Below are 71,474 nucleotides of genomic sequence, written 5' to 3' on the forward strand. Positions count from 1 at the left end.
GCAATCAGGTCTGCACATGCGTATGCGCCACAATGCGTAAGTGCGACGGTCCGGAGATCACAAGAAGATTGACAAGAAGAGGGTGTTTGTGTGGGTGGCAACTGAATGTTTCTAGGGAGTGTCCGGAAAAACCCTGGAGGGACCGGGCGTTTTGTGGGAGGATTTGTGACGTCACCTCAATGGCTGAGTAAGTGCTGAGCTGTGCAGCTCTTGTGCACATGTGATCACACACCTGCACAGCAAATTTTCCCTTCCGCTGTAGGCGGCAACTACCTGATTACAGGGATGCAAAAAACACACCCTAGCGATCAGGTCTGAATTACCCACAATGTGCATATTTGCAGAGCAACAAGCTACAGGGAGCCATCCCCCCCCCCCCCGTTCCCCATGACTATGGGACACTGCGGCCCCCACAGGGGGGGGGGGGTTGTTTGGGTTAGCTGGACATTCCCAAAAAAAGTGACTGTCCTGCAAAAATTGGTATAGTTGGGAGGTATGTTCAAATACATTTATTGTTTTGCATGCAGGGTAAATACTGGCTTCTTTGACATTTAGCCACAAATGCTGCACAGCTGAATTACAGTATTACACTGCAATTAACAGTTATGCTAGGACATTCCCCCTCCCAAATCTACCTCTCTCTGCATGTTACATCTGTCCCACAGTGGCGTGCGGTGAGGTCAGTGGCTAGTGAGGCACTACAGCCATAATTTCCGCCGAATCCTGCCGATGACCCTTAGCCAATGCCCGCTACTGCCTCTGAGCCGATACCCGCTGCCACCGCCAATGGCTTACAAACTCTCCCACAATCAACTGACCCAGCCCTCCACCACTAATTTCTATCTCAGTCCGATGCCGCCAATGCCCGCTGCCTGCCTGCTCATTGTTCTTGTTATATATTATACATTTTTAAAGAGAAAAAAAATGAGTGTTTGGGACTGGGAAGGGTGAGGGAGGAGGACATGAATGCAATTTTGTTGTCCAGGGCTTCCATTAACTTAAAGGAGAAGGGTCTGAATGGGTTAAAAAAAATGCGTGAGGTCCCCCCTCCTTAGTATAACCAGCCTCGGGCTCTTTGAGCCGGTCCTGGTTATTTAAATACTGGGGGGAAAATTGGACAGGGGTTCCCCGTATTTAGACAACCAGCACCGGGCTCTTAGAACGGTCCAGGTTCCAAAAATACGTGGGACAAAAGATGTAGGGGTCCCCCATATTTTTAAAACCAGCACCGGGCTCCACTAGCCAGAGAGATAATGCCACAGCCGGGGGACACTTTTATGTAGGTCCCTGCGGCCCTGGCATTACCCCTCCAACTAGTCACCCCTGGCCGGGGTTCCCTGGAGGAGTGGGGACCCCTTAAATCAAGAGGTTCCTCCCCTCGAGGCACCCAAGGGCCAGAGGTAAAGCCCGAGGCTGTCCCCAGCACCCCTGGGTGGTGGGTGCCGGGCTGATAGCCATGTGTGTAAAAAAATAATATTGTTTTTTGTTGTTGTGGAACTACAAGGCCCAGCAAGCCTCCCCCGCTTGCTGGTACTTGGAGAACCTCAAGTACCAGCAGGCGGGGAAATAACGGGCTTGCTGGTACCTGTAGTTCTACAACAACAAAAAATACCCAAATAAAAACACAAACACACACAGCGTGACAGTAAAATTATTGAGACAGGCTGTAGCATGTGGGTGCATGTAACCCTATAAAAGTGATGGATTGGGTGACTATTACAATACCCACTGTTGCTGTCTGAAAAATTATGGATTTATAGATTGCTCTGCCGAGACATGTTTTTTTTCTAAAATGCACCACAGGTATGGATGGATAGTATACTTGACGACACAGAGGTAGGTAGAGCAGTGGCCTACTGTACCGTACTGCTATATATTATATTATTTATTATTATTATTATCCTTTATTTATATGGCGCCACAAGGGTTCCGCAGTGCCCAATTACAGAGTACATAAACAAATAATCAAACAGGAAAACAGCAACTTACAGTTGACGACAATATAGGACAAGTACAGGGTAAATAAACATAGCTACATCAGCAGATGACACTGGAATAAGTATCAGGTGGCAGAAGACTGCTGGATTTGGTGCAGCTGAAGATTATTAAAGTAAGAAAAGAGTAAGCACATGAGGGAAGAGGGCCCTGCTCGTGAGAGCTTACATTCTAAAAGGGAGGGGTAGACAGACAGGGGTGAGACAGATGGGGTACATAGAGAGCGTGGAACAGAGGTTTAGGATGAGATTTGTCTGGGTTTGGTGAAGAAGTGGGTTTTGAGAGCCCGTTTGAAGTTTTGTAGAGAGGTGGAGAGTCTGAGGGGGAGAGGTAGGGAATTCCAGAGAAGTGGTGCAGCACGTGAAAAATCTTGGAGGTAGGAGTGGGAGGAAGTAATCCGTAGGCAGGAGTCGGTGTGCATTAGCAGAGCGAAGAGGACGGGTGGGAGTGTAAAGCGAGATAAGATCAGAGATGTAGATGGGAGAGGAGTGGGTGAAGGCTTTGTAAGCAAGTGTGAGAAGCTTGAAATGGATTCTGAAAGGGAAGGGGAGCCAGTGAAGGACTAGTAAGAGAGGAGAGGTGGACGTAGTGCGTTTGGTGAGGAAAATGAGCCGGGAAGCAGCATTGAGGATAGATTGGAGTGGAGAGAGGTATTTGTCAGGAATGCCAGTCAGGAAGAGATTACAGCAGTCCAGTCTGGAGATGACCAGTGAGTGGATAAGAGTCTTAGTAGCATCCTGGGTCAGAAAGGGTCTGATCCTGGAAATATTTTTTAGATGAAAACGGCAGGTTTGTGAGAGGTGCTGAATGTGTGGTTTGAAGGAGAGGGAGGAGTCAAGGATTACTCCAAGACAGCGCACTTGGGGGGTAGAGGAGATAGTAGTGCCATCAATAGATAATGAGATTGTAGGAGGTGAGGTTATGCGGGAGGGAGGGAAGATGATCAGCTCGGTCTTAGACATGTTAAGTTTAAGAAAGAGCTGGGACATCCAGGAAGAGATAGCAGAGAGACAGTTGGAGATACGAGTGAGGAGAGTAGGGGAGAGGTCTGGAGAGGAAAGATAGATTTGAGTGTCATCAGCATAGAGATGATATTGGAAACCAAAAGAACTAATGAGCTTACTTAGTGAGGACGTATAGAGAGAGAAGAGAAGAGGACCAAGGACAGAACCTTGGGGTACCCCTACAGTTAGTGGTAGTGAGGGGGAGGTGGAGTCATGAGAGGAGACAGAGAATGAACGGTATGAAAGGTAGGACGACAACCAAGAGAGGGCTGTGTTACGCAGACCAATGGAGTGAAGGATTTGCAGTAGGAGAGGATGGTCCACAGTGTCAAAAGCAGCAGAGAGATCAAGTAGAATAAGTAGAGAGTAGTGTCCCTTAGATTTAGCAGCATGGAGGTCATTGCATACTTTTGTAAGGGCAGTTTCAGTGGAGTGGAGAGGACGGAAGCAAGACTGGAATGGGTCAAGCAGTGAGTGTGAGGAAAGAAAGGAAGTAAGGCGGTTGTAGACAATACGCTCAAGGAGTTTGGAGGCAAAAGGGAGGAGAGAGATGGGTCGGTAGTTGGAGAGAGTGTTTGGATCAAGGGTAGGTTTTTTAAGAATAGGAGAGATGAGAGCGTGCTTGAAGGCAGAGGGGACAGTGCCTGATGAGAGGGAGAGATTGAGAAGGTGGGAAAGATGGGAAAAAGCAGAAGAAGAGAGGTGGCAAAGGAGGCAGGAGGGGATTGGGTCAAGTGGGGAGGTGGTGAGGGGACAGGAACGAATGAGGGCCATGACTTCCTCTCCAGATGCATGGGAGAAAGATGACAGAGTTGGTGCGAGGGATGGGGAGGGTTCGTAAGGGTTGCGAGAAGGCTGGTTACTGATAGTCTGGTGTGATGTGATGTCCTGACGTATGGAGTCAATTTTGGATGTGAAGTAAGTGGCAAAGTCAAGAGCAGAGAGTGAGGAAGGGAGATGAGGTGGAGGTGGGCAGAGGAGTGAGTTGAGAGTGGCAAAGAGGCGCCGGGGGTTGGAAGACTGGGAGGAGATGAGGTTCTTGAAGTATGACTGTTTAGCAAGAGAAAGGGCAGCACTGAAGGATGAGAGCATAAGTTTGAAATGGAGGAAGTCTGCCTTAGAGCGTGATTTCCTCCAGTGTCGCTCAGCCGTACGTGAGCATTTTTGCAGATATCTGGTGCATTTGGTGTGCCAGGGTTGAGGTGTTAATTAGAGATGAGCGGGTTCGGTTTCTCTGAATCCGAACCCGCACGAACTTCATGTTTTTTTCACGGGTCCGAGCAGACTCGGATCCTCCCGCCTTGCTCGGTTAACCCGAGCGCGCCCGAACGTCATCATGACGCTGTCGGATTCTCGCGAGACTCGGATTCTATATAAGGAGCCGCGCGTCGCCGCCATTTTCACACGTGCATTGAGATTGATAGGGAGAGGACGTGGCTGGCGTCCTCTCCATTTAGATTAGGGTTGAGAGAGAGAGAGATTGACCTGAGGCTGTGATACTGTAGAAGAGAGTGCAGAGTTTAGTGACTGACGACCACAGTGACCACCAGACAGTGCAGTTGTTTGTTTTATTTAATATATCCGTTCTCTGCCTGAAAAAAACGATACACACAGTGACTCAGTCACATACCATATCTGTGTGCACTGCTCAGCCCAGTGTGCTGCATCAATGTATATATATATCTGACTGTGCTCAGCTCACACAGCTTATAATTGTGGGGGAGACTGGGGAGCACTGCAGTGCCAGTTATAGGTTATAGCAGGAGCCAGGAGTACATAATATTATATTAAAATTAAACAGTGCACACTTTTGCTGCAGGAGTGCCACTGCCAGTGTGACTAGTGACCAGTGACCTGACCACCAGTATATATAATATTAGTAGTATACTATCTCTTTATCAACCAGTCTATATTAGCAGCAGACACAGTACAGTGCGGTAGTTCACGGCTGTGGCTACCTCTGTGTCGGCACTCGGCAGCCCGTCCATAATTGTATATACCACCTAACCGTGGTTTTTTTTTCTTTCTTTATAGTCATGCTAGTTACGAGTATACTATCTCTTTATCAACCAGTCTATATTAGCAGCAGACACAGTACAGTGCGGTAGTTCACGGCTGTGGCTACCTCTGTGTCGGCACTCGGCAGCCCGTCCATAATTGTATATACCACCTAACCGTGGTTTTTTTTTCTTTCTTTATACATACATACTAGTTACGAGTATACTATCTCTTTATCAACCAGTCTATATTAGCAGCAGACACAGTACAGTGCGGTAGTTCACGGCTGTGGCTACCTCTGTGTCGGCACTCGGCAGCCCGTCCATAATTGTATATACCACCTAACCGTGGTTTTTTTTTTCTTTCTTTATACATACATACTAGTTACGAGTATACTATCTCTTTATCAACCAGTCTATATATTAGCAGCAGACACAGTACAGTGCGGTAGTTCACGGCTGTGGCTACCTTTGTGTCGGCACTCGGCAGCCCGTCCATAATTGTATATACCACCTAACCGTGGTTTTTTTTTCTTTCTTTATACATACATACTAGTTACGAGTATACTATCTCTTTATCAACCAGTCTATATTAGCAGCAGACACAGTACAGTGCGGTAGTTCACGGCTGTGGCTACCTCTGTGTCGGCACTCGGCAGCCCGTCCATAATTGTATATACCACCTAACCGTGGTTTTTTTTTCTTTCTTTATACATACATACTAGTTACGAGTATACTATCTCTTTATCAACCAGTCTATATATTAGCAGCAGACACAGTACAGTGCGGTAGTTCACGGCTGTGGCTACCTCTGTGTCGTCACTCGGCAGCCCGTCCATAATTGTATATACCACCTAACCGTGTTTTTTTTTTCTTTCTTTATACATACATACTAGTTACGAGTATACTATCTCTTTATCAACCAGTCTATATATTAGCAGCAGACACAGTACAGTGCGGTAGTTCACGGCTGCGGCTACCTCTGTGTCGGCACTCGGCAGCCCGTCCATAATTGTATATACCACCTAACCGTGGTTTTTTTTTCTTTCTTTATACATACATACTAGTTACGAGTATACTATCTCTTTATCAACCAGTCTATATTAGCAGCAGACACAGTACAGTGCGGTAGTTCACGGCTGTGGCTACCTCTGTGTCGGCACTCGGCAGCCCGTCCATAATTGTATATACCACCTAACCGTGGTTTTTTTTTCTTTCTTTATACATACATACTAGTTACGAGTATACTATCTCTTTATCAACCAGTCTATATATTAGCAGCAGACACAGTACAGTGCGGTAGTTCACGGCTGTGGCTACCTCTGTGTCGGCACTCGGCAGCCCGTCCATAATTGTATATACCACCTAACCGTGGTTTTTTTTTCTTTCTTTATACATACATACTAGTTACGAGTATACTATCTCTTTATCAACCAGTCTATATTAGCAGCAGACACAGTACAGTGCGGTAGTTCACGGCTGTGGCTACCTCTGTGTCTGCACTCGGCAGGCAGTCCGTCCATAATTGTATACCACCTAACCGTGGTTTTTTTTTCTTTCTTCTTTATACATACATAGTTACATAGACATCTCTTTATCAACCAGTCTATATTAGCAGCAGACACAGTACAGTACGGTAGTTCACGGCTGTGGCTACCTCTGTGTCTGCACTCGGCAGGCAGTCCATAATTGTATACTAGTATCCATCTCCATTGTTTACCTGAGGTGCCTTTTAGTTGTGCCTATTAAAATATGGAGAACAAAAATGTTGAGGTTCCAAAATTAGGGAAAGATCAAGATCCACTTCCACCTCGTGCTGAAGCTGCTGCCACTAGTCATGGCCGAGACGATGAAATGCCAGCAACGTCGTCTGCCAAGGCCGATGCCCAATGTCATAGTACAGAGCATGTCAAATCCAAAACACCAAATATCAGAAAAAAAAGGACTCCAAAACCTAAAATAAAATTGTCGGAGGAGAAGCGTAAACTTGCCAATATGCCATTTACGACACGGAGTGGCAAGGAACGGCTGAGGCCCTGGCCTATGTTCATGGCTAGTGGTTCAGCTTCACATGAGGATGGAAGCACTCAGCCTCTCGCTAGAAAAATGAAAAGACTCAAGCTGGCAAAAGCAGCACAGCAAAGAACTGTGCATTCTTCGAAATCCCAAATCCACAAGGAGAGTCCAATTGTGTCGGTTGCGATGCCTGACCTTCCCAACACTGGACGTGAAGAGCATGCGCCTTCCACCATTTGCACGCCCCCTGCAAGTGCTGGAAGGAGCACCCGCAGTCCAGTTCCTGATAGTCAGATTGAAGATGTCAGTGTTGAAGTACACCAGGATGAGGAGGATATGGGTGTTGCTGGCACTGGGGAGGAAATTGACCAGGAGGATTCTGATGGTGAGGTGGTTTTTTTAAGTCAGGCACCCGGGGAGACACCTGTTGTCCGTGGGAGGAATATGGCCGTTGACATGCCAGGTGAAAATACCAAAAAAATCAGCTCTTCGGTGTGGAGGTATTTCACCAGAAATGCGGACAACAGGTGTCAAGCCGTGTGTTCCCTTTGTCAAGCTGTAATAAGTAGGGGTAAGGACGTTAACCACCTCGGAACATCCTCCCTTATACGTCACCTGCAGCGCATTCATAATAAGTCAGTGACAAGTTCAAAAACTTTGGGTGACAGCGGAAGCAGTCCACTGACCAGTAAATCCCTTCCTCTTGTAACCAAGCTCATGCAAACCACCCCACCAACTCCCTCAGTGTCAATTTCCTCCTTCCCCAGGAATGCCAATAGTCCTGCAGGCCATGTCACTGGCAATTCTGACGATTCCTCTCCTGCCTGGGATTCCTCCGATGCATCCTTGCGTGTAACGCCTACTGCTGCTGGCGCTGCTGTTGTTGCTGCTGGGAGTCGATGGTCATCCCAGAGGGGAAGTCGTAAGCCCACTTGTACTACTTCCAGTAAGCAATTGACTGTTCAACAGTCCTTTGCGAGGAAGATGAAATATCACAGCAGTCATCCTGCTGCAAAGCGGATAACTGAGGCCTTGACAACTATGTTGGTGTTAGACGTGCGTCCGGTATCCGCCGTTAGTTCACAGGGAACTAGACAATTTATTGAGGCAGTGTGCCCCCGTTACCAAATACCATCTAGGTTCCACTTCTCTAGGCAGGCGATACCGAGAATGTACACGGACGTCAGAAAAAGACTCACCAGTGTCCTAAAAAATGCAGTTGTACCCAATGTCCACTTAACCACGGACATGTGGACAAGTGGAGCAGGGCAGGGTCAGGACTATATGACTGTGACAGCCCACTGGGTAGATGTATGGACTCCCGCCGCAAGAACAGCAGCGGCGGCACCAGTAGCAGCATCTCGCAAACGCCAACTCTTTCCTAGGCAGGCTACGCTTTGTATCACCGCTTTCCAGAATACGCACACAGCTGAAAACCTCTTACGGCAACTGAGGAAGATCATCGCGGAATGGCTTACCCCAATTGGACTCTCCTGTGGATTTGTGGCATCGGACAACGCCAGCAATATTGTGTGTGCATTAAATATGGGCAAATTCCAGCACGTCCCATGTTTTGCACATACCTTGAATTTGGTGGTGCAGAATTTTTTAAAAAACGACAGGGGCGTGCAAGAGATGCTGTCGGTGGCCAGAAGAATTGCGGGACACTTTCGGCGTACAGGCACTACGTACAGAAGACTGGAGCACCACCACAAACTACTGAACCTGCCCTGCCATCATCTGAAGCAAGAAGTGGTAACGAGGTGGAATTCAACCCTCTATATGCTTCAGAGGTTGGAGGAGCAGCAAAAGGCCATTCAAGCCTATACAATTGAGCACGATATAGTAGGTGGAATGCACCTGTCTCAGGCGCAGTGGAGAATGATTTCAACGTTGTGCAAGGTTCTGATGCCCTTTGAACTTGCCACACGTGAAGTCAGTTCAGACACTGCCAGCCTGAGTCAGGTCATTCCCCTCATCAGGCTTTTGCAGAAGAAGCTGGAGACATTGAAGGAGGAGCTAACACGGAGCGATTCCGCTAGGCATGTGGGACTTGTGGATGGAGCCCTTAATTCGCTTAACAAGGATTCACGGGTGGTCAATCTGTTGAAATCAGAGCACTACATTTTGGCCACCGTGCTCGATCCTAGATTTAAAGCCTACCTTGGATCTCTCTTTCCGGCAGACACAAGTCTGCTGGGGTTGAAAGACCTGCTGGTGACAAAATTGTCAAGTCAAGCGGAACGCGACCTGTCAACATCTCCTCCTTCACATTCTCCCGCAACTGGGGGTGCGAGGAAAAGGCTCAGAATTCCGAGCCCACCCGCTGGCGGTGATGCAGGGCAGTCTGGAGCGACTGCTGATGCTGACATCTGGTCCGGACTGAAGGACCTGACAACGATTACGGACATGTCGTCTACTGTCACTGCATATGATTCTCTCAACATTGATAGAATGGTGGAGGATTATATGAGTGACCGCATCCAAGTAGGCACGTCACACAGTCCGTACTTATACTGGCAGGAAAAAGAGGCAATTTGGAGGCCCTTGCACAAACTGGCTTTATTCTACCTAAGTTGCCCTCCCACAAGTGTGTACTCCGCCGCTCACCTTGTCAGCAATCGGCGTACGAGGTTACATCCAGAAAATGTGGAGAAGATGATGTTCATTAAAATGAATTATAATCAATTCCTCCGCGGAGACATTGACCAGCAGCAATTGCCTCCACAAAGTACACAGGGAGCTGAGATGGTGGATTCCAGTGGGGACGAATTGATAATCTGTGAGGAGGGGGATGTACACGGTGATATATCGGAGGGTGATGATGAGGTGGACATCTTGCCTCTGTAGAGCCAGTTTGTGCAAGGAGAGATTAATTGCTTCTTTTTTGGGGGGGGTCCAAACCAACCCGTTATATCAGTCACAGTCGTGTGGCAGACCCTGTCACTGAAATGATGGGTTGGTTAAAGTGTGCATGTCCTGTTTTGTTTATACAACATAAGGGTGGGTGGGAGGGCCCAAGGACAATTCCATCTTGCACCTCTTTTTTCTTTTCTTTTTCTTTGCATCATGTGCTGATTAGGGAGGGTTTTTTGGAAGGGACATCCTGCGTGACACTGCAGTGCCACTCCTAAATGGGCCCGGTGTTTGTGTCGGCCACTAGGGTCGCTAATCTTACTCACACAGTCAGCTACCTCATTGCGCCTCTTTTTTTCTTTGCGTCATGTGCTGTTTGGGGAGGGTTTTTTGGAAGGGACATCCTGCGTGACACTGCAGTGCCACTCCTAGATGGGCCCGGTGTTTGTGTCGGCCACTAGGGTCGCTAATCTTACTCACACAGCTACCTCATTGCGCCTCTTTTTTTCTTTGCGTCATGTGCTGTTTGGGGAGGGTTTTTTGGAAGGGACATCCTGCGTGACACTGCAGTGCCACTCCTAGATGGGCCCGGTGTTTGTGTCGGCCACTAGGGTCGCTAATCTTACTCACACAGCTACCTCATTGCGCCTCTTTTTTTCTTTGCGTCATGTGCTGTTTGGGGAGGGTTTTTTGGAAGGGCCATCCTGCGTGACACTGCAGTGCCACTCCTAGATGGGCCCGGTGTTTGTGTCGGCCACTAGGGTCGCTAATCTTACTCACACAGCTACCTCATTGCGCCTCTTTTTTTCTTTGCGTCATGTGCTGTTTGGGGAGGGTTTTTTGGAAGGGACATCCTGCGTGACACTGCAGTGCCACTCCTAGATGGGCCCGGTGTTTGTGTCGGCCACTAGGGTCGCTTATCTTACTCACACAGCGACCTCGGTGCAAATTTTAGGACTAAAAATAATATTGTGAGGTGTGAGGTATTCAGAATAGACTGAAAATGAGTGTAAATTATGGTTTTTGAGGTTAATAATACTTTGGGATCAAAATGACCCCCAAATTCTATGATTTAAGCTGTTTTTTAGTGTTTTTTGAAAAAAACACCCGAATCCAAAACACACCCGAATCCGACAAAAAAAATTCGGTGTGGTTTTACCAAAACGCGTTCGAACCCAAAACACGGCCGCGGAACCGAACCCAAAACCAAAACACAAAACCCGAAAAATTTCAGGCGCTCATCTCTAGGTTAATTTGTGAGGGTGAATAGTGGTTGGTGGAGCAACAGAGTCAAGAGCAGAAGTAAGGGAAGCATTGTATGTGGAAGTGGCTTGTTCAGGGCATGAGAGAGAGAGAATAGGAGAGAGAAGTGAGTCAAACAGGGAGGAAAGGAATGTGGTGTCAATAGCTTCAATGTTACGCTTAGTGATGGTAGCCTTAGGAGGTAGAGATGGGGAAGTCGAGAGAGATAGGTTGAAGGAGAGCAGGTGGTGGTCAGAGAGGGGAAATGGGGAGTTGGAAAAATCAGAAATATCACAACGGTGAGTGAAGACCAGATCCAGTGAGCTCCCATTCACATGGGAGGGTGAGGAGGTCCACTGGGAGAGACCAAGTGAAGAGGTGAGGTTAAGGAGTTTAGAGGCAGGGGATTGTGTGGGGATGTCAATAGGGATGTTGAAATCGCCTAGGATAATGGTGGGAATGTCAGAAGAGAGGAAGTGAGGAAGCCAGGAAGCAAAGTTGTCGATTAATTTGGAAGCAGTGCCAAGGGGGCGGTAAATGACAGCTACTCTAAGATGGACTGGTTGGAAGAGGCATATGGCGTGGACCTCAAATGTAGAGAATATAAGGGATGGTTCTGGTGGTATGAGTTGGTAGGAGTAACTAGAAGGTAAAAGGACCCCAACACCACCCCCATGGCGACCCCCAGGTCGGGGTGTGTGTGTGAATGTAAGGCCCCCAGCAGAGAGAGCAGCAGCAGAAGTAGTGTCAGAGGGCGTAATCCAAGTTTCAGTAATGGCTAGTAGGTGTAGGGAGTTGGAAATGAAAAGGTCATGAGTGGGGACCAGTTTGTTATAAACAGATCTGGCATTCCAGAGGGCACAGGATAGGGGGTATGAGTTTGTGGGAGAGATGTGAATTAGATTTTCAGGGTTGCTGTAGCGATGAGGTGGGATTAACTTTGAGGGCAGGGATGATGAGAGAGTAGTGATGGTACGGGTGCCTGAGCTAGGAGGGGAAACTGCAGGAGGTGGGCAGGGAGGGAGGTCAGTGTGATGTGGATGGGGGTGTGGGGAGGTGACAGGGAATGGAGAGAGGGAGCAGGGCTGAGTTGTGGGGTAGCAGGACCATGGGGCAGAGGTGAATGAAAGTGGGGTAACAGGAAAGGTGGGGGAAGAAAACAGAGGGATGGAGGGGAGACAGAGGAGGGGAGAGAGGAGGAGGTGGAGGAGACTAGGGGGGAAGGCTAAAGATACATTATTAGGTAGACACTGAGTGATGTGGGGAGTATAAGAAAACCTTGACATAGTGTTAAGTAGGTAAATAGGTTGAGGGAAAGTGGAAGTAGGAGAGGAGACTGTAAGGCAATCCGAGCAGAAGAATTGCAGAAATGCAGGTGAGAAAAGCAGTGTAGGCTCAAGGGGTGTAGATTTAGTATGAAATGAGTCAAAAGCGTAGATAAAGTGGGTGCAGAAAAGTATTTGGAGTGTAAGAAATGAAAGGATTGTGAGAGGTTTAAGAAGCAATGGTAATTATGTTAGATGTTTTAAGTGTTTGCAGGTAAAATTGCATTGGTGCAGCTGTGCTTAAAAAACAAAATTACAATAATACAGATACAGGCATTTGTAGGTGAAATGGATGGTTTATGAAATGTCCAACTAAGGTAGTTCTGTGCTATGTAATCAGATGCAACAATCAGGAGGTGAGTGATCTGAGGAGTAAGTGACTCACATTTGTTATTAGTTCTTCAGTTTTCTTTGTTTTGTTAGATTGGTGTGCTTCTGTTTTCCTTCTTTTTCACTTCGATTGAACGCTGATTGAACACTGCTGTTATGTGTCAATTTTATCACGCTTTGATAAAAATGCACGCTTAGATCAATAAATGCACAGCCAAATGGCTTTGCACAGCCTACACCATTGGACTTAAGTAGAAGACTATCACAAGTGAAACCAATAATTGAAATCTGTAACCACACCCCACCCCCTCAAATGCCAGGCAATAAATTACCGTAAAAACAACAACCAGGCATTCCACAAAGATTAAACTGGGTCTATATCATTCAAAACTTTAAAAAAGTACTTCAAAATCACATACTATGCAATAATGTTTCAATTTGCATAACCCAGCAGAATTAGCTTTGCATATATAGATATAGTGCAGCAGAATATATTGGTGGTTGTAGTCAATTGTAATTACCTGTAGGTGACAAGAAGAGAAGAAACGTCAATTCACAATCAATATCAGCTGAAGATAAATTAACGCTGATTGAACGCTGCTGTTATGTGTCAATTTTATCACGCTTTGATAAAAATGCACGCTTAGATCAATAAATGCACAGCCAAACGGCTTTGCACAGCCTACACCATTGGACTTAAGTAGAAGACTATTACAAGTGAAACCAATAATTTAAATCTGTAACCACACCCCACCCCCTCAAATGCCAGGCAATAAATTACCTTAAAAACAACAACCAGGCATTCCACAAAGATTAAACTGGGTCTATATCATTCAAAACTTTAAAAAAGTACTTCAAAATCACATACTATGCAATAATGTTTCAATTTGCATTACCCAGCAGAATTAGCTTTGCATATATAGATATAGTGCAGCAGAATATATTGGTGGTTGTAGTCAATTGTAATTACTCAGCAGAATTAGCTTTGCATATATAGATATAGTGCAGCAGAATATATTGGTGGTTGTAGTCAATTGTAATTACCCAGCAGAATTAGCTTTGCAAATATAGATATAGTGCAGCAGAATATATTGGTGGTTGTAGTCAGTTGTAATTACCCAGCAGAATTAGCTTTGCATATATATAGTGCAGCAGAATATATTGGTGGTTGTAGTCAATTGTAATTACCCAGCAGCAGCTCTACTGCACTCAACATCACCAGTGCTCACAATATATATAATGCTATATACTATGCCATAGTGGTGCTTACTATATAACACCTCCTACTGCGTTCCCCCTGGCAATGAGCATGACACCCAGAGAGTGAAACCCCTGGCAATGAGCATGACACCCAGCACGTGAAACTCTTGGCATTGAGCAGTTTTTGTAAAAGTAATTAGAAGCTTTACTGTAGGGCATAGTGTATCACAGATATTGTGGTGAGTGACATAATATGTTCCAAAGGGCATTAATGTGTGGGGCTTAACATGGTGGAAATTACTGTACTTTTTTCCCTGTGGTGGCCGAGGTCTGTTGGTGCAGGGTCAAGAACTGGGGTGTAAGGTAGTCTTTGCCTGCAAGGCTACGCCCATTTTATGGAGACCATACCCATTTTTGCGAGGTCACGCCCCCCCATCCCGTCCGGAGCGCTCACGCAAATATAGTTTTTTATATATATATATATATGGGGGAGGGGCACAATTTTTAATGCCAATGGTGGCGGGGGGCACGCATTTGAAGCCAAATTGTTTAGAAACACCCCTGCAAGAAAATATCTGCAAATCCAATGTTACCATAAGTGTGGCATATACCTGCGCTTGCTCGCGGGGTGAGAACATCTCCCTAATTGAATTCAGCGATATGAATAGAGGTTGTGCAGCAGCCACAGAAAGGGTTAATCTCTGCAACTTGTCACGAAATTACATTGTTGCAATTTTAGCTGGGAGCTGCAATAATTACTCTAATACATAACACAGCCAACACTTCTATATTCACACAATATACTGCATGGTGAATATAGAAGTGGTGCTTACTAAACAGCACCTCCTACTGCATTCCACATCACCGCTGGTCACACTCATATCAGGCCCATAATGCTGTATACTATGCCATAGTGGTGCTTACTATATAACACCAGGTGCTGTGCAGTGGTCAAAACACACTAACTGGTCCCATGCTGTTGTTGAACTAAAGGCCTATACACACGATGAGATTCGGTCTTTGCTAATAGGTTTAAAAAGGTTACATAAAAGCTACTTTATGTATTTATTCATTAAAGTTTTTAAGTTGTATTTTACAACCATACAATGATATGATATACAATGTATCGTATAATCATTACATAATGTTGATGGCATTGAATTGTCTCTGCCTTGACTAGTGGCAGCAGCTTCAGCACTAGGTGGAAGTGGATCTTGATCTTTCCCTATTTTCTCTGACGTCCTAAGTGGATGCTGGGGACTCCGTCAGGACCATGGGGAATAGCGGCTCCGCAGGAGACAGGGCACAAAAGTAAAAGCTTTAGGATCAGGTGGTGTGCACTGGCTCCTCCCCCTATGACCCTCCTCCAAGCCTCAGTTAGATTTTTGTGCCCGGCCGAGAAGGGTGCAATCTAGGTGGCTCTCCTAAAGAGCTGCTTAGAGTAAAAGTTTTGTTAGTTTTTTTTATTTTCAGTGAGTCCTGCTGGCAACAGGCTCACTGCATCGAGGGACTTAGGGGAGAGAAGTGAACTCACCTGCATGCAGGATGGATTGGCTTCTTAGGCTACTGGACACCATTAGCTCCAGAGGGAGTCGGAACACAGGTCTCACCCTGGGGTTCGTCCCGGAGCCGCGCCGCCGACCCCCTTGCAGATGCCGAAAAGTGAAGAGGTCCAGAAACCGGCGGCAGAAGACTTTTCAGTCTTCATAAGGTAGCGCACAGCACTGCAGCTGTGCGCCATTGTTGTCAGCACTGAGGGTGCAGGGCGCTGGGGGGGGGCGCCCTGGGCAGCAATGATAGTACCTTATTCTGGCTAAAAATACATCACATATAGCCCCTGGGGGCTATATGGATGTATTTAACCCCTGCCAGGTCTCAGAAAAACGGGAGAAGAAGCCCGCCGAAAAGGGGGCGGGGCCTATTCTCCTCAGCACACAGCGCCATTTTCCCTCACAGAAATGCTGGTGGGAAGGCTCCCAGGCTCTCCCCTGCACTGCACTACAGAAACAGGGTTAAAACAGAGAGGGGGGGCACTTATTTGGCGATATGACTATATATATTAAAATGCTATAAGGGAAAAACACTTATATAAAGGTTGTCCCTGTATAATTATAGCGTTTTTGGTGTGTGCTGGCAAACTCTCCCTCTGTCTCCCCAAAGGGCTAGTGGGGTCCTGTCCTCTATCAGAGCATTCCCTGTGTGTGTGCTGTGTGTCGGTACGTGTGTGTCGACATGTATGAGGACGATGTTGGTGAGGAGGCGGAGCAATTGCCTGTAATGGTGATGTCACTCTCTAGGGAGTCGACACCGGAATGGATGGCTTATTTAAGGAATTACGTGATAATGTCAACACGCTGCAAGGTCGGTTGACGACATGAGACGGCCGGCAAACCAATTAGTACCTGTCCAGGCGTCTCAAACACCGTCAGGGGCGTTAAAACGTCCTTTACCTCAGTCGGTCGACACAGACACAGACACGGACACTGACTCCAGTGTCGACGGTGAAGAAACAAACGTATTTTTCCTTTAGGGCCACACGTTACTTGTTAAGGGCAATGAAGGAGATGTTACATATTTCTGATACTACAAGTACCACAAAAAAGGGTATTATGTGGAGTGTGAAAAAACTACATGTGGTTTTTCCTGAATCAGATAAATTAAATGAAGTGTGTGATGATGCGTGGGTTTCCCCCGATAGAAAATTATTGGCGGTATACCCTTTCCCGCCAGAAGTTATGGCGCGTTGGGAAACACCCCTTAGGGTGGATAAGGCGCTCACACGCTTATCAAAACAAGTGGCGTTACCGTCTCCAGATACGGCCGCCCTCAAGGAGCCAACTGATAGGAGGCTGGAAAATATCCTAAAAAGTATATACACACATACTGGTGTTATACTGCGACCAGCGATCGCCTCAGCCTGGATGGGCAGCGCTGGGGTGGCTTGGTCGGATTCCCTGACTGGAAATATTGATACCCTTGACAGGGACAGTATTTTATTGACTATAGAGCATTTAAAGGATGCATTTCTATATATGCGAGATGCACAGAGGGATAATTGCACTCTGGCATCAAGAGTAAGTGCGATGTCCATATCTGCCAGAAGATGTTTATGGACACGACAGTGGTCAGGTGATGCAGATTCCAAACGGCACATGGAAGTATTGCCGTATAAAGGGGAGGAGTTATTTGGGGTCGGTCCATCGGACCTGGTGGCCACGGCAACAGCTGGAAAATCCACCTTTTTTACCCCAAGTCACATCTCAGCAGAAAAAGACATCGTCTTTTCAGCCTCAGTCCTTTCGTCCCCATAAGGGCAAGCGGGCAAAAGGCCAGTCATATCTGCCCAGGGATAGAGGTAAGGGAAGAAGACTGCAGCAGGCAGCCCATTCCCAGGAACAGAAGCCTTCCACCGCTTCTGCCAAGTCCTCAGCATGACGCTGAGGCCGTACAAACAGGTGCGGTGGGGGGTCGTCTCAAGAGTTTCAACACGCAGTGGGCTCACTCGCAAGTGGACCCCTGGATCCTACAAGTAGTATCCCAGGGGTACAGATTGGAAATTCGAGACGTCTCCCCCTCGCAGGTTCCTGAAGTTTGCTTTACCAACGTCTCCCTCCGACAGGGAGGCAGTATTGGAAACAATTCACAAGCTGTATTCCCAGCAGGTGATAATCAAAGTACCCCTCCTACAACAAGGAAAGGGGTATTATTCCACACTATATTGTGGTACTGAAGCCAGACGGCTCGGTGAGACCTATTCTAAATCTTAAATATTTGAACGCTTACATACAAAGGTTCAAATCAAGATGGAGTCACTCAGAGCAGTGATAGCGAACCAGGAAGAAGGGGACTATATGGTGTCCCTGGACATCAAGGATGCTTACCTCCATGTCCCAATTTGCCCTTCTCACCAAGGGTACCTCAGGTTCGTGGTACAAAACTGTCACTATCAGTTTCAGACGCTGCCGTTTGGATTGTCCACGGCACCCCGGGTCTTTACCAAGGTAATGGCCGAAATGATGATTCTTCTTCAAAGAAAAGGCGTCTTAATTATCCCTTACTTGGACGATCTCCTGATAAGGGCAAGGTCCAGAGAACAGTTGGAGGTCGGAGTAGCACTATCTCAAGTAGTTCTACGACAGCACGGGTGGATTCTAAATATTCCAAAATCGCAGCTGTCTCCGACGACACGTCTGCTGTTCCTAGGGATGATTCTGGACACAGTCCAGAAAAAGGTGTTTCTCCCGGAGGAGAAAGCCAGGGAGTTATCCGAGCTAGTCAGGAACCTCCTAAAACCAGGAAAAGTGTCAGTGCATCATTGCACAAGGGTCCTGGGAAAAATGGTGGCTTCTTACGAAGCGATTCCATTCGGCAGATTTCACGCAAGAACTTTTCAGTGGGATCTGCTGGAAAAATGGTCCGGATCGCATCTTCAGATGCATCAATGGATAACCCTGTCTCCAAGGACAAGGGTGTCTCTTCTGTGGTGGCTGCAGAGTGCTCATCTACTAAAGGGCCACAGATTCGGCATTCAGGACTGGGTCCTGGTGACCACGGATGCCAGCCTGAAAGGCTGGGGAGCAGTCACACAAGGAAAAAATTTCCAGGGAGTGTAATCAAGTCTGGAGACTTCTCTCCACATAAATATACTGGAGCTAAGAGCAATTTACAATGCTCTAAGCTTAGCAAGACCTCTGCTTCAAGGTCAGCCGGTATTGATCCAGTGGGACAACATCACGGCAGTCGCCCACGTAAACAGACAGGGCGGCACAAGAAGCAGGAGGACAATGGCAGAAACTGCAAGGATTCTTCGCTGGGCGGAAAATCATGTGATAGCACTGTCAGCAGTGTTCATTCCGGGAGTGGACAACTGGGAAGCAGATTTCCTCAGCACGACCTCCACCCGGGAGAGTGGGGACTTCATCGGGAAGTCTTCCACATGATTGTGAACCGTTGGGAAAGACCAAAGGTGGACATGATGGCGTCCCGCCTGAACAAAAAACTGGACAGGTATTGCGCCAGGTCAAGAGACCCTCAGGCAATAGCTGTGGACGTTCTGGTAACACCGTGGGTGTACCAGTCGGTGTATGTGTTCCCTCCTCTGCTTCTCATACCTAAGGTACTGAGAATTATAAGACGTAGAGGAGTAAGAACTATACTCGTGGCTCCGGATTGGCCAAGAAGGACTTGGTACCCGGAACTTCAAGAGATGCTCACAGAGGACTCATGGCCTCTGCCGTTAAGAAGGGACTTGCTTCAGCAAGTACCATGTCTGTTCCAAGACTTAACGCGGCTGCGTTTGACGGCATGGCGGTTGAACGCCGGATCCTAAGGGAAAAAGGCATTCCGGAAGAGGTCATTCCTACCCTGGTCAAAGCCAGGAAGGAGGTGACCGCACAACATTATCACCACATGTGGCGAAAATATGTTGCGTGGTGTGAGGCCAGGAAGGCCCCACGAAGAAATTTCAACTCGGTCGATTCCTGCATTTCCTGCAAACAGGAGTGTCTATGGGCCTCAAATTGGGGTCCATTAAGGTTCAAATTTCGGCCCTGTCGATTTTCTTCCAGAAAGAATTGGCTTCAGTTCCTGAAGTCCAGAAGTTTGTCAAGGGAGTACTGCATATACAACCCCCTTTTGTGCCTCCAGTGGCACTGTGGGATCTCAACGTAGTTCTGGGATTCCTCAAATCACATTGGTTTAAACCGCTCAAATCTGTGGATTTGAAATATCTCACATGGAAAGTGACCATGATGTTGGCCCTGGCCTCGGCCAGGCGAGTGTCAGAATTGGCGGCTTTGTCTCACAAAAGCCCATATCTGATTGTCCATTCGGACAGGGCAGAGCTGCGGACTCGTCCCCAGTTTCTCCCTAAGGTGGTGTCAGCGTTTCACCTGAACCAGCTTATTGTGGTACCTGCGGCTACTAGGGACTTGGAGGACTCCAAGTTGCTAGATGTTGTCAGGGCCCTGAAAATATAGGTTTCCAGGACGGCTGGAGTCAGGAAAACTGACTTGCTGTTATTCTGTATGCACCCAACAAACTGGGTGCTCTTGCTTCTAAGCAGACGATTGCTAGTTGGATGTGTAGTACAATTCAGCTTGCACATTCTGTGGCAGGCCTGCCACAGCCAAAATATGTAAATGCCCATTCCACAAGGAAGGTGGGCTCATCTTGGGCGGCTGCCCGAGGGGTCTCGGCTTTACAACTTTGCCGAGCTGCTACTTGGTCAGGGGCACACCCTGGCTGAGGAGGACCTGGAGTTCTCTCACTCGGTGCTGCAGAGTCATCCGCACTCTCCCGCCCGTTTGGGAGCTTTGGTATAATCCCCATGGTCCTGACGGAGTCCCCAGCATCCACTTAGGACGTCAGAGAAAATAAGAATTTACTTACCGATAATTCTATTTCTCGTAGTCCGTAGTGGATGCTGGGCGCCCATCCCAAGTGCGGATTGTCTGCAATACTTGTACATAGTTATTGTTACAAAAATCGAAATTTGAACCTTAATGGACCCTAATTTTAGGCCCATAGACAGTCCTGTTTGCAGGAAATGGAGGAAACGACCCAGTTGAAATTCCTCTGTAGGGGCCTTCTTGGCCTCACACCACGCAACATATTTTCGCCAAATGCGGTGATAATGTTTTGCGGTTACATCCTTCCTGGCTTTGACCAGGGTAGGGATGACTTCATCTGGAATGCCTTTTTCCTTCAGGATCCGGCGTTCAACCGCCATGCCGTCAAACGCAGCCGCGGTAAGTCTTGGAACAGACAAGGCCCCTGTTGGAGCAGGTCCTTTCTTAGAGGTAGAGGCCACGGGTCTTCCGTGAGCATCTCTTGAAGTTCCGGGTACCAAGTCCTTCTTGGCCAATCCGGAACCACGAGTATCGTTCTTACTCCTCTCCTTCTTATGATTCTCAGTACTTTTGGTATGAGAGGCAGAGGAGGGAACACATACACTGACTGGTACACCCACGGTGTCACCAGAGCGTCCACCGCTATTGCCTGAGGGTCCCTTGACCTGGCGCAATATCTGTCTAGTTTTTTGTTTAGACGTGACGCCATCATGTCCACCTTTGGTTTTTCCCAACGGTTTACAATCAGGTGGAAGACTTCTGGGTGAAGTCCCCACTCTCCCGGGTGAAGGTCGTGTCTGCTGAGGAAGTCTGCTTCCCAGTTGTCCACTCCCGGAATGAACACTGCTGACAGAGCTACCACATGATTTTCCGCCCAGCGAAGAATCCTTGCAGCTTCTGCCATTGCCCTCCTGCTTCTCGTGCCGCCCTGTCTGTTTACGTGGGCGACTGACGTGATGTTGTCCGATTGGATCAATACCGCCTGACCCTGAAGAAGGGGTTTCGCTTGACTTAGGGCATTGTAAATGGCCCTTAGTTCCAGAATGTTTATATGAAGAGATGTTTCCATGCTTGACCACAAGCCCTGGAAATTTTTTCCCTGTGTGACTGCCCCCCAGCCTCTCAGGCTGGCGTCCGTGGTCACCAGGACCCAATCCTGAATGCCAAATCTGCGGCCCTCTAGTAGATGAGCACTCTACAGCCACCACAGAAGAGACACCCTTGTCCTTGTCGACAGGGTTATCCGCTGATGCATCTGAAGATGCGATCCGGACCATTTGTCCAGTAGATCCCACTGAAACGTTCTTGCATGGAATCTTCCGAATGGAATCGCTTCGTAAGAAGCCACCATTTTTCCCAGGACCCTCGTGCACTGATGCACTGACACCTGGTCTGGTTTTAGGAGGTTCCTGACTAGCTCGGATAACTCCCTGGCCTTCTCCTCCGGGAGAAACACCTTTTTCTGGACTGTGTCCAGAATCATTCCTAGGAACAGTAGACGTGTCGTTGGAATCAGCTGCGATTTTGGAATATTTAGGATCCACCCGTGCAGACGTAACACTACCTGAGATAGTGCTACTCCGACTTCTAACTGTTCCCTGGACCTTGCCCTTATCAGGAGATCGTCCAAGTAAGGGATAATTAAGATGCCTTTTCTTCGAAGAAGAATCATCATTTCGGCCATTACCTTGGTAAAGACCCGAGGTGCCGTGGACAACCCAAACGGCAGCGTCTGAAACTGATAATGACAGTTTTGTACTACAAACCTGAGGTACCCTTGGTGAGACGGGTAGATTGGGACGTGGAGATAAGCATCCTTGATGTCCAGAGACACCATATAGTCCCCTTCTTCCAGGTTTGCTATCACCGCTCTGAGTGATTCCATCTTGAATTTGAACCTCTTTATGTAAGTGTTCAGGGATTTTAGATTTAAAATTGGTCTCACCGAGCCGTCCGGCTTCGGTACCACAAACAGCGTGGAATAAAACCCCTTTCCCTGTTGTAGGAGGGGTACCTTGATTATCACCTGCTGGGAATACAGCTTGTGAATGGCTTCCAAAACTGCCTCCCTGTCGGAGGGAGACTTTGGTAGAGCAGACTTCAGGAACCGGCGAGGGGTAAACGCCTCGAATTCCAGTTTGTACCCCTGCGATACCACCTGTAGAATCCAGGGGTCCACTTGCGAGTGAGCCCACTGCGCGTTGAAATTCTTGAGACGGGCCCCCACCATGTCTGAGTCTGCTTGTAAAGCCCCAGCGTCATGCTGAAGACTTGGCAGAAGCAGGGGATGGCTTCTGCTCCTGGGAAGCGGCTGCATGGTGCAGTCTTTTTCCCCTTCCTCTGCCCCGGGGCAGGAAGGAATGGCCTTTAGCTCGCTTGTACTTATGGGAACGAAAGGACTGAGTTTGAAAAGACGGTGTCTTTTTCTGCTGATGTGAAGTGACCTGGGGTAAAAAGGTGGATTTTCCAGCCGTTGCCGTGGCCACCAGGTCCGATAGACCAGCCCCAAATAACTCCTCCCCTTTATACGGCAATACTTCCATATGTCGTTTGGAATCCGCATCGCCTGACCACTGTCGCGTCCATAACGCTCTTCTGGCAGAAATGGACATAGCACTTACTCTTGATGCCAGGGTGCAAATATCCCTCTGTGCATCACGCATATATAGTAATGCATCCTTCAAATGCTCTATAGTTAACAGTATATTGTCCCTATCCAGGGTATCAATATTTTCAGTCAGGGAATCCGACCACGCGACGCCAGCACTGCACATCCAGGCTGAAGCGATTGCTGGTCGCAGTATAACACCAGTATGTGTGTATATACTTTTAAGAATATTTTCCAGCCTTCTATCTGCTGGTTCTTTGAGGGTGGCCGTATCAGGAGATGGTAACGCTACTTGTTTAGATAAACGTGTGAGCGCCTTATCTACCCTAGGGGGTGTTTCCCAACGTGTCCTAACCTCTAACGGGAAAGGATATAGTGCCAATAATTTTTTAGAAATTAGCAGTTTTTTGTCGGGGGAAACCCACGCTTTATCACACACCTCATTTAACTCATCTGACTCAGGGAAAACTATTGGTAGTTTTTTCACACCCCACATAATACCCTTCTTTGTGGTACTTGTAGTGTCAGAAATGTTCAATGCTTCCTTCATTGCCGTGATCATGTAACGTGTGGCCCTACTGGACATTACGTTTGTCTCCTCACCGACGACACTAGACTCAGTATCTGTGTCTGGATCTGTGTCGACCCACTGAGGTAACGGGCGTTTTAGGGCCCCTGACGGTGTCTGAGACGCCTGGACAGGCACTAATTGATTTGCCGGCTGTCTCATGTCATCAACCGTTCTTTGCAAAGTGCTGACATTATCACTTAATTCTTTAAATACGATCATCCAGTCAGGTGTCGACTCCCTAGGGGGTGACATCACTAACCCAGGCAATTGCTCCGCCTCCACATCATTTTCCTCCTCATACATGTCGACACACACGTACCGACACAAAGCACACACACCGGGAATGCTCTGATAGAGGACAGGACCCCACAAGCCCTTTGGAGAGACAGAGGGAGAGTCTGCCAGCACACACCAAGCGCTATATATATATACAGGGATAACCTTATATAAGTGTTAATCCCTTATAGCTGCTGTTTATATAGTTTTTAGCTGCCAATAGTGCCCCCCCTTCTCTTTTTTACCCTGATTCAGTAGCAAGTCTGCAGGGGAGAGTCAGGGAGCCGTCCTTCCAGCGGAGCTGTGAGGGAAAATGGCGCTTGTGTGCTGAGGAGATAGGCTCCGCCCCTTCACGACGTCCTTATCTCCCGCTTTTTCTGTAAAAAATGGCAGGGGTTAAAATACATCCATATAGCCCCAGAGCTATATGTGATGTATTCTTTAGCCAATCTAAGGTATATCATGTTATATTGCGTCTCAGGGCGCTCCCCCCCAGCGCCCTGCACCCTCAGTGACCGGAGTGTGAAGTGTGCTGAGAGCAATGGCGCACAGCTGCGGTGCTGTGCGCTACCTTAGTCTGAAGACAGGATCGTCTTCTGCCGCCGATTTCACCGGACCTCTTCGCTCTTCTGGCTCTGTAAGGGGGCCGGCGGCGCGGCTCCGGGACCCATCCAGGCTGAACCTGTGATCGTCCCTCTGGAGCTAATGTCCAGTAGCCTAAGAAACCCGATCCACTCTGCACGCAGGTGAGTCCGTTTCTTCTCCCCTTAGTCCCACGATGCAGTGAGCCTGTTGCCAGCAGGACTCACTGAAAATAAAAAACCTAAAATATACTTTTATTCTAAGCAGCTCAGGAGAGCCACCTAGCCTGCACCCTTCTCGTTCGGGCACAAAAATCTAACTGGGGCTTGGAGGAGGGTCATAGGGGGAGGAGCCAGTGCACACCACCTGATCCTAAAGCTTTTATTCTTGTGCCCTGTCTCCTGCGGAGCCGCTATTCCCCATGGTCCTTACGGAGTCCCAGCATCCACTAGGACGTCAGAGAAAATACCTATTAAAAAGGTACAGTTGGAGGGTATGTCACTGTGACTGGAATGATGACATATGCACAGTGACAGGACACTACCACAGCACCCTACAGCAGCCATATGCGGCACAAGACACTGGAGTATTAGTAATGTACTGTAGTATACTGAGCACCACAAGACAATGAGCAGTGATACGGAGCACTGATGAGATTACTAGAACTGACACAGAGCAGCCAGATGCAGCACTGGACTATTAGTAATGTTCTGTAGTATACTGAGCACCACAATGCAGCACAAAACAATGAGCAGTGATACTGAGCACTGATGAGGATACTAGAACTGACACTGAGCAGCAAGATGCAGTACTGGACTATTAGTAATGTACTCTAGTATACTGAGCACCACAATGCAGCACAAGACAATGAGCAGTGATACTGAGCACTGATGAGGATACTACTGAGAACTGACACTGAGCAGGAGAGACACACTACAATTTCATCTTGCGCCTCTTTTTTTATTTATCTTTGCATCATGTGCTGTTTGGGGCTATTTTTTTAAGTGCCATCCTGTCTGACACTGCAGTGCCACTCCTAGATGGGCCAGGTGTTTGTGCTGCCCACTTGGGTCGCTTAGCTTAGTCATCCAGGGACCTTGGTGCAAATTTTAGGACTAAAAATAATATTGGGAGGTGTGAGGTGTTCAGAATAGACTGGAAAGGAGTAGAAATTGGTTATTGAGCTTAATACTATAGGATCAAAATTACCCCCAAATTCTATGATTTTAGCTGTTTGAGGTTTTAAAAAAAAATCACCCGAATCCAAAACCCGAAAGTGTGGTTTTGCCAAAACGCGTCCGTATCCAAAACACAACTGCGGATCCGAAACCAAAACCAAAACATGAAACACGAAAAATGCCCGCTGCACATCTCTAGTTAGGGGAGAAGCATGTAGCCTTGTAGACTATGCACAGCTATATCTAGAAAAATATACGATCTAATCTTTAACCAACCAATGCAAGAAAGTATTTAATGTGAAAATACGAAACACTAGACTAATTGGAGGTGCGCCCTAAAGCAAATTACAATGTTAGGATTAGGGGGTTCGGAAAGACCTCTAGTGTATACACTACTATATACATTTTAAGATAGGAAGGTACAAATTACATATTCACATTGCATCTATGGGCTGGATTCAAATGTCCCTTTCCTCCCTCAATCGTGCCCGTCAGCAGCTATTCTAATGTTGCTGCCAACGGGTGCGACATGTTTATTTCAGCTCGCTACCCCCAGGGGAAACAAGCTGAAATGTGTGCAAAGAGACCCATTTGGGCAACCAAACGGTGTCTTTTCACGATCGCGCCCATTACTTTATTCAGGTTTAGGTGCTTTGTGCACCTAAACCAGAGTGTAATGGGCGCAATAATTGAATGCATTTGAATTTCCCTTATATGTGTGTGTGTGATATACACACAGACACACATACTGTATTTCTTTATATAATGGACACCTCAGTTTCTATTCATTCATGTCCTGCCCCCTACTCTGTCAGACCCCTTCCCCTCTACTTTTCTGACCCCAAACGCCACTCATTCTTGTTGAGTGCTGGTGGGCCCATTCAGAATTTTGCTATGGGGCCCACAAAGGTCTAGTTACGCCACTGGGCAGGGTTATAGAGGAGGCGGTGCAAGGCATCCTGGGAACAGTCAAAGCTTTAGCCTGTTGGTGCCTTGGATCAACATCCAACTCTACACCCCGATGTTAGTGTAGTGCCTTTTGGGGTTAAGGTTTTACAGAAAGTTACAGGTTTTTTTAATTTAGTAAAATATGCCCCATTTTAAAGATAGGGCATTTAAATTTGTTGCACCTGTGCAGTACATAGCAGCCTGCAGGGCATGTACAGTGGCTTCATTTGGGTGCACATACATTGCCGGCTCCTGGTCGCAAACTGAAATTATTGTGTGTAAGTGGAATTAGCGGTGTTTATGTCATACAGGGGGGTGGGGGAGGTTTGTGGTTGGCGGGGGGCACGCTGTGCGATTATTGTTTTGCATCTATACATACATGCGCTAACACCTGGACATACACTGATGTACCCACACCTAATATCCATACATACACGCCCTGACACCTGGACATACACCAACATTCCCACACCTGCATCTATACATACACATGCTGACACCTGGACATACACCAACATACAAGCACCTGCATCTATATATACACGCGCTGACAAATGGACATACACCGACGTACCCACACTTGCATCTATACATACATGCACTGACATCTGGACATACAAGCACCTGCATCTATACATACACGCGCTGACACCTGAACCTACACTGACGTTCCCACACCTGCATCTATACATACACATTCTGACACCTGGACATACACAGACGTACCCACACCTGCATCTATACATACACGCGTTGACACCTGGACGTACACTGACGTACACACACCTACATCTATATATGCATGGATGCAAATGTGGGTACGTCTGTATACGTCCAGTTGTTAGCATGTGTATGTATAGATGTTAGGTGTGGGTACATCAGTGTATGTCCAGGTGTCAGCACATGTATGTATAGATTCACATGTGGGTACGTTGGTGTACGTTTAGGGGTCAGCGTGTTTATGTATAGATGTTGGTGTGTGTATATCAGTGTACGTACAGATATAGGTGTGTGTATGTATGTATGTATGTATGTATGTATGTATGTATGTATGTATATGTATAGAGGAAGGTGTGATACATACATATAACACATACATGATAGATACATACATATATCACACACACGATAGATAGATAGATAGATAGATAGATAGAACACATACATACAAGATAGATACATACATACATACATACATACATGATAGATACATATATACACACACATACGATAGATAGATAGATAGATAGATAGATAGATAGATACATACATATATATATATATATATATATATATATATATATCACAAACATATATGATTCATACATATATCACACACACATACATGATACATACATGAGAAAGACCTGGGATGGTGATGAGGCCCGGGCCCCCTGCTGATGTTGCGTTGAGGAAGGCAGTGTTCCAGGGCGGATGCCAGTCGGGGAGAGCGCCGCGCAGCCCGGGAAAAATACTGCTGAGGAGCTACATCTGGAAGAGCCCCAGGGAGGGAGAGTGTCACATGCCCCATCCTGCGCGGCACACTCTGCAGGCCTGCACATGGGAAGGGAGGTCTCTGGCCACACATACTCACCCTGCTGCTGAAGCCCCGCTGCTGTCCCCATCAGCGCTCTCCAGCGGGGAGCGGGGCCAGGATGAACCTCAACCTGTGAGAACTATCTTCATGATCAAGAGATCTCATATGCAAGATAAGTATGTGTTGGGAAAGGGCTGGGGAGGGCGGCTGCTCGGGCACACCCTCGTCAAGTTAAGGAGATTTAACTGAGGAACACAAGGGAACTCTCGTCTGGGGACAACAACTGCAGGGAGACCACATCTTTTCAGATGAACATGGGAGGGCGGAAGGCTGCCTAATACTGAAGCACCCTCAGACATTAAACCATATGCAACAACTATTGCAAGCATTCCTGGGGGAAGGTCTGCAGCAGACGGATTTGCATTCAGTGATGTCATCCAAGCAGTGGGCCAAAGTTGGCTGGAACCCTCATCTGTATATGAAAAGAGAAAAGGGGCATGTGGGGCATGGTGGTCTTTTGCGGCGCTTGGATAACCCCAAGTTTGCATTAAACACCCCCACCCTCCTTCGGTGTGGGGCTCATGTTGGCCATGCCCAAGCCCCTGAAGCATTCTAGCTGATTTCTTGCAGCAGCTGGGCACTGTAACAGCTTCAGAGCTGATCTACAAGACAAGTAAAAGGGTGTGGGCCCTGCAGTACCACCGGTAGTTTGCATACACACATATATAGGACAGCATCTCTTATATGCCCCAGGGTCAATAAAATAGTATCCTTGTCTAGGCTATCCATCCCCTCAGATAAGGCATTTGTCCATGCCGCTACAGCACTACACACCCAGGTCGACGCAATTGCCGGTCTGAGTAAGGTACCTGAATGTGTATAAATGGACTTCAGGGTAATCTCCTGTTTGCGGTCAGCACACTCTTTGAGGGTAGCCGTATCCTGGGACGGGAGGGCTACCTTCTTGGATAAGCGTGTTAATGCTTTGTCCACCCTAGGGGAGGATTCCCATCGTAACCTATCCGTTGATGGGAAAGGATACGCCATAAGAATCCTTTTGGAAATCTGCAGTCTTTTATCTGGAGATTTCCAAGCTTTTTCACATAACTCGTTCAGCTCGTGTGAGGGGGGAAAGGTTACCTCAGGCTTCTTTCCCTTGTACATATGTACCCTCTTGTCAGCGACAGGGGGTTACTCTGTGATGTGCAAAACATTTTTTATTGCCATAATCATAAATCGAATGGATTTTGCCAATTTTGGCTGTAACTTTGCATCATCGTAATCGACACTGGAGTCAGAATCCGTGTCGGTATCTGTGTCAACAAACTGGGATAGTGGGCGCTTATGAGACCCTGACAGTCCCTGCAACATAGGATCAGGCATGGGTTGAGACCCTGACTGTCCCAAAGCTTCTGCCTTGTCTAATCTTTTGTGCAATGAGTTTACACTAGCATTTAAAACATTCCACATATCCATCCAATCAGCTGTCGGCGGAGACACCACATTCATTTGCTCCCGCTCCTCTCTAATATAGCCTTCTTCCTCAGACATGTCGACACACGTGTACCGACACACCACACACACAGGGAATGCTTTTTCTGAAGACAGTTTCCCCACAAGGCCCCTTGGAGAGACAGAGAGGGAGTATGCCAGCACACACCCCAGCGCTATATAACCCAGGAATAAAACAGTAACTTAATGTTTGCCCAGTAGTGCTGCTGTATGTAATTTGCGAATTATGTGCCCCCCCCCTCTTTTCAACCCTCTTGTCTAACGTGGTATAAGCAGGGTAGAGTCCGGGGAGCTTCCTCTCAGCGGTGCTGTGGAGAAAAAATGGCGCTGGTGAGTGCTGAGGGAGAAGCCCCGCCCCCTCGGAGGCGGGCTTCTGTCCCGCTTAAACTGTAAAATTGGTGGGGGCTCATACATATATACAGTGCCCAGCTGTATATATGTTATATTTTTGCGAAAGAGGTTTATATTGCTGCCCAGGGCGCCCCCCCTGCGCCCTGCACCCTTACAGTGACCGGAGTATGTGAGGTGTATGGGAGCAAAGGCACACAGCTGCAGTGCTGTGCGTTACCTCAGTGAAGATCATGAAGTCTTCTGCCGCCTCTGAAGTCTTCTTTTCTTCTCATACTCACCCGGCTTCTATCTTCCGGCTCTGCGAGGGGGACGGAGGCGCGGCTCTGGGACGGACGGCGAGGGTGAGATCCTGCGTACCAATCCCTCTGGAGCTAATGGTGTCCAGTAGCCTAAGAAGCAGGACCTTGCAACTCAGAGAGTAGGGCTGCTTCTCTCCCCTCAGTCCCTCGATGAGGGAGTCTGTTGCCAGCAGTGCTCCCTGAAAATTAAAAACCTAACAAAATACTTTCTGTCAGAAAGCTCAGGAGAGCTCCTGAAAAGCACCCAGTCTCCACTGGGCACAGTATCAAACTGAGGTCTGGAGGAGGGGCATAGAGGGAGGAGCCAGTGCACACCCAGAACTAAAGTCTTTCTTAAAGTGCCCATGTCTCCTGCGGAGCCCGTCTATCCCCATGGTCCTTACGGAGTCCCCAGCATCCTCTAGGACTTTAGAGAAAATAGGATTTTAATACCTACTGGTAAATCCTTTTCTCTTAGTCCGTAGAGGATGCTGGGCACCCGTCCCAGTGCGTACTGTGTCTGCAGTTATTAAATGGCCCTTAACTCCAGAACATTTATGTGGAGACAACTTTCCTGACTTGACCATCTTCCTTGGATGTTTTCCCCCTGTGTGACCGCTCCCCAGCCTCGGAGGGTTGCATCCGTGGTCCCTAGGATCCCGTCCTGGATCCCAAACCATCGCCCCTCTAGGTGGTGAGAACTGTGCAGCCACCAATGGAGTGAGATTCTGGTCTTGGAAGACAGTATTATCCTCCGGTGCATGTGTAGGTGGGATCCGGACCACTTGTCCAACAGGTCCCACTGGAACACTCTGGCATGGAGCCTGCCAAACTGAATGGCCTCGTAGGCCGCAACCATCTTCCCCAGCAACCGAATGCATTGATGGATTAACACTCTTGCTGGTTTCAGAATTTGTTTGACCAGACTCTGGATCTCCAGAGCCATTCCACTAGAAGAAAACCTCTTCTGTGTCAGGAACATGTAAGTAGGCATCCTTTATGTCTACCAAAACCAGGAAATCTCCTTTATCCCCCGGACTGGAGATCACTACCCTGAGAGATTCCATCTTGAAATTGAATTTCTTTAGGTAGAAATTAAGGGATTTCAGATTTAAGATTGGTCTGACTGAGCCGTCCGGCTTCGGGACCACGAAGAGGCTTGAATAAAAACCTTCTCCCTGCTGACTAAGGCTGATTTGAACAATCGGTGAGGGGGAACTTCTTGAAACCCCAGTTTGTACCCTTGGGACACTATTTGTAAAACCCACGAGTCCAGGTCCGAATGAATCCAGAACTGACTGAAGAGTTTTAGACGTGCCCCCCAGTGGTGGAACTAGCGAGCAGTGGGCCCATGTGCGACAAAATGGCTTGGGCCCCCCCCCCTTCCCTTCCCATCCAAGTCCACCCCCTCACCCCTGGAGAGGATCTGGTTAGGGGGGCCTGCTCAGGGAAGTGGATACCTAGCAACAGTGCCGTAACTAGACATTTTAGCAGTGTGTGCAAGAAACGGCATTGGAGCCCCACCCCTGCATGCAAAACAGGGGCAGTGCGCGCCGTAGGCGCGCGCAAAAAAACATAGTGGCGTGGCTTCGTGGTTAAGGGGTGTGGCCACAAAATAATACCAATTCATAAAACGGTGCACAGTAGTCTCCATTATTCAAATTACGCCGCACAGTAGCACCACTACACCAGGTAGAGACCCTTTTACACCTTACGGCGGACAGATTCCTCTTTTTACACATTACAGCAGACAGCGTCCTCTTTTTACACATTACAGCAGACAGCGTCCCCTTTTTACACATTACGGCAGACAGCATCCCCCTTTTTTACACAACGGCAGACAGCGTGCCCTTGTTACACATAGCGGCAGACAGCGTACATTTTTTTCACATAACGGCAGACAGCCTGCCCTTGTTAAACATAGCGGCAGACAGCGTACACTTTTTACACATAACGGCAGACAGCCTGCCCTTGTTAAACATAGCGGCAGACAGCGTACACTTTTTTCACATAACAGCAGTCAGCCTGCCCTTGTTACACATAATGGCAGACATCGTACACTTTTTACACATTACAGCAGACAGCTTGCCCTTGTTACACATTACAGCAGACAGCTTGCCCTTGTTACACATTATGGCAGACAGCGTGCCCTTGTCACACATTACGGCAGACAGCATCCCCCTTGTTACACATTACGGCAGGCAGATTCCCCCTTGTTACACATTGCGGCAAGCAGATTCCCCCTTTTTACACATTGCGGCAAGCAGCTTCCCCCTTTTTACACATTGCGGCAGGCAGATTCCCCCTTTTTACACATTGCGGCAGGCAGTCCCCCTTTTTACACATAGCTGCAGGCAGATTCCCCCTTTTTACACATAGCGGCAGGCAGATTCCCCCTTTTTACACATTGCGGCAGGCAGTCCCCCTTTTTACACATAGCTGCAGGCAGATTCCCCCTTTTAACACATAGCTGCAGGCAGATTCCCCCCTTTTACACATAGCTGCAGGCAGATTCCCCCTTTTTACACATAGCGGCAGGCAGATTCCCCCTTTTTACACATAGCGGCAGGCAGATTCCCCCCTTTTACACATAGCGGCAGGCAGATTCCCCCTTTTTACACATAGCGGCAGGCAGTCCCAACAAAGAAAGAAAGAGAAGAAAGAAAGAAAGAAAGAAAGAAAGAAAGAAAGAAAGAAAGAAAGAAAGAAAGAAAGAAAGAAAGAAAGAAAGAAAGAAAGAAGAATTATACTTACCCTCTCCGCTGGCTCAGGCTCCTCGTGCAGCTTGACGATTCCCGGGCAGTAGAGAAGGAGGAGGAGGGAGGTGGAGGAGGGAGCCGCAGCAGCGCTGTCTTATTGGTGGAGGCGCTGCTGCTGCTGCCCCTCTGCTTCACTATAGGCTGTTCTCGGAAGACAGCCTATAGTGAAGCAGAGGGGCAGCAGCAGCAGCGCCTCCACCAGTAACAAAGCGCTGCTGCGGCTCCTTCCTTCACCTCCCTCCTCCTCCTCCTCCCGCCCGTGCCGCTGCTCCTCTCATCTCCAAGCGACCCTCCTCCCTCTTCGTGTGTTACAGAGGCGGCAGCGTGTCTGGTGCTGCGGCTGCTGCCCGTAGTGCCCTGGCCTGATCTGTTCGTTACGACGGGCGGGCGGCGGGAGTCGCAGGACGCAGACCTGACGGGAGCGCTGGTGTGCGGCTGCGGCATGATACAATGAGTCATTGTGACTCATTGTAATGCCGGCGGCTGTGGGCCCTTGAGTGCGGCGGGGCCCCAGTGCAATGCACTGCCTGCCCTGCCAGTAGTTCCGCCCCTGGTGCCCCCCACTGGTGTGGGCTCCTGCAAGAGAGCCCCAGCGTCATGCAGTGGATTTGGCAGAAGCAGAGGACTCTGCTCCTGCGATCTTGAAGAGGCTTCTTGGAGTCAGCATCAGCATTCCCTTGGTGAATCCACAATGCCCTACTATCCGAGACTGCCATGAAATTGGCCCGTGAGCACTTGTGCCCGGTGTAGGATTTTTAAATATGTGTAGTTTACTGTATGCAAGGGTTTAAAACCTTTTAGGAACTGAGATCTAAGGTGTATTACATGTAGTTTAAAAAAAACAAAAAAGGTTTATTTTATGGCAGTAGTTTCCAAACTGGGGTTCTTGCACTGGTAGCATAGTTTGGTGGTCCAGGACCAATTAAAATTATTTATACTTTATTAAATTGGCAAAACCATTCCCTCACAACATAACTGAACCTGAGGATGACATGCTATAGACACAATTTACTTAATTTTATATTTTTTTCTGAATTTCTCAATAAAAAAAACTTTGGCCTAGGGGTGCCGTGAAACAAATTTTGATACTATTTATTTATATAGTGCTCTTTCTCCAACAGGACTTGAGATATGGCTTCTGGAACTGAACACAGGATTCTAAATGTGGCTGTACCAAGGACCTATACAGTGGCATTACAGGTTGAGTATCCCTTATCCAAAATGCTTGGGACCAGAGGAATTTTGGATATCGGATTTTTCTGTATTTTGGAATAATTGCATACCATAACGAGATATTATGGTGATGGGACCTAAATCTAAGCACAGAATGCATTTATGTTTCATATATACCATATACACACAGCCTGAAGGTCATTTTAGCCAATATTTTTTATAACTTTGTGCATTAAACAAAGTGTGTGTACATTCACAGAATTCATTTATGTGTCATATACACCTTATACACACAGTCTGAAGTTCATTTAATACAATATTTTTAATAACTTTGAGTATTAAACAAAGTTTGTGTACACTGAGCCATCAAAAAACAAAGGTTTCACTATCTCAGTCTCACTCAAAAAAGTCCGTATTTCGGAATATTCCGTATTTCGGAATATTTGGATATGGGATACTCAACCTGTATTACTTTTTTCTGCTACTGGTTCTTTACCTATGCAAACAAGCATCTGACTTGCCTTTCCTATTGCTTTGTTACATTGCTCACCTGAAATAGTAATACTTAGATAGCTTTCCTCTTGCCATTATAATGCCCTTAATATTATAGTTAGCCTTTGTATTTTTGAGACGTGTATGATTTTGCATTTTTTGGCATTAAATGTTGCCATGTTCTTGACCATTCCTCTAGTCCAGGGGCGGAACTGCCAGAGACAACGGAGTCAGTTGCCGCCGGGCTCCAGCCCTAAAGGGGCTTCCTCCATTGCCCTCCGGCTGTTACGTGCCCTTCCTACTAAATAGACAAAGGCGCTACCAGCAGGGTCTCGCAGTTTGTACATTCCATGCCGTAACACCCTTCTTTCCACCTTTTTCAAGACCCAGCCCAGCAGCCTCGCCGCTGCCACCACCGCTAGCTGCAGCACTGCCAGCGGTGGGGTGCCCCTGCTTCTTCTCACACCACAGATAGCTGGGCAGCACTGCAACTGCCTGCCTGATTGCTCCGCCCCCTTCCGGCTCCCAAGCACCTCTGCTGCCCAGTGATCCAGGAGCCTGCTGCTAGGAAGAAGTGGCCGAGCTTCAGCAAGCGAGTCTGGACACTGGCGGAGGAAGCCATGATAACCAGATAATGGGGAGTGGAGAGCCAGTTCCAAGGTAATACTTTATACAGCTGGTTGAGATCCTGGTCGGTGGATATGGATTCCAAGAAAACCCTGGAGGTGCTTCCTTTCAAGGGAGACACTCTCTTTGGAGAAGACCTCAATAAGATTGTAGCTGATCTGGCTACTGCTAAAACAGCTTGCCTACCTAGTATGACTCCTACCACGCAGAAGGCTAAAAGTACTTTCCCTTGGCCCTTTCATCCTCAAGGTAAAGCGTACCCAAGGTCAGGCATACCCAAAGCAAGCTCATGCTTCCAGACCTGCCAAGCCCAGACTGAAGCAAGCCTGGGCTGCCCATCAGCCTGCTTCCAAAACGGACAAGCCTGCCGCATGACGGTGCAGGCCTCCCTCTGGGGGATCCCAGGGTGGGGGGCCCGACTTCTAGGTTTGGCATAATTCTAAGCTAGAGAATTCTGTTTGGAGCTTACCTTGTACTTTGTGAAGAAATAATCAGCATTGTGGCTGAGCAGATACATGTAGTGTGTGGCTGCAAACTGCATGGATCTGCTGCGCTGTAATGCTGATACTTTTTTTTTCAAAGTACCAATAGCTTCATATAATGTTCACAATTTTTATGCAGGATCAAATAGCTCAATAGGTAGGGTGTTTGATTAGAATTCAACAGGTTATAGGTTTGAATCCTGGGTATGGTAGTTTGAGATGTGTTATTTAATAAAGTATGTTGTTCTGACTGCCGGCATCCTATCACCTGGGATATCATACTAAATAAATGGAGTTGATCAATTTTTTTTTATTTTTTTTTTAAACTAGGGACAATTTCCAGATACTTTTCTTTATAACTGAGATTGCCCCCTGGAACTTCACATCAGTTGACAACTATGCATGAGTGGGCAGTGCTTGCTCTGGATCTGCCCACCCATTTATGTGCCGTCATAAAAGAAAGCACAACTGACAGTTATCCTGGGCGTACACTACACAATTATCTGTCAGGCTATCTATCCAGTCTGGATGGATGGAATGAAAATCTGGTAATGTATAGGAGCAAATGTCAATTAACCATTTGCTCCCAAACACTAGAAAAGTGGTCAAAAATGGTCATTACACAAATTGGTTAAACCCAAAATTTAACCAATTTGTTTAGGGGACCATTTTTGTCCATTTTCTAGTGTTTGAGAGTAAATCGTTGATGGTCATGTGCTCACATAGATAACCGGATCTCTATTCCAACCAGCCAGTGTTGGAGATATGGTCTGCCAGATTACATAATGCATACCAGAGCCATAACTAGACTTTTTGGTGCCCTGTGACAGATAATTATATGCCCCCCCCCCTCCCCATTTTTGCAATATGGACAAAAGGCGCATGCCTTGTGGGGAAGGGGCATAACAAGATTGGTCTCAGAGAAAGCACATGAGATATGAAGATATATCTAGTATACTTGACACTCAATGGTTTGTGGTATTGCCGGGGTGCCCTCCTTAAATGCATATACAGTCACACATGGCGTGTTTGTGCAAATGGCATATCAGCAGTCAGCACTAACTGGTGACATGCCATTTGTACAAGTAAGCCAGAGGTTCCCAAACTGTGTGCCGTGGCTCCCTGGGGTGCCTCGGGACACTTGCAGGGGTGCCCTGGGTTGGTGGTCCAGGACCAATTCAAATTATTCATGGTCAATATAATAGGCAAAACCAGTGCTGGTGGCTGCCAGTCATAAAATATGTGGCCAAACAGAATCAAATCTTGTCCCTCACCACACAACTGACCTTTAGGATGACATATAAACGTGATCAACTTAATGTAATATTTCTTTCTAAATTTCTCAATAAGAAATTTTTGGCCTAGTGGTGCCGTGAAAAAAATTCTGATATTCTAGGGCGCCGTGATTCAAAAAAGTTTGGAAACCACTGAAGTAAGCCATGTGTGACTAATATATAAACATACTTTATTAAATAACACCTCAAACTATCATACCCTGGATTCAAACCTATAACCTGTTGAATTCTAATCAAATACCCTACCCATTGAGCTACTTGATCCTGCATCTATTCTAACCTCCAAAAATAGATTCAGTTGCATTTTCCAGCGTGTTTTGTTTGCGCCTTTGCAAATATCTTACATCGACAAACTTATTTAGTACTATTTTGCAAATAGGGTTACATTGTCGCAACATTGTGTTCCCTAATTGCTTGATTTTTTTAAATGCAACAATTGATAAAGACACCTGATAATTGCTCTTTGGAGTCTTATTTTGTGTCTACTTCTTATCTACATTTAATTCCCTACCTCTAATCAAGGCATTTTTAAATGCTGGGGGCTGCCAGGACGTGAGGCCTACCTAGACTTTAGATCTGAATTTGAATGTACTTGTGAACTAACTTAATTTCCTACTTCTAAATTCATTCCTAAATTCACTACTTACATTAATCCTGTAGTTGGGCATTTTGAGCCTTCAATTGTGGGCATTGTTTTGTGTCCAGACCAGCAGCTGGTGGTGTGCATTTGCTGGAAAGGCATCGAAGACCTCCGATATGCTGCATCTCCTGATGTGTGTCTCCCTCAAGTGGCTGTCAGCAAATGCATGCAAGACACCCCATTCCAAGCTGATTGTGACATCACGGAACATGCATCATAGAACAGGCATGCTAGAATATGGGTCTTCAACCTGCGACCCTCCAGCTGCTGTGGAACTACATATACCAGCATGCCCTGCCTCAGTTTTAGCATACCTTAATAGCAAAACTGTGGCAGGGCATGCTGGGATGTGTAGTTTCACAGCAGCTGGAGAGCCACAGGATGAAGACCCATGTGCTAGAGCCAAGCCGCAGGTACATTGAATGCTAGCAAGCTGAATGTTTAAATCATTTTTGTTCCGCAGCATTCCAATGCGGAAGATTCCATGGAACCAGAGATTATTCCATTGAGAAGGACATGCTGCCTTGATGACTGCACTGTGCAAATTAAATCACGGAGCCAGTTGGCTTGTGGGTGGCTCTGGTGACTGGGTGGTTGGGTGGGCGGTGTGTCGGAGGTGGAGCACATGCAAATGAATGTGTATCATCCAGCTAGTGAGAGTGAAAACTCATGCAGGAGTGTGCCTGCTTGTCAGTGGGTTATGCACCTTGCCAGGCGTCAAATCTACATGGAGCAGCTGGAGGGGACAAGAGCAGGTTTGCAAAATATAGATAGAAGAGCATATATGCTGGCGCATTCTCCATGATTGTGTCAGCTTATGTTTTGGTGCACTGCACTTTCCTCCACTAAGTTTTAGCCATTTTTGTTAAGCTCAAGTGTAGTTGCTTCTCGGCTTTTTGGCTGTGATCTTGTATCGTGGTTGAAGGGTCTGCTGGAGGGAGGGATTGTTTTCTTCATTGGCGAAAGACCAAAGATATTCCAGGATGGAAGGCTTGGGAACACTATCCGTTTTTCAGTTGTGGAAGAGCACAGAGGTCGGATTGGACTACATTCTATAGTAAAGGATACCTTTCTATTTATTGCCCCTCCCCTTATATGTGTCTGTGTTACAATAAAGCTTCGGTCTTGTGATTCCCTCACCCTCTTACACTCCACACACATAGCCTTATTAACTGTTGTATTATTGTATTGTTTAAATGTATAGTGCAGTTCATGATTTATAGTGTAGGCTGGCCTGTGCTGTAGTTCTTGAACTGTACTATACCGACAGCATTTGTATTGTGTTTTATCTGTGCTGCAACACAGTACTTATGTGTGTAATGTTTATGTATGTTTTTTTTGCTTCTTTATGTCAATAAAGACTGCTTTTTCAATCCAATATCTGAAAACAATCAATGTTTATCTTTGATGGCAATAGAAGTGGTATGATATTTGCTGCTTTTGAAAGGCAATATCTGATATGTCCCCTATCTGGGAACCATATATTAAATGGCTTTTCAGAAAAGGGAGATGGTAGAAGAGCTTTCAGTACTTGTAGGACCGATGCACATTTCCTATTCTAGCCTCCAAAAACAGATTCAGTTGCATTTTCCAGCGTGTTTTGGATGCGCCTTTGCAAATGTCTTACATCGACAAACTTATTCAGTACTATTTTGCAAATAGGGTTACATTGTTGCAACATTGTGTTCCCTAATTGCTTGATTTTTTAAATGCAACAATTGATAAAGACACCTGATAACTGCTCTGTGGAGTCTTATTTTGTGTCTACTTTTTATCTACATTTAATTCTCTACCTCTAATCAAGGCATTTTTAAGTGCTGGGGGCTGCCAGGACGTGAGGCCTACCTGGACTTTAGATCTGAATTTGAATGTACTTGTGAACTAACTTAATTTCCTACTTCTAAATTAATTCCTAAATTCACTACTTACATGAATCCTGTAGTTGGGCATTTTGGGACTTCGATTGTGGGCATTGTTTTGTGTCCAGACCAGCAGCAGGTGGTGTGCATTTGCTGGAAAGGCATCGAAGACCTCCGATATGCTGCATCTCCTGATGTGTGTCTCCCTCAAGTGTCTGTCAGCAAATGCCTGCTAGACACCCCATTCCAAGCTGATTGTGACATCACGGTACATGCATCATAGAACAGGCATGCTAGAACATGGGTCTTCAACCTGCGACCCTCCAGCTGCTGTGGAACTACACATCCCAGCATGCCCTGCCTCAGTTTTAGCATACCTTAATAGCAAAACTGTGGCAGGGCATGCTGGGATGTGTAGTTTCACAGCAGCTGGAGGGCCACAGGATGAAGACCCATGTGCTAAAGCCAAGCCGCAGGTACATTGAATGCTAGCAAGCTGAATATTTAAATCCTTTTATTCCGCAGTATTCCAATGTGGAAGATTCCATGGAACCAGAGATACTTCCATTGAGAAGGACATGCTGCCTGGATGACTACACTGTGCAAATTAAATCACGGAGCCAGTTGGCTTGTGGGTGGCTCTGGTCACTGGGTGGTTGGGTGGGTGGTGTGTCGGAGGTGGAGCACATGCAAATGATTGTGTATCATCCAGCTAGTGAGAGAGAAAACTCATGCAGGAGTGTGCCTGCTTGTCAGTGGGTTATGCACCTTTCCAGACGTCAAATCTACATGGAGCAGCTGGAGAGGACAAGAGCAGGTTTGCAAAATATAGACAGAAGAGCTCTCCAGCCTAGTTTGATGTCTGTTTCCACTTCTTTTTTCTTGAGCCGCTCCCTTCTATGCCCTTGCGCACTATCCTGACTTCTCCCATCTGCTTACTTTGTGCCTTCCAACGCACAATGCGAACTACAGGTAGTGCTGCAGGGCCCACACCCTTTTACTTGCCATACAGAGCAGCTCTGGAGCTGTTACAGTGCCCAGCTTCTGCAAGAAATCAGCTTGAATGCTTCAGGGGCTGGGGCATAGCCAACATGAGCCCCGCACCGAAGGAGGGTGGAGGTGTTTAATGCGAACTATAGGTCATCCAAGCGCCGCAAAAGGCCGCCATGCCCTGCATACCCCTTTTCTCTTTTAATATGCAGACGAGGGTTGAAGCCAACTTTGACCCACTGCTTGGATGACATCACCATATGCAAATCCATCTGCTGCAGGCCTTCCCCCAGGAATGCTTGCACTAGTTGTTGCATTTGGTTTGTTGTTTGGGGGTGCTTCAGTATTAGGCAGCCTTCTGCCCTCCCATGTTCATCTGAAAATATGTGTTCTCCCTGCAGTTGTTGTCCCCAGATGAGAGTTCCCTTGTGCTGCCTCAGTTGAATCTTCTTTACTTGACAGAGATGTGCCTGAGCATCGGCCCTCCCCAGCCCTATCCCAAATCATACTTATTTTGCATAGGAGATACCATGGTCATGAAGATTGTTCTCCCAGGGTGAGGTTCATTCATTGCATTCTGGGTATGCTGACCCCTGTGATTTCCCCAAATGTGGGAAACTTGACTGCATTATTTGTGGTAGTGGGGGACTGTGTTTGTGCTTTCCTCTGGTCAGCTCTGGTAAAAGTCAGATTTCTTTGTCTCAGATCTTCCTCTAGCCTTGTTCTTCTTTCGAGAGTTCCCTTGTGCTGCCTCAGTTGGATCTCCTTTACTTGACAGGGGGGTGCCCAAGCAGCGACCCTCCCCAGCTCTAGCCCAACTCCTACTTACCTGCCAGGTGAGATACTATGATCATGAAGGTGCTTCTCCCAGGGCAAGGCTCACCCATTGCACTCTGGGTGTGCTGCCCCTGTGATTTCCCCAAATGTGGGAAACTTGACTGCATAATTTGTGTTTCCACTGGTTGGCTTTCATATAATTCAGATCTCTTTGTCTCAGGTCTCTCTCCAGCCTAGTTTGCAGTCTGTTTCCACTTCTTTTTTTTTGAGCCCCTCCCTTCTATACCCTTGTGCACTATCCTGACTTCTCCTCCTGTCTGCTTACTTTGTGCCTTCCAATGCACAATGCAAACTACAGGTAGTGCTGCAGGGCCCACAACTTTTACTTGCATTACAGAGCAGCTCTGGAGCTGTTACAGTGCCAAGCTGCTGCAAGAAATCAGCTTGAATGCTTCAGGGGCTGGGGCATTGCCAACATGAGCCCCACACCGAAGGAGGGTGGGGGTGTTTAATGCGAACTAAGGGTCATCTAAGCGCCGCAAAAGGCCGCCATTCCCTGCATACCCCTTTTCTCTTTTCATATGCAGATGAGGGTTCCAGCCAACTTTGGCCCACTGCTTGGATGACATCACTGTATGCAAATCCGTCTTCTTCAGACCTTCCCCCAGGAATGCTTGTACTAGTTGTTGCATTTGGTTTGTTGTTTGGGGGTGCTTCAGTATTAGGCAGCCTTCTGCCCTCCCATGTTCATCTGAAAATATGTGTTCTCCCTGCAGTTGTTGTCCCCAGATGAGAGTTCCCTTGTGCTGCCTCAGTTGAATCTCCTTTACTTGACAGAGATGTGCCTGAGCAGCGGCCCTCCCCAGCCCTATCCCAAATCATACTTATTTTGCATAGGAGATATCATGGTAATGAAGACTGTTATCCCAGGGTGAGGTTCATTCATTGCATTCTGGGTATGCTGACCCCTGTGATTTCCCCAAATGTGGGAAACTCGACTTCATTATTTGTGGTAGTGGGGGACTGTGTTTGTGCTTTCCTCTGGTCAGCTCTGGTAAAAGTCAGATTTATTTGTCTCAGATCTTCCTCTAGCCTTGTTCTTCTTTCGAGAGTTCCCTTGTGCTGACTCAGTTGGATCTCCTTCACTTGACAGGGAAGTGCCCGAGCAGCGACCCTACCCAGCTCTAGCCCAACTCCTACTTACCTGCCAGGTGAGATACTATGATCATGAAGGTGCTTCTCCAAGGGCAAGGCTCACCCATTGCACTCTGGGTGTGCTGCTCTTGCGATTTCCCCAAATGTGGGAAACTTGACTGCATAATTTGTGTTTCCCCTGGTCGGCTCTCGTATAATTCAGATCTCTTTGTCTCAGGTCTCTCTCCAGCCTAGTTTGCTGTCTGTTTCCACTTCTCTTTTCTTGAGCCGCTCCCTTCTATGCCCTTGCGCACTATTATGACCTCTCCTGTCTGCTTACTTTGTGCCTTCCAACGTCAATGCAAACTACAGGTAGTGCTGCAGGGCCCACACCCTTTTACATGCTTTACAGAGCAGCTCTGGAGCTGTTACAGTGCCCAGCTGCTGCAAGAAATCAGCTTGAATGCTTCAGGGGCTGGGGCATAGCCAACATGAGCACCACACCGAAGGAGGGTGGAGGTGTTTAATGTGAATTAGGGGTCATCCAAGCGCCGCAAAAGGCCGCCATGCCCTGCACATCCCTTTTTTCTTTTCATATGCAGACGAGGGTTGAAGCCAACTTTGACCCACTGCTTGGATGACATCACCATATGCAAATCCATCTGCTGCAGGCCTTCCCCCAGGAATGCTTGCACTAGTTGTTGCATTTGGTTTGTTGTTTGGGGGTGCTTCAGTATTAGGCAGCCTTCTGCCCTCCCATGTTCATCTGAAAATATGTGTTCTCCCTGCAGTTGTTGTCCCCAGATGAGAGTTCCCTTGTGCTGCCTCAGTTGAATCTCCTTTACTTGACAGAGATGTGCCTGAGCAGCGGCCCTCCCCAGCTCTATCCCAAATCATACTTATTTTGCATAGGAGATACCATGGTCATGAAGATTGTTCTCCCAGATTGAGGTTCATTCATTGCATTCTGGGTATGCTGACCCCTGTGATTTCCCCAAATGTGGGAAACTTGACTGCATTATTTGTGGTAGTGGGGGACTGTGTTTGTGCTTTCCTCTGGTCAGCTCTGGTAAAAGTCAGATTTCTTTGTCTCAGATCTTCCTCTAGCCTTGTTCTTCTTTCGAGAGTTCCCTTGTGCTGCCTCAGTTGGATCTCCTTCACTTGACAGGGGGGTGCCCGAGCAGCGACCCTCCCCAGCTCTAGCCCAACTCCTACTTACCTGCCAGGTGAGATACTATGATCATGTAGGTGCTTCTCCCAGGGCAAGGCTCACCCATCGCACTCTGGGTGTGCTGCCCCTGTGATTTCCCAAAATGTGGGAAACTTGACTGCATAATTTGTGTTTCCCCTGGTCGGCTCTCGTATAATTCAGATGTCTTTGTCTCAGGTCTCTCTCCAGCCTAGTTTGCTGTCTGTTTCCACTTCTCTTTTCTTGAGCCGCTCCCTTCTATGCCCTTGCGCACTATCCTGACTTCTCCCGTCTGCTTACTTTGTGCCTTCCAACGCACAATGCGAACTACAGGTAGTGCTGCAGGGCCCACACCCTTTTACTTGCCTTACAGAGCAGCTCTGGAGCTGTTACAGTGCCCAGCTGCTGCAAGAAATCAGCTTGAATGCTTCAGGGGCTGGGGCATAGCCAACATGAGCCCCACACCGAAGGAGGGTGGAGGTGTTTAATGCGAACTAGGGGTCATCCAAGCGCCGCAAAAGGCCGCCATGCCCTGCACGCCCCTCTTCTCTATTCATATGCAGATGAGGGTTGAAGCCAACTTTGACCCACTGCTTGGATGACATCACCATATGCAAATCCATCTGCTGCAGGCCTTCCCCCAGGAATGCTTGCACTAGTTGTTGCATTTGGTTTGTTGTTTGGGGGTGCTTCAGTATTAGGCAGCCTTCTGCCCTCCCATGTTCATCTGAAAATATGTGTTCTCCCTGCAGTTGTTGTCCCCAGATGAGAGTTCCCTTGTGCTGCCTCAGTTGAATCTCCTTTACTTGACAGAGATGTGCCTGAGCAGCGGCCCTCCCCAGCTCTATCCCAAATTATACTTATTTTGCATAGGAGATACCATGGTCATGAAGATTGTTTTCCCAGGGTGAGGTTCATTCATTGCATTCTGGGTATGCTGACCCCTGTGATTTCCCCAAATGTGGGAAACTGGACTGCATTATTTGTGGTAGTGAGGGACTGTGTTTGTGCTTTCCTCTGGTCAGCTCTGGTAAAAGTCAGATTTCTTTGTCTCAGATCTTCCTCTAGCCTTGTTCTTCTTTCGAGAGTTCTCTTGTGCTGCCTCAGTTGGATCTCCTTCACTTGACAGGGGGGTGCCCGAGCAGCGACCCTCCCCAGCTCTAGCCCAACTCCTACTTACCTGCCAGGTGAGATACTATGATCATGAAGGTGCTTCTCCCAGGGCAAGGCTCACCCATTGCACTCTGGGTGTGCTACTCCTGCGGTTTCCCCAAATGTTGGACACTTGACTGCATAATTTGTGTTTCACCTGGTCGGCTCTCGTATAATTCAGATCTCTTTGTCTCAGGTCTCTCTCCAGCCTAATTTGCAGTCTGTTTCCACTTCTCTTTTCTTGAGTTGCTCCCTTCTATGCCCTTGCGCACTATCCTGACTTCTCCTGTCTGCTTACTTTGTGCCTTCCAACGCACAATGCAAACTACAGGTAGTGCTGCAGGGCCCACACCCTTTTACTTGCCTTACAGAGCAGCTTTGGAGCTGTTACAGTGCCCAGCTGCTGCAAGAAATCAGCTTGAATGCTTCAGGGGCTGGGGCATAGCCATCATGAGCCCCACACCGAGGGAGCAACTCGAAAGAAGAACAAGGCTAGAGGAAGATCTGAGACAAAGAAATCTGACTTTTACCAGAGCTGACCAGAGGAAAGCACAAACACAGTCCCTCACTACCACAAATAATGCAGTCCAGTTTCCCACATTTGGGGAAATCACAGGGGTCAGCATACCCAGAATGCAATGAATGAACCTCACCCTGGGAAAACAATCTTCATGACCATGGTATCTTCTATGCAAAATAAGTATGATTTGGGATAGAGCTGGGGAGGGCCGCTGCTCAGGCACATCTCTGTCAAGTAAAGGAGATTCAACTGAGGCAGCACAAGGGAACTCTCATCTGGGGACAACAACTGCAGGGAGAACACATATTTTCAGTTGAACATGGGAGGGCAGAAGGCTGCCTAATACTGAAGCACCCCCAAACAACAAACCAAATGCAACAACTAGTGCAAGCATTCCTGGGGGAAGGCCTGCAGCAGATGGATTTGCATATGGTGATGTCATCCAAGCAGTGGGTCAAAGTTGGCTTCAACCCTCATCTGCATATGAATAGAGAAGAGGGGCGTGCAGGGCATGGCGGCCTTTTGCGGCGCTTGGATGACCCCTAGTTCGCATTAAACACCTCCACCCTCCTTCGGTGTAGGGCTCATGTTGGCTATGCCCCAGCCCCTGAAGCATTCAAGCTGATTTCTTGCAGCAGCTGGGCACTGTAACAGCTCCAGAGCTGCTCTGTAAGGCAAGTAAAAGGGTGTGGGCCCTGCAGCACTACCTGTAGTTCGCATTGTGCGTTGGAAGGCACAAAGTAAGCAGACGGGAGAAGTCAGGATAGTGCGCAAGGGCATAGAAGGGAGCGGCTCAAGAAAAGAGAAGTGGAAACAGACAGCAAACTAGGCTGGAGAGAGACCTGAGACAAAGACATCTGAATTATACGAGAGCCGACCAGGGGAAACACAAATTATGCAGTCAAGTTTCCCACATTTGGAGAAATCACAGGGGCAGCACACCCAGAGTGCGATGGGTGAGCCTTGCCCTGGGAGAAGCACCTACATGATCATAGTATCTCACCTGGCAGGTAAGTAGGAGTTGGGCTAGAGCTGGGGAGGGTCGCTGCTCGGGCACCCCCCTGTCAAGTGAAGGAGATCCAACTGAGGCAGCACAAGGGAACTCTCGAAAGAAGAACAAGGCTAGAGGAAGATCTGAGACAAAGAAATCTGACTTTTACCAGAGCTGACCAGAGGAAAGCACAAACACAGTCCCCCACTACCACAAATAATGCAGTCAAGTTTCCCACATTTGGGGAAATCACAGGGGTCAGCATACCCAGAATGCAATGAATGAACCTCAACCTGGGAGAACAATCTTCATGACCATGGTATCTCCTATGCAAAATAAGTATGATTTGGGATAGAGCTGGGGAGGGCCGCTGCTCAGGCACATCTCTGTCAAGTAAAGGAGATTCAACTGAGGCAGCACAAGGGAACTCTCATCTGGGGACAACAACTGCAGGGAGAACACATATTTTCAGATGAACATGGGAGGGCAGAAGGCTGCCTAATACTGAAGCACCCCCAAACAACAAACCAAATGCAACAACTAGTGCAAGCATTCCTGGGGGAAGGCCTGCAGCAGATGGATTTGCATATGGTGATGTCATCCAAGCAGTGGGTCAAAGTTGGCTTCAACCCTCGTCTGCATATGAAAAGAAAAAAGGGATGTGCAGGGCATGGCGGCCTTTTGCGGCGCTTGGATGACCCCTAATTCACATTAAACACCTCCACCCTCCTTCGGTGTGGGGCTCATGTTGGCTATGCCCCAGCCCCTGAAGCATTCAAGCTGATTTCTTGCAGCAGCTGGGCACTGTAACAGCTCCAGAGCTGCTCTGTAAAGCATGTAAAAGGGTGTGGGCCCTGCAGCACTACCTGTAGTTTGCATTGACGTTGGAAGGCACAAAGTAAGCAGACAGGAGAGGTCATAATAGTGCGCAAGGGCATAGAAGGGAGCGGCTCAAGAAAAGAGAAGTGGAAACAGACAGCAAACTAGGCTGGAGAGAGACCTGAGACAAAGAGATCTGAATTATACGAGAGCCGACCAGGGGAAACACAAATTATGCAGTCAAGTTTCCCACATTTGGGGAAATCGCAAGAGCAGCACACCCAGAGTGCAATGGGTGAGCCTTGCCCTGGGAGAACACCTTCATGATCATAGTATCTCACCTGGCAGGTAAGTAGGAGTTGGGCTAGAGCTGGGTAGGGTCGCTGCTCGGGCACTTCCCTGTCAAGTGAAGGAGATCCAACTGAGTCAGCACAAGGGAACTCTCGAAAGAAGAACAAGGCTAGAGGAAGATCTGAGACAAAGAAATCTGACTTTTACCAGAGCTGACCAGAGGAAAGCACAAACACAGTCCCCCACTACCACAAATAATGCAGTCAAGTTTCCCACATTTGGGGAAATCACAGGGGTCAGCATACCCAGAATGCAATGAATGAACCTCACCCTGGGATAACAGTCTTCATTACCATGATATCTCCTATGCAAAATAAGTATGATTTGGGATAGGGCTGGGGAGGGCCGCTGCTCAGGCACATCTCTGTCAAGTAAAGGAGATTCAACTGAGGCAGCACAAGGGAACTCTCATCTGGGGACAACAACTGCAGGGAGAACACATATTTTCAGATGAACATGGGAGGGCAGAAGGCTGCCTAATACTGAAGCACCCCCAAACAACAAACCAAATGCAACAACTAGTACAAGCATTCCTGGGGGAAGGTCTGCAGAAGATGGATTTGCATACAGTGATGTCATCCAAGCAGTGGGCCAAAGTTGGCTGGAACCCTCATCTGCATATGAAAAGAGAAAAGGGGTATGCAGGGAATGTATAACAAAGAATCTGTCTAGTTTTATCCACGTGTCGCGCAGTCTAAAACAAGGCTGCACAATAGCCCCCGCAACCAGGATAAGTGCCTCTCCAGAGCACCAGAAATGAATGAACAATAAACAAATTAGGCTGCGGGTACCAACAGGCGCCTAGTAACAGTGCATAAATGAATGCATAAAGTGCTTGCATGCAATAAAAAAACAAAACATACAACCCTTAAGGTCACCGTGAAAGTCCAGGTTCTTACTCCTCACTCCTCCTCCTCTCAATGTAGTAGCATGTAAAACAGAGGGGAGAGGGGAACCACATGTGCAATAAAGTTTTTTAATGACACATATCGGGGAACATGGACATAACACAATAAACAGGTAGGGTAAAAATGTGCAGAATGATTCTCCAAAATGTGACAGCCACAAAGAGATATGCAGAGCAATTACCAGAGGGTTTGAGAACCCAAAAAAGTTCTCAAACAAGTTCTTTTAAATCCCAAAACCGCCCGGGCTGGAGCTGGAAAGTCCTCTGGTTCTTAGAAGTGCAGACCACCGTAAATGCCAGTCACAGATGGAATACGCCGACGCGTTTCAACTCCTATTCCTGGAGTCTTTTTCGAGGCTGAATACTCACTGCACCACACATCCAGATTTAAATAGCAAATCACAGCCAGATTCCAAATTGATTCCACCTGGCGTCATGTTCGGAAACCGCCGGGTTACCATAGCAACCTGAACTCCCACTCCGTCACTTCCGCCTCCGGAGTCCTAGATCTTTTTCTCGTAGTCGCTAGGTCTAGCGATACGTCACTTCCGGTTACGTCGTCTTGGAGTCCGTTGTCATGACAACTTGCCGCACAACGCTCATCTCTCTTCAGTATACTTCTATTCCAATGTCCGTAATCAGAGATAAGCTGGCGTAGACTTCTTTACAGTCAATTAAAAGTGTTTAATTAATATATAAAATCCACCTTATATCTACTGGTTCCAATATTAAATAACTGATCAGACAAATAGTGGTTCTAGAATAAAAAGATAAATATGGTAAAGCAAAAAAAAAAATATACTAAAATGCATATATAAAATCAGATTAAAATAGCACCTACATGAACCACTTCAATTCAAAATCATTAGGCAGCACAAGGGAACTCTCATCTGGGGACAACAACTGCAGGGAGAACACATATTTTCAGATGAACATGGGAGGGCAGAAGGCTGCCTAATACTGAAGCACCCCCAAACAACAAACCAAATGCAACAACTAGTGCAAGCATTCCTGCGGGAAGGCCTGCAGCAGATGGATTTGCATATGGTGATGTCATCCAAGCAGTGGGTCAAAGTTGGCTTCAACCCTCGTCTGCATATGAAAAGAGAAAAGGGGCGTGCAGGGCATGGCGGCCTTTTGCGGCGCTTGGATGACCTATAGTTTGCATTAAACACCTCCACCCTCCTTCGGTGTGGGGCTCATGTTGGCTATGCCCCAGCCCCTGAAGCATTCAAGCTGATTTCTTGCAGAAGCTGGGCACTGTAACAGCTCCAGAGCTGCTCTGTATGGCAAGTAAAAGGGTGTGGGCCCTGCAGCACTACCTGTAATTCGCATTGTGCGTTGGAAGGCACAAAGTAAGCAGATGTGAGAAGTCAGGATAGTGCGCAAGGGCATAGAAGGGAGCGGCTCAAGAAAAGAGAAGTGGAAACAGACAGCAAACTAGGCTGGAGAGCTCTTCTGTCTATATTTTGCAAACCTGCTCTTGTCCTCTCCAGCTGCTCCATGTAGATTTGACGTCTGGAAAGGTGCATAACCCACTGACAAGCAGGCACACTCCTGCATGAGTTTTCTCTCTCACTAGCTGGATGATACACAATCATTTGCATGTGCTCCACCTCCGACACACCACCCACCCAACCACCCAGTGACCAGAGCCACCCACAAGCCAACTGGCTCCGTGATTTAATTTGCACAGTGTAGTCATCCAGGCAGCATGTCCTTCTCAATGGAAGGATCTCTGGTTCCATGGAATCTTCCACATTGGAATGCTGCGGAATAAAAAGGATTTAAATATTCAGCTTGCTAGCATTCAATGTACCTGCGGCTTGGCTTTAGCACATGGGTCTTCATCCTGTGGCCCTCCAGCTGCTGTGAAACTACACATCCCAGCATGCCCTGCCACAGTTTTGCTATTAAGGTATGCTAAAACTGAGGCAGGGCATGCTGGGATGTGTAGTTCCACAGCAGCTGGAGGGTCGCAGGTTGAAGACCCATGTTCTAGCATGCCTGTTCTATGATGCATGTACCGTGATGTCACAATCAGCTTGGAATGGGGTGTCTAGCAGGCATTTGCTGACAGCCACTTGAGGGAGACACACATCAGGAGATGCAGCATATCGGAGGTCTTCGATGCCTTTCCAGCAAATGCACACCACCTGCTGCTGGTCTGGACACAAAACAATGCCCACAATCGAAGTCCCAAAATGCCCAACTACAGGATTCATGTAAGTAGTGAATTTAGGAATGAATTTAGAAGTAGGAAATTAAGTTAGTTCACAAGTACATTCAAATTCAGATCTAAAGTCTAGGTAGGCCTCACGTCCTGGCAGCCCCCAGCACTTAAAAATGCCTTGATTAGAGGTAGAGAATTCAATGTAGATAAAAAGTAGACACAAAATAAGACTCCACAGAGCAGTTATCAGGTGTCTTTATCAATTGTTGCATTTAAAAAATCAAGCAATTAGGGAACACAATGTTGCAACAATGTAACCCTATTTGCAAAATAGTACTGAATAAGTTTGTCGATGTAAGACATTTGCAAAGGCGCATCCAAAACACGCTGGAAAATGCAACTGAATCTGTTTTTGGAGGCTAGAATAGGAAATGTGCATCGGTCCTACAAGTACTGAAAGCTCTTCTACCATCTCCCTTTTCTGAAAAGCCATTTAATATATGGTTCCCAGATAGGGGACATATCAGATATTGCCTTTCAAAAGCAGCAAATATCATACCACTTCTATTGCCATCAAAGATAAACATTGATTGTTTTCAGATATTGGATTGAAAAAGCAGTCTTTATTGACATAAAGAAGCAAAAAAACATACATAAACATTACACACATAAGTACTGTGTTGCAGCACAGATAAAACACAATACAAATGCTGTCGGTATAGTACAGTTCAAGAACTACAGCACAGGCCAGCCTACACTATAAATCATGAACTGCACTATACATTTAAACTATACAATAATACAACAGTTAATAAGGCTATGTGTGTGGAGTGTAAGAGGGTGAGGGAATCACAAGACCGAAGCTTTATTGTAACACAGACACATATAAGGGGAGGGGCAATAAATAGAAAGGTATCCTTTACTATAGAATGTAGTCTAATCCGACCTCTGTGCTCTTCCACAACTGAAAAACGGATAGCCTTCCATCCTGGAATATCTTTGGTTTTTCGCCAATGAAGAAAACAATCCCTCCCTCCAGCAGACCCTTCAACCACGATACAAGATCACAGCCAAAAGGCCGAGAAGCAACTACACTTGAGCTTAACAAAAATGGCTAAAACTTAGTGGAGGAAAGTGCAGTGCACCAAAACATAAGCTGACACAATCATGGAGAATGTGCCAGCATATATGCTCTTCTATCTATATTTTGCAAACCTGCTCTTGTCCCCTCCTGCTGCTCTATGTAGATTTGACGTCTGGCAAGGTGCATAACCCACTGACAAGCAGGCACACTCCTGCATGAGTTTTCTCTCTCACTAGCTGGATGATACACAATCATTTGCATGTGCTCCACCTCCGACACACCACCCACCCAACCACCCAGTCACCAGAGCCACCCACAAACCAACTGGCTCCGTGATTTAATTTGCACAGTGTAGTCATCCAGGCAGCATGTCCTTCTCAATGGAAGGATCTCTGGTTCCATGGAATCTTCCACATTGGAATGCTGCGGAACAAAAAGGATTTAAATATTCAGCTTGCTAGCATTCAATGTACCTGCGGCTTGGCTCTAGCACATGGGTCTTCATCCTGTGGCCCTCCAGCTGCTGTGAAACTACACATCCCAGCATGCCCTGCCACAGTTTTGCTATTAAGGTATGCTAAAACTGAGGCAGGGCATGCTGGGATGTGTAGTTCCACAGCAGCTGGAGGGTCGCAGGTTGAAGACCCATGTTCTAGCATGCCTGTTCTATGATGCATGTACCGTGATGTCACAATCAGCTTGGAATGGGGTGTCTAGCAGGCATTTGCTGACAGCCACTTGAGGGAGACACACATCAGGAGATGCAGCATATCGGAGGTCTTCGATGCCTTTCCAGCAAATGCACACCACCTGCTGCTGGTCTGGACACAAAACAATGCCCACAATCGAAGTCCCAAAATGCCCAACTACAGGATTCATGTAAGTAGTGAATTTAGGAATGAATTTAGAAGTAGGAAATTAAGTTAGTTCACAAGTACATTCAAATTCAGATCTAAAGTCTAGGTAGGCCTCACGTCCTGGCAGCCCCCAGCATTTAAAAATGCCTTGATTAAATGTAGATAAGAAGTAGACACAAAATAAGACTCCACAGAGCAATTATCAGGTGTCTTTATCAATTGTTGCATTTAAAAAAATCAAGCAATTAGGGAACACAATGTTGCGACAATGTAACCCTATTTGCAAAATAGTACTAAATAAGTTTGTCGATGTAAGACATTTGCAAAGGCGCAAACAAAACACGCTGGAAAATGCAACTGAATCTGTTTTTGGAGGTTAGAATAGATGCATGATCAAGTAGCTCAATGGGTAGGGTATTTGATTAGAATTCAACAGGTTATAGGTTTGAATCCTGGGTATGATAGTTTGAGGTGTTATTTAATAAAGTATGTTTATATATTAGTCACACATGGCTTACTTGTACAAATGGCATGTCACCAGTTAGTGCTGACTGCTGATATGCCATTTGCACAAACACGCCATGTGTGACTGTATATGCATTTAAGGAGGGCACCCCGGCAATACCACAAACCATTGAGTGTCAAGTATACTAGATATATCTTCATATCTCATGTGCTTTCTCTGAGACCAATCTTGTTATGCCCCTTCCCCACAAGGCATGCGCCTTTTGTCCATATTGCAAAAATGGGGAGGGGGGGGGGGGCATATAATTATCTGTCACAGGGCACCAAAAAGTCTAGTTATGGCTCTGGTATGCATTATGTAATCTGGCAGACCATATCTCCAACACTGGCTGGTTGGAATAGAAATCCGGTTATCTATGTGAGCAAATGACCATCAACGATTTACTCTCAAACACTAGAAAATGGACAAAAATGGTCCCCTAAACAAATTGGTTAAATTTTGGGTTTAACCAATTTGTGTAATGACCATTTTTGACCACTTTTCTAGTGTTTGGGAGCAAATGGTTAATTGACATTTGCTCCTATACATTACCAGATTTTCATTCCATCCATCCAGACTGGATAGATAGCCTGACAGATAATTGTGTAGTGTACGCCCAGGATAACTGTCAGTTGTGCTTTCTTTTATGACGGCACATAAATGGGTGGGCAGATCCAGAGCAAGCACTGCTCACTCATGCATAGTTGTCAACTGATGTGAAGTTCCAGGGGGCAATCTCAGTTATAAAGAAAAGTATCTGGAAATTGTCCCTAGTTTAAAAAAAAAATAAAAAAAAATTGATCAACTCCATTTATTTAGTATGATATCCCAGGTGATAGGATGCCGGCAGTCAGAACAACATACTTTATTAAATAACACATCTCAAACTACCATACCCAGGATTCAAACCTATAACCTGTTGAATTCTAATCAAACACCCTACCTATTGAGCTATTTGATCCTGCATAAAAATTGTGAACATTATATGAAGCTATTGGTACTTTGAAAAAAAAAGTATCAGCATTACAACGCAGGAGATCCATGCAGTTTGCAGCCACACACTACATGTATCTGCTCAGCCACAATGCTGATTATTTCTTCACAAAGTACAAGGTGAGCTCCAAACAGAATTCTCTAGCTTAGAATTATGCCAAACCTAGAAGTCGGGGCCCCCACCCTGGGATCCCCCAGAGGGAGGCCTGCACCGTCATGCGGCAGGCTTGTCCGTTTTGGAAGCAGGCTGATGGGCAGCCCAGGCTTGCTTCAGTCTGGGCTTGGCAGGTCTGGAAGCATGAGCTTGCTTTGGGTATGCCTGACCTTGGGTACGCTTTACCTTGAGGATGAAAGGGCCAAGGGAAAGTACTTTTAGCCTTCTGCGTGGTAGGAGTCATACTAGGTAGGCAAGCTGTTTTAGCAGTAGCCAGATCAGCTACAATCTTATTGAGGTCTTCTCCAAAGAGAGTGTCTCCCTTGAAAGGAAGCACCTCCAGGGTTTTCTTGGAATCCATATCCACCGACCAGGATCTCAACCAGCTGTATAAAGTATTACCTTGGAACTGGCTCTCCACTCCCCATTATCTGGTTATCATGGCTTCCTCCGCCAGTGTCCAGACTCGCTTGCTGAAGCTCGGCCACTTCTTCCTAGCAGCAGGCTCCTGGATCACTGGGCAGCAGAGGTGCTTGGGAGCCGGAAGGGGGCGGAGCAATCAGGCAGGCAGTTGCAGTGCTGCCCAGCTATCTGTGGTGTGAGAAGAAGCAGGGGCACCCCACCGCTGGCAGTGCTGCAGCTAGCGGTGGTGGCAGCGGCGAGGCTGCTGGGCTGGGTCTTGAAAAAGGTGGAAAGAAGGGTGTTACGGCATGGAATGTACAAACTGCGAGACCCTGCTGGTAGCGCCTTTGTCTATTTAGTAGGAAGGGCACGTAACAGCCGGAGGGCAATGGAGGAAGCCCCTTTAGGGCTGGAGCCCGGCGGCAACTGACTCCGTTGTCTCTGGCAGTTCCGCCCCTGGACTAGAGGAATGGTCAAGAACATGGCAACATTTAATGCCAAAAAATGCAAAATCATACACGTCTCAAAAATACAAAGGCTAACTATAATATTAAGGGCATTATAATGGCAAGAGGAAAGCTATCTAAGTATTACTATTTCAGGTGAGCAATGTAACAAAGCAATAGGAAAGGCAAGTCAGATGCTTGTTTGCATAGGTAAAGAACCAGTAGCAGAAAAAAGTAATACAGGTTGAGTATCCCATATCCAAATATTCCGAAATACGGAATATTCCGAAATACGGACTTTTTTGAGTGAGACTGAGATAGTGAAACCTTTGTTTTTTGATGGCTCAGTGTACACAAACTTTGTTTAATACTCAAAGTTATTAAAAATATTGTATTAAATGAACTTCAGACTGTGTGTATAAGGTGTATATGACACATAAATGAATTCTGTGAATGTACACACACTTTGTTTAATGCACAAAGTTATAAAAAATATTGGCTAAAATGACCTTCAGGCTGTGTGTATATGGTATATATGAAACATAAATGCATTCTGTGCTTAGATTTAGGTCCCATCACCATAATATCTCGTTATGGTATGCAATTATTCCAAAATACAGAAAAATCCGATATCCAAAATTCCTCTGGTCCCAAGCATTTTGGATAAGGGATACTCAACCTGTAATGCCACTGTATAGGTCCTTGGTACAGCCACATTTAGAATCCTGTGTTCAGTTCCAGAAGCCATATCTCAAGTCCTGTTGGAGAAAGAGCACTATATAAATAAATAGTATCAAAATTTGTTTCACGGCACCCCTAGGCCAAAGTTTTTTTTATTGAGAAATTCAGAAAAAAATATAAAATTAAGTAAATTGTGTTTATAGCATGTCATCCTCAGGTTCAGTTATGTTGTGAGGGAATGGTTTTGCCAATTTAATAAAGTATAAATAATTTTAATTGGTCCTGGACCACCAAACTATGCTACCAGTGCAAGAACCCCAGTTTGGAAACTACTGCCATAAAATAAACCTTTTTTTGTTTTTTTTAAACTACATGTAATACACCTTAGATCTCAGTTCCTAAAAGGTTTTAAACCCTTGCATACAGTAAACTACACATATTTAAAAATCCTACACCGGGCACAAGTGCTCACGGGCCAATTTCATGGCAGTCTCGGATAGGAGGGCATTGTGGATTCACCAAGGGAATGCTGATGCTGACTCCAAGAAGCCTCTTCAAGATCGCAGGAGCAGAGTCCTCTGCTTCTGCCAAATCCACTGCATGACGCTGGGGCTCTCTTGCAGGAGCCCACACCAGTGGGGGGCACCAGGGGCGAAACTACTGGCAGGGCAGGCAGTGCATTGCACTGGGGCCCCGCCGCACTCAAGGGCCCACAGCCGCCGGCATTACAATGAGTCACAATGACTCATTGTATCATGCCGCAGCCGCACACCAGCGCTCCCGTCAGGTATGCGTCCTGCGACTCCCGCCGCCCGCCCGTCGTAACGAACAGATCAGGCCAGGGCACTACGGGCAGCAGCCGCAGCACCAGACACGCTGCCGCCTCTGTAACACACGAAGAGGGAGGAGGGTCGCTTGGAGATGAGAGGAGCAGCGGCACGGGTGGGAGGAGGAGGAGGAGGGAGGTGAAGGAAGGAGCCGCAGCAGCGCTTTGTTACTGGTGGAGGCGCTGCTGCTGCTGCCCCTCTGCTTCACTATAGGCTGTCTTCCGAGAACAGCCTATAGTGAAGCAGAGGGGCAGCAGCAGCAGCGCCTCCACCAATAAGACAGCGCTGCTGCGGCTCCCTCCTCCACCTCCCTCCTCCTCCTTCTCTACTGCCCGGGAATCGTCAAGCTGCACGAGAAGCCTGAGCCAGCGGAGAGGGTAAGTATAATTCTTCTTTCTTTCTTTCTTTCTTTCTTTCTTTCTTTCTTTCTTTCTTTCTTTCTTTCTTTCTTTCTTTCGACTCTTTCTTTCTTTGTTGGGACTGCCTGCCGCTATGTGTAAAAAGGGGGAATCTGCCTGCCGCTATGTGTAAAAAGGGGGAATCTGCCTGCCGCTATGTGTAAAAAGGGGGAATCTGCCTGCCGCTATGTGTAAAAAGGGGGAATCTGCCTGCAGCTATGTGTAAAAGGGGGGAATCTGCCTGCAGCTATGTGTTAAAAGGGGGAATCTGCCTGCAGCTATGTGTAAAAAGGGGGACTGCCTGCCGCAATGTGTAAAAAGGGGGAATCTGCCTGCCGCTATGTGTAAAAAGGGGGAATCTGCCTGCAGCTATGTGTAAAAAGGGGGACTGCCTGCCGCAATGTGTAAAAAGGGGGAATCTGCCTGCCGCAATGTGTAAAAAGGGGGAAGCTGCTTGCCGCAATGTGTAAAAAGGGGGAATCTGCTTGCCGCAATGTGTAACAAGGGGGAATCTGCCTGCCGTAATGTGTAACAAGGGGGATGCTGTCTGCCGTAATGTGTAACAAGGGCACGCTGTCTGCCATAATGTGTAACAAGGGCAAGCTGTCTGCTGTAATGTGTAACAAGGGCAAGCTGTCTGCTGTAATGTGTAAAAAGTGTACGATGTCTGCCATTATGTGTAACAAGGGCAGGCTGACTGCTGTTATGTGAAAAAAGTGTACGCTGTCTGCCGCTATGTTTAACAAGGGCAGGCTGTCTGCCGTTATGTGTAAAAAGTGTACGCTGTCTGCCGCTATGTTTAACAAGGGCAGGCTGTCTGCCGTTATGTGAAAAAAATGTACGCTGTCTGCCGCTATGTGTAACAAGGGCACGCTGTCTGCCGTTGTGTAAAAAAGGGGGATGCTGTCTGCCGTAATGTGTAAAAAGGGGACGCTGTCTGCTGTAATGTGTAAAAAGAGGACGCTGTCTGCTGTAATGTGTAAAAAGAGGAATCTGTCCGCCGTGAGGTGTAAAAGGGTCTCTACCTGGTGTAGTGGTGCTACTGTGCGGCGTAATTTGAATAATGGAGACTACTGTGCACCGTTTTATGAATTGGTATTATTTTGTGGCCACACCCCTTAACCACGAAGCCACGCCACTATGTTTTTTTGCGCGCGCCTACAGCGCGCACTGCCCCTGTTTTGCATGCAGGGGTGGGGCTCCAATGCAGTTTCTTGCACACACTGCTAAAATGTCTAGTTACGGCACTGTTGCTAGGTATCCACTTCCCTGAGCAGGCCCCCCTCACCAGATCCTCTCCAGGGGTGAGGGGGTGGACTTGGATGGGAAGGGATGGGGGGGGGGGGCCCAAGCCATTTTGTCGCACATGGGCCCACTGCTCGCTAGTTCCACCACTGGGGGGCACGTCTAAAACTCTTCAGTCAGTTCTGGATTCATTCGGACCTGGACTCGTGGGTTTTACAAATAGTGTCCCAAGGGTACAAACTGGGGTTTCAAGAAGTTCCCCCTCACCGATTGTTCAAATCAGCCTTAGTCAGCAGGGAGAAGGTTTTTATTCAAGCCTATTCGTGGTCCCGAAGCCGGACGGCTCAGTCAGACCAATCTTAAATCTGAAATCCCTTAATTTCTACCTAAAGAAATTCAATTTCAAGATGGAATCTCTCAGGGTAGTGATCTCCAGTCCGGGGGATAAAGGAGATTTCCTGGTTTTGGTAGACATAAAGGATGCCTACTTACATGTTCCCATTTAGCCACTGCATCAAGCTACCTGAGGTTTGCAATTCAGGATTGTCATTACCAATTTCAGACGTTGCCGTTTGGTCTGTCCACGGCTCCGAGGATTTTCACCAGGGTGATGGCGGAAATGATGGTTCTCCTTCGCAAGCAAGGAGTCACAATTATCCCGTACTTGGATGATCTCCTGATAAAGGCGAGATCCAGGTACCAGTTGGTGCAAAACATCTACTCTCCCTGACAGTTCTTTAACAACATGGTTGGCTCCTAAACTTGCCAAAATCGCAGTTGGTCCTAATGACGCGGTTGTTGTTTTTGGGAGTGATACTGGACACAGAAGAGGTTTTCTTCTAGTGGAATGGCTCTGGAGATCCAGAGTCTGGTCAAACAAATTCTGAAACCAGCAAGAGTGTTAATCCATCAATGCATTCGGTTGCTGGGGAAGATGGTTGCGGCCTACGAGGCCATTCAGTTTGGCAGGCTCCATGCCAGAGTGTTCCAGTGGGACCTGTTGGACAAGTGGTCCGGATCCCACCTACACATGCACCGGAGGATAATCCTGTCTTCCAAGACCAGAATCTCACTCCATTGGTGGCTGCACAGTTCTCACCACCTAGAGGGGCGATGGTTTGGGATCCAGGACGGGATCCTAGGGACCACGGATGCAACCCTCCGAGGCTGGGGAGCGGTCACACAGGGGGAAAACATCCAAGGAAGATGGTCAAGTCAGGAAAGTTGTCTCCACATAAATGTTCTGGAGTTAAGGGCCATTTAATAACTGCAGACACAGTACGCACTGGGACGGGTGCCCAGCATCCTCTACGGACTAAGAGAAAAGGATTTACCAGTAGGTATTAAAATCCTATTTTCTCTAAAGTCCTAGAGGATGCTGGGGACTCCGTAAGGACCATGGGGATAGACGGGCTCCGCAGGAGACATGGGCACTTTAAGAAAGACTTTAGTTCTGGGTGTGCACTGGCTCCTCCCTCTATGCCCCTCCTCCAGACCTCAGTTTGATACTGTGCCCAGTGGAGACTGGGTGCTTTTCATGAGCTCTCCTGAGCTTTCTGACAGAAAGTATTTTGTTAGGTTTTTAATTTTCAGGGAGCACTGCTGGCAACAGACTCCCTCATCGAGGGACTGAGGGGAGAGAAGCAGCCCTACAGCCCTACTCTCTGAGTTGCAAGGTCCTGCTTCTTAGGCTACTGGACACCATTAGCTCCAGAGGGATTGGTACGCAGGATCTCACCCTCGCCGTCCGTCCCAGAGCCGCGCCTCCGTCCCCCTCGCAGAGCCGGAAGATAGAAGCCGGGTGAGTATGAGAAGAAAAGAAGACTTCAGAGGCGGCAGAAGACTTCATGATCTTCACTGAGGTAACGCACAGCACTGCAGCTGTGTGCCTTTGCTCCCATACACCTCACATACTCCGGTCACTGTAAGGGTGCAGGGCGCAGGGGGGGCGCCCTGGGCAGCAATATAAACCTCTTTCGCAAAAATATAACATATATACAGCTGGGCACTGTATATATGTATGAGCCCCCACCAATTTTACAGTTTAAGCGGGACAGAAGCCCGCCTCTGAGGGGGCGGGGCTTCTCCCTCAGCACTCACCAGCGCCATTTTTTCTCCACAGCACCGCTGAGAGGAAGCTCCCCGGACTCTACCCTGCTTATACCACGTTAGACAAGAGGGTTGAAAAGAGGGGGGGGGGGGGGGCACATAATTCGCAAATTACATACAGCAGCACTACTGGGCAAACATTAAGTTACTGTTTTATTCCTGGGTTATATAGCGCTGGGGTGTGTGCTGGCATACTCCCTCTCTGTCTCTCCAAAGGGCCTTGTGGGGAAACTGTCTTCAGAAAAAGCATTCCCTGTGTGTGTGGTGTGTCGGTACACGTGTGTCGACATGTCTGAGGAAGAAGGCTATATTAGAGAGGAGCGGGAGCAAATGAATGTGGTGTCTCCGCCGACAGCTGATTGGATGGATATGTGGAATGTTTTAAATGCTAGTGTAAACTCATTGCACAAAAGATTAGACAAGGCAGAAGCTTTGGGACAGTCAGGGTCTCAACCCATGCCTGATCCTATGTTGCAGGGACTGTCAGGGTCTCATAAGCGCCCACTATCCCAGTTTGTTGACACAGATACCGACACGGATTCTGACTCCAGTGTCGATTACGATGATGCAAAGTTACAGCCAAAATTGGCAAAATCCATTCGATTTATGATTATGGCAATAAAAAAGGTTTTGCACATCACAGAGTAACCCCCTGTCGCTGACAAGAGGGTACATATGTACAAGGGAAAGAAGCCTGAGGTAACCTTTCCCCCCTCACACGAGCTGAACGAGTTATGTGAAAAAGCTTGGAAATCTCCAGATAAAAGACTGCAGATTTCCAAAAGGATTCTTATGGCGTATCCTTTCCCATCAACGGATAGGTTACGATGGGAATCCTCCCCTAGGGTGGACAAAGCATTAACACGCTTATCCAAGAAGGTAGCCCTCCCGTCCCAGGATACGGCTACCCTCAAAGAGTGTGCTGACCGCAAACAGGAGATTACCCTGAAGTCCATTTATACACATTCAGGTACCTTACTCAGACCGGCAATTGCGTCGACCAGGGTGTGTAGTGCTGTAGCGGCATGGACAAATGCCTTATCTGAGGGGATGGATAGCCTAGACAAGGATACTATTTTATTGACCCTGAGGCATATAAGAGATGCTGTCCTATATATGTGTGTATGCAAACTACCGGTGGTGCTGCAGGGCCCACACCCTTTTACTTGTCTTGTAGAGCAGCTCTGAAGCTGTTACAGTGCCCAGCTGCTGCAAGAAATCAGCTTGAATGCTTCAGGGGCTTGGGCATGGCCAACATGAGCCCCACACCGAAGGAGGGTGGGGGTGTTTAATGCAAACTTGGGGTTATCCAAGCGCCGCAAAAGACCGCCATGCCCCGCATGCCCCTTTTCTCTTTTCATATACAGATGAGGGTTCCAGCCAACTTTGGCCCACTGCTTGGATGACATCACCGAATGCAAATCCGTCTGCTGCAGACCTTCCCCCAGGAATGCTTGCAATAGTTGTTGCATATGGTTTAATGTCTGAGGGTGCTTCAGTATTAGGCAGCCTTCCGCCCTCCCATGTTCATCTGAAAAGATGTGGTCTCCCTGCAGTTGTTGTCCCCAGACGAGAGTTCCCTTGTGCTTCCTCAGTTAAATCTCCTTAACTTGACGAGGGTGTGCCCGAGCAGCCGCCCTCCCCAGCCCTTTCCCAACACATACTTATCTTGCATATGAGATCTCTTGATCATGAAGATAGTTCTCACAGGTTGAGGTTCATCCTGGCCCCGCTCCCCGCTGGAGAGCGCTGATGGGGACAGCAGCGGGGCTTCAGCAGCAGGGTGAGTATGTGTGGCCAGAGACCTCCCTTCCCATGTGCAGGCCTGCAGAGTGTGCCGCGCAGGATGGGGCATGTGACACTCTCCCTCCCTGGGGCTCTTCGAGATGTAGCTCCTCAGCAGTATTTTTCCCGGGCTGCGCGGCGCTCTCCCCGACTGGCATCCGCCCTGGAACACTGCCTTCCTCAACGCAACATCAGCAGGGGGCCCGGGCCTCATCACCATCCCAGGTCTTTCTCATGTATGTATCATGTATGTGTGTGTGATATATGTATGAATCATATATGTTTGTGATAGATACATATATATATATATATATATATATATATATATGTACACAGGGGGGTGGGGGATATAGCGACCGTCGGTGTCTTAAAAATAGTTCAGAAATTGTGGAGTTAAAATCGTATCTAAAATGAGTAACCAGATCTAGAAATTATTTAAAAAAGGGGGGTGATGTTTATTTAAACACTAAAACAGACAAATTAATTACATACAATCTCTAAAATTTAAGCAGCAACAATTCTTAAAAAATGGGATAAAAACAATAAACACAATGCTATAAATAGTATACCAGTTAAAAGATATAAAACAATTTTAACTTAACTTGGTATGAGGTCGCTACCTGGCAGTGACCTCATACCAAGTTAAGTTAAAATTGTTTTATATCTTTTAACTGGTATTTATAGCATTGTGTTTATTGTTTTTATCCCATTTTTTAAGAATTGTTGCTGCTTAAATTTTAGAGATTGTATGTAATTAATTTGTCTGTTTTAGTGTTTAAATAAACATCACCCCCCTTTTTTAAATAATTTCTAGATCTGGTTACTCATTTTAGATACGATTTTAACTCCACAATTTCTGAACTATTTTTAAGACACCGACGGTCGCTATATCCCCCACCCCCCTGTGTGCATTACTCGTTGTTTCAGGGAACTACCATCCCTGTGTTTTCTGGGGGACAGCTGACGCCCTGTGCTAATTCCTAGGGAGTGTCGTTAATTCTTACGTGGATTCTAGATTATTTGGTGTTGTACACAAGTGGCGCAATAAACTCTCCCCTATTTTTTGATATATATATATATATGTATCTATCTATCTATCTGTCTATCTATCTATCTATCTATCTATCTATCTATCTATCTATCTATCGTATGTGTGTGTATATATGTATCTATCATGTATGTATGTATGTATCTATCTTGTAGGTATGTGTTCTATCTATCTATCTATCTATCTATCTATCTATCTATCGTGTGTGTGATATATGTATGTATCTATCATGTATGTGTTATATGTATGTATCACACCTTCCTCTATACATATACATACATACATACATACATACACACTAGAGATGAGCGGGTTCGGTTTCTCTGAAACCGAACCCGCACGAACTTCATGTTTTTTTCACGGGTCCGAGCAGACTCGGATCCTCCCGCCTTGCTCGGTTAACCCGAGCGCGCCCGAACGTCATCATGACGCTGTCGGATTCTCGCGAGACTCGGATTCTATATAAGGAGCCGCGCGTCGCCGCCATTTTCACACGTGCATTGAGATTGATAGGGAGAGGACGTGGCTGGCGTCCTCTCCATTAGAAATTAGATTAGAAGAGAGAGAGAGATTGTGCAGAGTCAGACAGAGTTTACCACAGTGACCAGTGCAGTTGTTGTTAGTTAACTTTTATTTATTTTAATATAATATATCCGTTCTCTGCTATATCCGTTCTCTGCCTGAAAAAAAACGATACACAGCAGCAGCCAGTCACACAGTGTGACTCAGTCTGTGTGCACTCAGCTCAGCCCAGTGTGCTGCACATCAATGTATAAAAGGCAAAGCTTATAATAATTGTGGGGGAGACTGGGGAGCACTGCAGGTTGTTATAGCAGGAGCCCCCAGGAGTACATAATATTATATTAATTTAAAATTAAACAGTGCACACTTTTGCTGCAGGAGTGCCACTGCCAGTGTGACTAGTGGTGACCAGTGCCTGACCACCAGTATAGTAGTATATTGTTGTATGTATTGTATACTATCTCTTTATCAACCAGTCTATATTAGCAGCAGACACAGTACAGTGCGGTAGTTCACGGCTGTGGCTACCTCTGTGTCGGCAGTCGGAACTCGGCAGGCAGTCCGTCCATCCATAATTGTATTACAATATATACCACCTAACCGTGGTATTTTTTTTTCTTTCTTTATACCGTCGTCATAGTGTCATACTAGTTGTTACGAGTATACTACTATCTCTTTATCAACCAGTGTACAGTGCGGTAGTTCACGGCTGTGGCTACCTCTGTGTCGGCAGTCGGCAGGCAGTCCGTCCATCCATAATTGTATTATTATTATAATATATACCACCTAACCGTGGTTTTTTTTTCATTCTTTATACCGTCATAGTGTCATACTAGTTGTTACGAGTATACTACTATCTCTTTATCAACCAGTGTACAGTGCGGTAGTTCACGGCTGTGGCTACCTCTGTGTCGGCAGTCGGCAGGCAGTCCGTCCATCCATAATTGTATTATTATTATAATATATACCACCTAACCGTGGTTTTTTTTTCATTCTTTATACCGTCGTCATAGTGTCATACTAGTTGTTACGAGTATACTACTATCTCTTTATCAACCAGTGTACAGTGCGGTAGTTCACGGCTGTGGCTACCTCTGTGTCGGCAGTCGGCAGGCAGTCCGTCCATCCATAATTGTATTATTATTATAATATATACCACCTAACCGTGGTTTTTTTTTCATTCTTTATACCGTCGTCATAGTGTCATACTAGTTGTTACGAGTATACTACTATCTCTTTATCAACCAGTGTACAGTGCGGTAGTTCACGGCTGTGGCTACCTCTGTGTCGGCAGTCGGCAGGCAGTCCGTCCATCCATAATTGTATTATTATTATAATATATACCACCTAACCGTGTTTTTTTTTTCATTCTTTATACCGTCGTCATAGTGTCATACTAGTTGTTACGAGTATACTACTATCTCTTTATCAACCAGTGTACAGTGCGGTAGTTCACGGCTGTGGCTACCTCTGTGTCGGCAGTCGGCAGGCAGTCCGTCCATCCATAATTGTATTATTATTATAATATATACCACCTAACCGTGGTTTTTTTTTCATTCTTTATACCGTCGTCATAGTGTCATACTAGTTGTTACGAGTATACTACTATCTCTTTATCAACCAGTGTACAGTGCGGTAGTTCACGGCTGTGGCTACCTCTGTGTCGGCAGTCGGCAGGCAGTCCGTCCATCCATAATTGTATTATTATTATAATATATACCACCTAACCGTGGTTTTTTTTTCATTCTTTATACCGTCGTCATAGTGTCATACTAGTTGTTACGAGTATACTACTATCTCTTTATCAACCAGTGTACAGTGCGGTAGTTCACGGCTGTGGCTACCTCTGTGTCGGCAGTCGGCAGGCAGTCCGTCCATCCATAATTGTATTATTATTATAATATATACCACCTAACCGTGGTTTTTTTTTCATTCTTTATACCGTCGTCATAGTGTCATACTAGTTGTTACGAGTATACTACTATCTCTTTATCAACCAGTGTACAGTGCGGTAGTTCACGGCTGTGGCTACCTCTGTGTCGGCAGTCGGCAGGCAGTCCGTCCATCCATAATTGTATTATTATTATAATATATACCACCTAACTGTGGTATTTTTTTTTCTTTCTTTATACCGTCGTCATAGTGTCATACTAGTTGTTACGAGTATACTACTATCTCTTTATCAACCAGTGTACAGTGCGGTAGTTCACGGCTGTGGCTACCTCTGTGTCGGCAGTCGGCAGGCAGTCCGTCCATCCATAATTGTATTATTATTATAATATATACCACCTAACCGTGGTTTTTTTTTCATTCTTTATACCGTCGTCATAGTGTCATACTAGTTGTTACGAGTATACTACTATCTCTTTATCAACCAGTGTACAGTGCGGTAGTTCACGGCTGTGGCTACCTCTGTGTCGGCAGTCGGCAGGCAGTCCGTCCATCCATAATTGTATTATTATTATAATATATACCACCTAACCGTGGTTTTTTTTTCATTCTTTATACCGTCGTCATAGTGTCATACTAGTTGTTACGAGTATACTACTATCTCTTTATCAACCAGTGTACAGTGCGGTAGTTCACGGCTGTGGCTACCTCTGTGTCGGCAGTCGGCAGGCAGTCCGTCCATCCATAATTGTATTATTATTATAATATATACCACCTAACTGTGGTATTTTTTTTTCTTTCTTTATACCGTCGTCATAGTGTCATACTAGTTGTTACGAGTATACTACTATCTCTTTATCAACCAGTGTACAGTGCGGTAGTTCACGGCTGTGGCTACCTCTGTGTCGGCATTCGGCAGGCAGTCCGTCCATCCATAATTGTATTATTATTATAATATATACCACCTAACCGTGGTTTTTTTTTCATTCTTTATACCGTCGTCATAGTGTCATACTAGTTGTTACGAGTATACTACTATCTCTTTATCAACCAGTGTACAGTGCGGTAGTTCACGGCTGTGGCTACCTCTGTGTCGGCAGTCGGCAGGCAGTCCGTCCATCCATAATTGTATTATTATTATAATATATACCACCTAACCGTGGTATTTTTTTTTCTTTCTTTATACCGTCGTCATAGTGTCATACTAGTTGTTACGAGTATACTACTATCTCTTTATCAACCAGTGTACAGTGCGGTAGTTCACGGCTGTGGCTACCTCTGTGTCGGCAGTCGGCAGGCAGTCCGTCCATCCATAATTGTATAATTATTATAATATATACCACCTAACCGTGGTTTTTTTTTCATTCTTTATACCGTCGTCATAGTGTCATACTAGTTGTTACGAGTATACTACTATCTCTTTATCAACCAGTGTACAGTGCGGTAGTTCACGGCTGTGGCTACCTCTGTGTCGGCAGTCGGCAGGCAGTCCGTCCATCCATAATTGTATTATTATTATAATATATACCACCTAACTGTGGTATTTTTTTTTCTTTCTTTATACCGTCGTCATAGTGTCATACTAGTTGTTACGAGTATACTACTATCTCTTTATCAACCAGTGTACAGTGCGGTAGTTCACGGCTGTGGCTACCTCTGTGTCGGCAGTCGGCAGGCAGTCCGTCCATCCATAATTGTATTATTATTATAATATATACCACCTAACCGTGGTTTTTTTTTCATTCTTTATACCGTCGTCATAGTGTCATACTAGTTGTTACGAGTATACTACTATCTCTTTATCAACCAGTGTACAGTGCGGTAGTTCACGGCTGTGGCTACCTCTGTGTCGGCAGTTGGCAGGCAGTCCGTCCATCCATAATTGTATTATTATTATAATATATACCACCTAACTGTGGTATTTTTTTTTCTTTCTTTATACCGTCGTCATAGTGTCATACTAGTTGTTACGAGTATACTACTATCTCTTTATCAACCAGTGTACAGTGCGGTAGTTCACGGCTGTGGCTACCTCTGTGTCGGCAGTCGGCAGGCAGTCCGTCCATCCATAATTGTATTATTATTATAATATATACCACCTAACCGTGGTTTTTTTATACCACCTAACCGTGGCAGTCCGTCCATAATTGTATACTAGTATCCAATCCATCCATCTCCATTGTTTACCTGAGGTGCCTTTTAGTTCTGCCTATAAAATATGGAGAACAAAAAAGTTGAGGTTCCAAAATTAGGGAAAGATCAAGATCCACTTCCACCTCGTGCTGAAGCTGCTGCCACTAGTCATGGCCGAGACGATGAAATGCCAGCAACGTCGTCTGCCAAGGCCGATGCCCAATGTCATAGTACAGAGCATGTCAAATCCAAAACACCAAATATCAGAAAAAAAAGGACTCCAAAACCTAAACTAAAATTGTCGGAGGAGAAGCGTAAACTTGCCAATATGCCATTTACCACACGGAGTGGCAAGGAACGGCTGAGGCCCTGGCCTATGTTCATGGCTAGTGGTTCAGCTTCACATGAGGATGGAAGCACTCAGCCTCTCGCTAGAAAAATGAAACGACTCAAGCTGGCAAAAGCACAGCAAAGAACTGTGCGTTCTTCGAAATCCCAAATCCACAAGGAGAGTCCAATTGTGTCGGTTGCGATGCCTGACCTTCCCAACACTGGACGTGAAGAGCATGCGCCTTCCACTATTTGCATGCCCCCTGCAAGTGCTGGAAGGAGCACCCGCAGTCCAGTTCCTGATAGTCAGATTGAAGATGTCAGTGTTGAAGTACACCAGGATGAGGAGGATATGGGTGTTGCTGGCGCTGGGGAGGAAATTGACCAGGAGGATTCTGATGGTGAGGTGGTTTGTTTAAGTCAGGCACCCGGGGAGACACCTGTTGTCCGTGGGACGAATATGGCCGTTGACATGCCAGGTGAAAATACCAAAAAAATCAGCTCTTCGGTGTGGAGGTATTTCACCAGAAATGCGGACAACAGGTGTCAAGCCGTGTGTTCCCTTTGTCAAGCTGTAATAAGTAGGGGTAAGGACGTTAACCACCTCGGAACATCCTCCCTTATACGTCACCTGCAGCGCATTCATAATAAGTCAGTGACAAGTTCAAAAACTTTGGGTGACAGCGGAAGCACTCCACTGACCAGTAAATCCCTTCCTCTTGTAACCAAGCTCACGCAAACCACCCCACCAACTCCCTCAGTGTCAATTTCCTCCTTCCCCAGGAATGCCAATAGTCCTGCAGGCCATGTCACTGGCAATTCTGACGATTCCTCTCCTGCCTGGGATTCCTCCGATGCATCCTTGCGTGTAACGCCTACTGCTGCTGGCGCTGCTGTTGTTGCTGCTGGGAGTCGATGGTCATCCCAGAGAGGAAGTCGTAAGACCACTTTTACTACTTCCACCAAGCAATTGACTGTCCAACAGTCATTTGCGAGGAAGATTAAATATCACAGCAGTCATCCTACTGCAAAGCGGATAACTGAGGCCTTGACATCCTGGGTGGTGAGAAACGTGGTTCCGGTATCCATCATTACTGCAGAGCCAACTAAAGACTTGTTGGAGGTACTGTGTCCCCGGTACCAAATACCATCTAGGTTCCATTTCTCTAGGGTTGCGATACCGAAAATGTACACAGACCTCAGAAAAAGAGTCACCAGTGTCCTAAAAAATGCAGCTGTACCCAATGTCCACTTAACCACGGACATGTGGACAAGTGGAGCAGGGCAGGGTCAGGACTATATGACTGTGACAGCCCACTGGGTAGATGTATGGACTCCCGCCGCAAGAACAGCAGCGGCGGCACCAGTAGCAGCATCTCGCAAACGCCAACTCGTTCCTAGGCAGGCTACGCTTTGTATCACCGGTTTCCAGAATACGCACACAGCTGAAAACCTCTTACGGCAACTGAGGAAGATCATCGCGGAATGGCTTACCCCAATTGGACTCTCCTGTGGATTTGTGGCATCGGACAACGCCAGCAATATTGTGCGTGCATTACATCTGGGCAAATTCCAGCACGTCCCATGTTTTGCACATACCTTGAATTTGGTGGTGCAGAATTTTTTAAAAAACGACAGGGGCGTGCAAGAGATGCTGTCGGTGGCCAGAAAAATTGCGGGACACTTTCGGCGTACAGGCAGCACGTACAGAAGACTGGAGCACCACCAAAAACGCCTGAACCTGCCCTGCCATCATCTGAAGCAGGAGGTGGTAACGAGGTGGAATTCAACCCTCTATATGCTTCAGAGGTTGGAGGAGCAGCAAAAGGCCATTCAAGCCTATACAACTGACCACGATATAGGAGGTGGAATGCACCTGTCTCAAGCGCAGTGGAGAATGATTTCAACGTTGTGCAAGGTTCTGCAACCTTTTGAACTTGCCACACGTGAAGTCAGTTCAGACACTGCCAGCCTGAGTCAGGTCATTCCCCTCATCAGGCTTTTGCAGAAGAAGCTGGAGACATTGAAGGAGGAGCTAAGACAGAGCGATTCCGCTAGGCATGTGGGACTTGTGGATGGAGCCCTTAATTCGCTTAACAAGGATTCACGGGTGGTCAATCTGTTGAAATCAGAGCACTACATTTTGGCCACCGTGCTCGATCCTAGATTTAAAACCTACCTTGGATCTCTCTTTCCGGCGCACACAAGTCTGCTGGGTTTCAAAGACCTGCTGGTGAGAAAATTGTCAAGTCAAGCGGAACGCGACCTGTCAACATCTCCTCCTTCACATTCTCCCGCAACTGGGGGTGCGAGGAAAAGGCTCAGAATTCCGAGCCCACCCGCTGGCGGTGATGCAGGGCAGTCTGGAGCGACTGCTGATGCTGACATCTGGTCCGGACTGAAGGACCTGACAACCATTACGGACATGTCGTCTACTGTCACTGCATATGATTCTATCACCATTGATAGAATGGTGGAGGATTATATGAGTGACCGCATCCAAGTAGGCACGTCACACAGTCCGTACTTATACTGGCAGGAAAAAGAGGCAATTTGGAGGCCCTTGCACAAACTGGCTTTATTCTACCTAAGTTGCCCTCCCACAAGTGTGTACTCCGAAAGAGTGTTTAGTGCCGCCGCTCACCTTGTCAGCAATCGGCGTACGAGGTTACATCCAGAAAATGTGGAGAAGATGATGTTCATTAAAATGAATTATAATCAATTCCTCCGCGGAGACATTGACCAGCAGCAATTGCCTCCACAAAGTACACAGGGAGCTGACATGGTGGATTCCAGTGGGGACGAATTGATAATCTGTGAGGAGGGGGATGTACACGGTGATATATCGGAGGATGATGATGAGGTGGACATCTTGCCTCTGTAGAGCCAGTTTGTGCAAGGAGAGATTAATTGCTTCTTTTTTGGTGGGGGTCCAAACCAACCCGTCATTTCAGTCACAGTCGTGTGGCAGACCCTGTCACTGAAATGATGGGTTGGTTAAAGTGTGCATGTCCTGTTTTGTTTATACAACATAAGGGTGGGTGGGAAGGGCCCAAGGACAATTCCATCTTGCACCTCTTTTTTCTTTTATTTTTCTTTGCGTCATGTGCTGTTTGGGGAGGGTTTTTTGGAAGGGACATCCTGCGTGACACTGCAGTGCCACTCCTAGATGGGCCCGGTGTTTGTGTCGGCCACTAGGGTCGCTTATCTTTCTCACACAGCTACCTCATTGCGCCTCTTTTTTTCTTTGCGTCATGTGCTGTTTGGGGAGGGTTTTTTGGAAGGGACATCCTGCGTGACACTGCAATGCCACTCCTAGATGGGCCCGGTGTTTGTGTCGGCCACTAGGGTCGCTTATCTTTCTCACACAGTCAGCTACCTCATTGCGCCTCTTTTTTTCTTTGCGTCATGTGCTGTTTGGGGAGGGTTTTTTGGAAGGGACATCCTGCGTGACACTGCAGTGCCACTCCTAGATGGGCCCGGTGTTTGTGTCGGCCACTAGGGTCGCTAATCTTACTCACACAGCTACCTCATTGCGCCTCTTTTTTTCTTTGCGTCATGTGCTGTTTGGGGAGGGTT

The 71,474-nt window shown here is 46.9% G+C and overlaps 13 non-coding genes across 13 annotated transcripts; 8 read left to right on the forward strand and 5 right to left on the reverse strand.

The window, feature by feature from the left end:
- Nucleotides 1–40,978: 40,978 nt before the first annotated feature.
- On the forward strand, nucleotides 40,979–41,142 carry LOC135048366 (U1 spliceosomal RNA). The gene has a single exon (XR_010240277.1). It is a non-coding gene; the product is annotated as a U1 spliceosomal RNA (small nuclear RNA).
- A 152-nt stretch (nucleotides 41,143–41,294) lies between these two features.
- Nucleotides 41,295–41,457, forward strand: LOC135048360 (U1 spliceosomal RNA). The gene has a single exon (XR_010240271.1). It is a non-coding gene; the product is annotated as a U1 spliceosomal RNA (small nuclear RNA).
- Nucleotides 41,458–42,130: 673 nt separating this feature from the next.
- On the forward strand, nucleotides 42,131–42,294 carry LOC135048359 (U1 spliceosomal RNA). The gene has a single exon (XR_010240270.1). It is a non-coding gene; the product is annotated as a U1 spliceosomal RNA (small nuclear RNA).
- Nucleotides 42,295–42,446: 152 nt separating this feature from the next.
- On the forward strand, nucleotides 42,447–42,609 carry LOC135048362 (U1 spliceosomal RNA). Its single transcript, XR_010240273.1, has one exon. It is a non-coding gene; the product is annotated as a U1 spliceosomal RNA (small nuclear RNA).
- Nucleotides 42,610–43,279: 670 nt separating this feature from the next.
- Nucleotides 43,280–43,443, forward strand: LOC135048356 (U1 spliceosomal RNA). Its single transcript, XR_010240267.1, has one exon. It is a non-coding gene; the product is annotated as a U1 spliceosomal RNA (small nuclear RNA).
- Nucleotides 43,444–43,595: 152 nt separating this feature from the next.
- Nucleotides 43,596–43,758, forward strand: LOC135048364 (U1 spliceosomal RNA). Its single transcript, XR_010240275.1, has one exon. It is a non-coding gene; the product is annotated as a U1 spliceosomal RNA (small nuclear RNA).
- A 671-nt stretch (nucleotides 43,759–44,429) lies between these two features.
- Nucleotides 44,430–44,593, forward strand: LOC135048368 (U1 spliceosomal RNA). The gene has a single exon (XR_010240279.1). It is a non-coding gene; the product is annotated as a U1 spliceosomal RNA (small nuclear RNA).
- Nucleotides 44,594–44,745: 152 nt separating this feature from the next.
- LOC135048363 (U1 spliceosomal RNA) lies at nucleotides 44,746–44,908 on the forward strand. Its single transcript, XR_010240274.1, has one exon. It is a non-coding gene; the product is annotated as a U1 spliceosomal RNA (small nuclear RNA).
- Nucleotides 44,909–45,265: 357 nt separating this feature from the next.
- Nucleotides 45,266–45,429, reverse strand: LOC135048357 (U1 spliceosomal RNA). Its single transcript, XR_010240268.1, has one exon. It is a non-coding gene; the product is annotated as a U1 spliceosomal RNA (small nuclear RNA).
- A 671-nt stretch (nucleotides 45,430–46,100) lies between these two features.
- Nucleotides 46,101–46,263, reverse strand: LOC135048365 (U1 spliceosomal RNA). The gene has a single exon (XR_010240276.1). It is a non-coding gene; the product is annotated as a U1 spliceosomal RNA (small nuclear RNA).
- A 152-nt stretch (nucleotides 46,264–46,415) lies between these two features.
- LOC135048367 (U1 spliceosomal RNA) lies at nucleotides 46,416–46,579 on the reverse strand. Its single transcript, XR_010240278.1, has one exon. It is a non-coding gene; the product is annotated as a U1 spliceosomal RNA (small nuclear RNA).
- Nucleotides 46,580–47,249: 670 nt separating this feature from the next.
- On the reverse strand, nucleotides 47,250–47,411 carry LOC135048361 (U1 spliceosomal RNA). Its single transcript, XR_010240272.1, has one exon. It is a non-coding gene; the product is annotated as a U1 spliceosomal RNA (small nuclear RNA).
- Nucleotides 47,412–47,563: 152 nt separating this feature from the next.
- Nucleotides 47,564–47,727, reverse strand: LOC135048358 (U1 spliceosomal RNA). The gene has a single exon (XR_010240269.1). It is a non-coding gene; the product is annotated as a U1 spliceosomal RNA (small nuclear RNA).
- Between the last annotated feature and the right edge of the window lie 23,747 nt (nucleotides 47,728–71,474).

Source organism: Pseudophryne corroboree, unplaced genomic scaffold, assembly GCF_028390025.1.
Source record: "Pseudophryne corroboree isolate aPseCor3 unplaced genomic scaffold, aPseCor3.hap2 scaffold_949, whole genome shotgun sequence".
In the NCBI taxonomy this organism is placed as follows: Eukaryota; Metazoa; Chordata; class Amphibia; order Anura; family Myobatrachidae; genus Pseudophryne; species Pseudophryne corroboree.